At 46.3% G+C, this 71,383-nt stretch overlaps 2 protein-coding genes across 2 annotated transcripts; both read right to left on the bottom strand.

Annotated features, from left to right (window-relative positions):
- Positions 1-13,597: 13,597 nt before the first annotated feature.
- Positions 13,598-18,445, bottom strand: C2H1orf216 (chromosome 2 C1orf216 homolog). The gene is made up of 2 exons (XM_036178395.1): positions 18,067-18,445; positions 13,598-15,267 (listed from the first exon to the last, which is right to left on the bottom strand). Exon 2 carries the CDS (start codon positions 15,260-15,262, stop codon positions 14,573-14,575), a length of 690 nt encoding a protein of 229 aa, XP_036034288.1. The 5' UTR covers positions 15,263-15,267; positions 18,067-18,445; the 3' UTR covers positions 13,598-14,572.
- A 17,751-nt stretch (positions 18,446-36,196) lies between these two features.
- Positions 36,197-67,460, bottom strand: Clspn (claspin). Its single transcript, XM_036178609.1, has 23 exons — positions 67,008-67,460; positions 64,369-64,530; positions 62,172-62,249; positions 61,367-61,439; positions 60,676-60,784; positions 59,905-60,488; positions 54,984-55,175; positions 53,725-53,909; positions 52,488-52,663; positions 52,105-52,169; positions 50,929-51,128; positions 50,451-50,605; positions 48,939-49,168; positions 48,370-48,481; positions 45,802-45,877; positions 45,321-45,418; positions 41,831-41,995; positions 41,605-41,726; positions 40,966-41,093; positions 39,452-39,554; positions 38,505-38,587; positions 38,137-38,298; positions 36,197-37,243 (listed from the first exon to the last, which is right to left on the bottom strand). The coding sequence occupies exons 1-23, from the start codon at positions 67,458-67,460 to the stop codon at positions 37,133-37,135; spliced, it is 3,822 nt and encodes a 1,273-aa protein (XP_036034502.1). The 3' UTR covers positions 36,197-37,132.
- Between the last annotated feature and the right edge of the window lie 3,923 nt (positions 67,461-71,383).

The following is a 71,383-nucleotide window of genomic DNA, read 5'->3' as shown; positions in this document are numbered from 1 at the left end:
GTAGATTTTGAGATGGTAAAAGCACAGCCAGATGACCTGGGTTCGAGTCTTGACTCTGCCTCCTACCACCTGTGTGAGTTGCCCAACACCTCTGTTTTGTTTTGTCTAAATCTATAAATGGGGACAATGATAACATCGACCTGGTAGAATATTATGAGGATCCAAGGAGTCAAGACACGGAACTCTGTAGGAACGGTGACTATCCTGGCACAGAGTGGGTGCTCTCTGGATGTGCTCTGGGCCCCTCTCCTTTTGTCTCCGTTATCTTAGGGAAACGGTCTGAGGCTTCAATAGAGAAGGAGCTGGGAATGATGGTGCTAAGAATGGTATGAACCAGAGTTGCCTGAGCACAGGAAAAAGGCAGGGGTGAGGACAGGAAAAAGGCATGGGTGAGGACAGGAAAAAGGCAGGGGTGAGGACAGGAAAAAGGCAGGGGTGAGGACAGGAAAAAGGCAGGGGTGAGGACAGGAAAAAGGCAGGGGTGAGGACAGGAAAAAGGCAGGGGTGAGGACAGGAAAAAGGCAGGGGTGAGGACAGGAAAAAGGCAGGGGTGAGCACAGGAATGGTACTGGGAAGTCGGGAATCAGATACTATGCATGGCCTGCGATGGGCCTGAGAAAAGGCAGAGCAGAGGGGCCCGGATGGGGCTGCATAGGGTTGAGATGGCATGAGGACGGACATGAACATATGTGGTCATAAAAATGCACTAGGAATAGAACCCTGGTCCTCTGGAAGAGCAACAGACATTCTTTTTTTGTTTGTTTTTCTCAAGACAGGGTTTTACTGTGTAGCCCTGGCTATTCTGGAAATCACTCTGTAGACCAGGCTGGGCTCGAACACACAGAGATCCACCTGTTTCTGTCTCCTTAGTGCTGGGATTAAAAGCGTGCACCACCACTGCCTGGCTGCAACAAATACTCTTAATAGCTGAACCATTTCTCCAGCCCCAAAGACTTTCTATATCAGGTTAAACCATAATTCCAGGACATTAACCATAAGGAAATTTGTAGCAGGAATCTTAAAGAGTCTTATTAATAAAAACAAACCTGAGTCAGGTATTGGGATGAATTCTGGATGATCAGAGAAACAGAACAAGCCATGGCTGCCTCTCCTCGCCAGTTCCTCAGCTGATTCTTTCCTCAGACTGCAAGCTTCTGTGTCCTCATCCCAATGGCTCTCAGCTGAACTGCTGCTCAAAAGCCTAAAAGCTTAACCAGCCAAATGGTGCTAGTTTCTGGTCTTCATGCCTTATATATCTTTCTCTTTCTGCCGTCACTCCCTGGGATTAAAGGTGTGAGTCACCATGCCTGGCTGTTTCCAATGTGGCTTTGAACTCACAGAGATCCAGAGGTATGTCTGTCTCTGGAATGCTGGGATTAAAGGTGTGAGTGCCACGGCCTAAACTCTATGTTAAATACTGGGGCTGTTCTGTTCTCTGACCCCAGATAAGTTTATTAGGGTGCACAATATTTTGGAGAACACAATACCACCACAGAAATTTCTGGAGGCTTTCCATAATATTCTTTGCCAGTTTTACTGATGCCCCCAAACCCAGCAGGATCTGGACCTGCACCCATTTGCATGATGTGGACCTTGGCCTGTGCTGTTGGGATACAGGATCCCAGTGAACCAAATTCAGTAGACACTGTGCAGGGTCTTTCCCCCTTGTTTTTCTATGTGTGCGGTGTATGTGTACACACGTGAGGGTGCACACTCCCGCAAGCCCCTGCAGAGGGCATTAGGTGTCCGGCTCTAGCACTGTCCATCATAGTCCCGTGGAACAGGTCTCCTACTGAACCTGGAAGTAGGCTGGCAGCCAGCGAGCCCTGGCAGTCCTCCTGTCTTTGTCCTCCACAGTGTGACAGTTACAGGTATGCGTGGCCATGACTGGAGCTTCTACCTGGTGCTAGTGACTTGGACTCGGGTCCTCAGGCTTGCACAGCAAATGCTCTTACTCACTGAGCCATCTCCCCGACTCTACTCAGGTTCCTTTAAGAGAATCTTCGTAGCCTAGGGCAGCAGCTCTCAATCTGTGGGTCTTGACCCCTTTGTGTAGGGGGTGTCAAATGACCGTTATACAGGGGTCACCTAAGACCATCAGAAAACAGAGATATTTACAATACAGTTCATAACAGTAGCAACGTTACAGCTACGAAGTAGCAATGAAAATAATTGTATGGTTTGAGGTCATTGCCTGAGGAGCCGTGTAAAGGGCCGCAGCATTAGGAAGGATGGGAACCACTGGCCTAGGGTGCATACGAAAGCAAACTGGACCAATCCAGGAGAAACAAGGGAGCAATCAGTGCCTGTTCCTTCCGGGCTTCAGCTCCGGTTCCTGCCTTGCTTTCCTGCCCTGACTTCCTTCAGTGAGGGGCTGTTAACTGGAAGTGTAAGATGAAATACATGCTTTCTTCCAGGGGTTGATTGTGGTCATGGTTTACCACAGCAATAGAAACCCTAACTAAGACACAGGTCTGGCTCATTGGAGTGAGCGCCCATATCAGATCAAGTCCCACCTCATGTTGGCTCAAAAAGAATCCTCTGGTCTGGGGGTGTCCCTGGGTGGTAGAGCACTGGCTAGTGTGTACAAGTGCCTGGATGGCATGGTATCTGAATCACTGAATCCATAAGACAATTCATGAACAAAAGGCTCCATACTCAAACAAGCTTGAGACATCCTCTCAAACACTCAGGAACTCACAATGTATGTGGAACAATAAAGGTCCTGAGGAGTTCTGCAGAGAAAATGCCTAGTCAGTTTTTTATTTATTTTATTATTTATTTATTTGGTTTTTCGAGACAGGGTTTCTCGGTGTAGCCCTGGCTGTCCTGCAACTCACTGTGTAGACCAGGCTGGTCTTGAACTCACAGAGATCCGCCTGCCTCTGCCTTTTGAATGCTGGGATTAAAGGCATACACCACTGCTGCCTGGCCTAGTTGGTAATTTTTAGCTCTAATGCTTCCCACACTCCTTGGAATCACAGACAGATTTCCTGAACACCTGCTGGTGCAGACTTCTATTAGCAGTAGCTCATTACCATCACTGTTGTTGACCTTGCCTAGGTCTGCTAGACTGTGAAGTCCCTGAGGGTTGGACTGTTTCTGGGCCCTAGTGCCTAACACAGAGTCTGGCACATGGTGGACAGTTATAAATGCTTGTCTAAGAGAGGAATTTCCCATCTGTAACAAAGACCAGGATGTGGTGCACACCCCAGAGGCAGGCTCTTGGCAGCACCACGGAGGAGGTGCCTGGTGACGGTAGCGATGGGAACAGAGACACAGATCTGCTTGCAGAATGTTTCTAGACCCTCTGGGAATTTGACATATCCTCAGGAATCTAGGACGATGAGGTCCCCCAGCATCTGTGAGCATTCAAGCCTGAAGGGGTTTTACAGCCCTTAAGTGGCCTCTGTGGATACAATAGCTGAAGGAAGGGAACCTGAGAAACAAAGAACCTCTGGAGCCTAGAAGACCCAGTGTCCGTAGGTTGCAGGCACAGTGTAGGCAAGGCTGGGCCAGTGCACAACTTTAGAGCAACCATCCACCACACTGTAATTATTTGGAACTTGGGGATTTGAGAGACAGTGCTGTGAAAAATAAGGTTAGCCTGCCACATTCCGCTCCCTCTGCAGAAGTCTCATGAAGGTGGTTTTGGTACTGTTGTTTGTTTGTTTGTTTGTAGACAGGGTGTTCACGTAGCTCAGGCGAAGCTCCAACCTATTATGTAGCTGAGGATAACCTTGAACTTCTGATCTTCCTGCCTCTGTCTCTCAGTGCTGGGATTACAGCATTGTAGTATCACACCTATTATTTTATGCAGTTCCGGGACTTGAAGCCAGGACCCCATTTTTGTTGTGCAAGTACTCCACCAACTTAGCTACGTCTCCAGCCTCCCTGAAGGCTGTTGAGAAAGGTTTATGAACTTGTGGGAACATCGGACCCTGAGGAAATTGGGTCAGTGGGGTAAAGAACTGATAAGACCTTGTCAGCACACTAAGGAACTGAAACCACTGGAGATTCGTGGCATGATCCTAAATCCAAGGAGAGATGTGGCCGTGTCTGTCCTATAGAAGCCCATGCTGGGGTTAGGCAGTGCCATCTCTCCAGATGTGGGATTACGGTGCCCACCCCGAGGGGTCCAAGTGAGACTACTGGTTTTGGGGGGAGGGAAAGGCCCAAGGCCCATCCCATCCATGCACCGCACTCCACTATGACCCCGTGAAATAAGCTACCGTGCGAGAGGGGAGAAAATGAGCTCCCCTTGTGCCCGGAGAAACAGGAGTTTCTGGAGTCAGCGGGCATGAAGAGCTCACAGGGCAGATGGGGACGGGAGGCTTCTGATGGAGGCGGAGGTTTGGGGTTCCTGAGGATAAGTGAGCACAGAGGCGACACATAGCTCCCATGATGATTGGTAAGCAGAGTTCTGGGGACAGCCTAAGGAGGGCATCAAGGTCTACGGGGAGTTCCCAGCTCTGGCTGTTTAACAAAAAACGATGGGTTTCCTCTACTTAACTCACACCCAGTCGTAGGCACACACCCATGGATCCAGTCCCACCGGTGCTTCTGGTGGGGGGCTTATGTCCCACGCATCCTTTCACAGCAGTGAGGGGTTGCACCCTGCAGCCCTCTCTCACGCTCCACCTTCCGGCAAACCCCGGGGTTAATACTCCCCTCCCCCAGAGCAGGGGTGTCGCCCTGCTTTGTGCGCCCAGGCGCACTGGAGGGGAGAGCTAGGGGACAGCTGAGGTGAGGAGGGTGACGGGGCTGGCGGGGACCAGGCACAAAGAGGGAGAGGAGGCTCTGGCTGCAGCTGTCCCGCGAGGGGCCGGGACAAAGGGCCTGCTGGCGGCCAGGCCGAGCCGTTTTCATGCTTGTTGGGATTAGGCGCGGGAGAAAGGCGCTCGGAGCGGTGATGATCTGCAGCCGGGTGCAGCTCGGCGCGTGGGGCGGTCGGCGCCACCACCCCTGGCTTTGTGCGCAGCGCCGCGAGAGCCGCGGGCTCCGGGAGGCCACCCCTTTGTCTGCGCCCCGCCGGGGGACCCCCGAACGTCAGCTGAACACACCACCGCCATGCCCGAGCCCTAGCTGGTCCCTGATGACTGAACAGGTCCACAGGGATTCAGCCCCTCCCCAGGCTCTAACATGCCAGACCTCAATACAATGAACCCTCCATTTCTCCCGCGCCATTCTGGCCCCATATGCCTGCCAGTTGCTCAACCCAAGGAATCTCGCCTCAAATTTTTGGATGATGAAACATAGTTTAGGAGATGGACTAGCTCTAAGGCTGGGGATTTGATGTGGGAGGAGTAGGGTTAGGGAGGAGCAGCATTGAGGAGGGAGGATGATCTGGGAAGTTCTGGGATAGGGCAAAGTCTAGCTGGAGAATCCCTCAGGCCCTAGCAAATTGCAGTCTTATTTGGGAGGGGGGGGAGCATGCACAGAGGTCTGTGTCTGGGAATGAGCGATGGTGCAGGTGTGTTCATACACGGAAGTGGGGGCTTGTCTGCCAACACCTGGTGGGTATGGAGATGTATGCCAGCATGTATGTGAATTTTGGCTCACGTCCCAGAGCATCTCCAATGTCATTTTGCCCTTTCTCACGGGAAGCATCCATGAGACTCACCGGGTTGTGACGCCTTGTGACGGCCTGCAGCAACGCGGTATTTTGTTTTGTTGACAAGATCTGGCCTGGAAGTTGTAACTGAGGATAACCTTTGAATTTCTATTCCTCCTGCCTTTACCTCCTGCGTAGCATTTCCTCCACTAACCTGGTTTTATGAGGCTCTCAGAATCAAACCAAAAGCACGCTGCGTTAGGCGGGTAATAATGCAGAGTGTGGCGATTAGGTAAGGCCTGCAGGGGGCAGGGGGTGGGGCCCTTTCCTTCTTGACTTCCACCAACCGCCCTTCATCCCCCCCCCCCCCCCCCCCCCCCCCCCCCCCGCCTCCAGTCCTGGGAACCAGCCTCCTTAAAGGGCCATTCTCCTCAGGCAGGTGGCGTGAATCAAGAAGCAATAGGAATTTGGGCTCTTTTTTTTATTTTTTTGAGCTGAGGATCGAACCCAGGGCCTTGTGCTTGAGCGTTCTACCACTGAGCTAAATCCCCAAATAAATAAACCAGCAGGAAAACAATGGGATCATCATAGAGGGACTGTCAAACTCTGAGCGCATATTTGGATATCATTAAATGTATTGGTGTGTGTATGTGTGTGTACATGTATGTGGGCGGTTACATACCACCGCACCCATGTGGAAGTCAGCAGATAGCTTGTGAATTTGCTTTTCTCCTTCCACCATGTGGGCCCCTGGGGTTAAACTCAGGGCATCAGGTTTGGCAGCAGACATCTTTACCCACAGAGTCATCTCTGGATGGCTGGGATATCATCAGGAAGAGAAGAACCTTGTGCTGCTACTACAGTAAGCAACGCTAGAAGATAGATTTCCTTCCCTGGGAGAGGTGCTATGGAGGCTTGAAAGAAAACGGCCCCCAAAGGGAGAGGCACAATTAGGAGGTGTGGCCTTGTTGGAGTAGGTGTGGTCTTATTGGGGGAAGTATGTCCCTGGGGAGGTGGGCTTTGAGGTCTTCTATGCTCAAGCCAGGTCCAGTGTCACAGTCTACTTCCTGTTGTCTGCAGATCAACATGTAGCAGCTCCTTCTCCAGCGCCATGTCTGTCTGCATGCTGCCATGCTCCTCACCATGATGATAATGGACTAAAACTCTGAAACTGTAAGCCACCACCACAATTAAATGTTTTCCTTTATAAGAGTTTCTGTGGTCATGTTGTCTCTTCACAGCAATAGAAACCCTAACTAAGCTGGGTGGTGGTGGCGCACGCCTTTAATCCCAACACTCGGGAGGCAGAGGCAGGTGAATCTCTGTGAGTTCGAGGCCAGCCTGATCTACAGAGCAAGCTCCAGGACAGGCACCAAAACAACAGAGAGAAACCTTGTCTCAAAAAAACAAAAAACTAAACAACAACAAAAAACAACAACAAAAAGCCCTAGCTAAGACAGGTGCCGAGGCCTTGGTGCCCCTACCATTCCTGCCTTACTGAATGAGGGACTCATATTCAGAGACCAGCTTCCACAGTCCAAGCTACTTGGTGTACCAGGCTTTTTCTTTTGGGCCACCTTTTTTTTTTTTTTTTGAGCTGAGGATCGAACCCAGGGCCTTGTGCTTGCTAGGCAAGCACTCTACCACTGAGCTAAATCCCAGCCCCTCAGCTTCAGGGCTTTTTACCTTTCTTTCTTTCTGTATATCCATTCTGTGTTTGGCTGACAGCTGCCTGGCTTCTGGCCCTGGGCATGTCCCTCTCTTTCTCCCTCATTCTTCTCCTTTCTAGCCCAGATTTCTCCTCCTACTTAGATTCTCTCTCTCTACCAGCCCCGCCTATCCCTCTCCTGCCTAGCTATTGGCCATTCGGCTTTTTATTAGATGAATCAGGTGCCTTAGGCAGGCAAGGTGAAACAGCAACACATCTTTTCATAATTCAACAAATGCAGCATAAACAAATGCAACACACCTTTGCACAGTTGAAGTAATATTCCATAACATCTTGGCCTCGGCAGTAGCTTTCCTACTGAACAGCGGAGGCCCAGCTACTTCATAGCCAAATACCAGAAGTGGAAACACCATGGGTAAAATAAAAATAAAAAGATAAATACTGGGGGCCTGGAGAACGTAGCCCAATTGACAGAATGCTTACCTAGCATGCACGCAGGCCTGGTTCACTCCCCCAGTACAACATAAAACTGGGTACCTATCTGTAGTCCCGGCACTTGGGAGGTGGGGTAGGAGGATCGAGAGTTCAAAGCCATCCTCAGCTACACTACAAAGAGGCAAAGTACTAAATAGAAAACTCCATGAGATAATTTGCTCTTCCTAGATTAACCTTTAAAGACTCTCTTTCCTCTACCTACATCAGCCTTCTCATGAGGCAGATATACAGTGATTCTGGCACTCCTTCCAAAAGTGCATACATGTATTAGCATGCACACACATACAAACATACCAGCTGGAAGATCTCATTAGGAATTAGATGAGAATCTATGTGTCTCATACAAAGAAGTTCCATTACAGAGCTCAGTGTGGTGACTGTACCTGAGGTGTGGTGACATCCTAGAAGTCTACGCAAAAGGAGCCTCTCTATCTGGGCGAGTCTAACAACAAGGAGGAGTTCACAGGTAGGGATGGTGTGGGTGCTGCATGAGGACCCTGTCTTCCCCAGAGGAAGAACAGAGCAGTTAGCCAGAGCATGAAACACTTAGCTGGAGCCTGACAGACACTCACTACCATGTTGTACTTCCTCTTTCTTCCTGAGCTCCACACTCTGGGAACGGGATAATCTTGCAGCGATGATCTTTCTGAGCTTTGATGAGCCTGTTCCTCAGGCGGTCCATGGCTTTGACTCTTCTTGGTAAGGAGGGATGAGAATGACGTCTGTGAACATGTCTTGTCCTCTCTGAAGAAATTTTTATTTACTAATCTATAAGATGGGGGAATAGAGAATCTGCTTCATGGTGTGGCATGAGGGCGGGTACTGGCCATCTGTCCGTTCATCCTTTCCATTTGCCATTCCTATTCCCACCCATCCCCCCCCAATGTCCTAGAGTACTTCCATTCACAGCCATCCCACTTTGGGGAATAACAAAGATGCCCTTTGAGAATAAATTAGGAATAATTAGGAATCTTGTTAATTCAAGCAACTTTTATTTGCCTTAAATTATTGATAATCACAAAAAGTAAAGATTACCATTTCAGAAGCTGAGAGTGTTGCTTAGTGGTAGTGCATTTGACTGTCATACACAAAGGATAGGGCTTCGTGCAAGCTAGACAAGTACTCTACCAACTGAGCTACATCCCCAGCCCAGCAATGCTCCCCCTCCCAAATTAATTTTATTTTATGAGTGTTTTGCCTGCTCATATGTGCCAGTACTGTAGAAGCCAGAAGAGGGTATTGCATCCCCCTGGACTGTAATTACAGACAGTTGTGGGCTTCCATGAGAGTGCTGGAAACCAAACTCTGGTCCTCTGCAAGAGCAGCCAGTGCTCTTCACTGCTGAGCCGTCTTTCCGGCCCCAGCAGTGCTTTGAATACACAGAACAACTGCTTAGCTACAACCCCTCCCTGCCTCTGATGGCCTTCATCCTCTCCTCTTCAAATAAGAACAGTTAGGGTGTCTGGGCTGCTTCCAAGTCAGGCTTAGATCTAAACCTCCCATATGTGATTTGCTCATCTAAGCTGGGCAGTGGTGGCACATGCCTTTAACCCCAGCACTCAGGAGGCAGAGCCAGGCAGGATCTCTGTGAGTTCGAGGCCAGCCTGGTCTACAGAGCGAAATTCAGGACAGGCACCAAAACTACACGGAGAAACACTGTCTAAAAAAAAAATTTTTTTTTTAACCCATCTAACTCTTTCATGGCCATGTAAGGACAGCACAGCTGTCATCTATCCCTGTTTTGCAGGTAAACAATGTGAGGCGTGGCCAGTTCCAGGACCCATGTGTCCTCTGTGCACTGGAAACCACTGCCCTCTGGCGCCGCCCACGTGCTCTTCTACTGATTTCTAGGCTCTTCCTCCAAGAAGGAGCAACAGGCATTGCTTCTCTCCGTTCCTGTCACCTTACAGGCACCCAGTGTGAGGCACTAACACTGGATTTGAGTGTAGACAGATCACAGGCTGCCATCAGAGGACAGCCGCTCTCCTCAGAGGCTGCCACTGTCTAGTGCTCTAAAGGTTCCAGGCCCTAGGCTGTGGAGACCACTTATTTTGAAGCCTCTGACCCTCCCAGCTCTGTATTCTTCCCTCCATTCCCAGATCATTTCCTGCACCTCAGTTTTTAACCGCGCCCCCCTCAGGTCATTTTGTTGGGGCTGCCCTAGTCGAGGTCTGTCTTGGTTAGCTGCTGCTGCTTCTTTTTTTTAAATAATTTATTTTTATTTTGTGTGATTGGTGTTTTGCCTATGTATGTGTCTGTGTGAGGGTGTCAGGTCTTGGAGTTACAGACAGTTGTGAACTGCCATGTGGGTTCTGGGAACTGAACCCAGGTCCTTTAGAAGAGCAGTCAGTGCTCTTAACCACTAAGCCATCTCTCCAGCCCCCTGGTTAGCTTCTTTTGTCAGCTTGCGCAAACCTAGATGTATCTGGGAAGAGGGAATCTGAATTGGGAAAAGGCTTCTACAAGACTGGCCTGTAGGCAAGTCTTGATTAATGATTGATGTGGGAGAGGCCCTGCCCATTTTTAGGTAGTGCCAGCCCTGGGCAAATGGTCTTAGACGGTATAAGAAAGTAGGCTAAGCAAGCTATGGGGAGCAAGCCCAGTAAACAGCACTACTCCATGACCTTTACATCAGTTCCTGCCTCCAGGTTCCTGCCTTGCTTGAGTTCCTACCTCGACTTCCCTGAATGATGGACTGTGTTCAGGACATGTAAGCCAAATAAACCCTTTCCTTCACAATATGACTTGTCATGTTTTGTCACAGCAGTAGAAGTCCTAACTAAGACAGACCCTGGTGAGCAAGATCTGGATGGACAGAACCCTCCTCTCTCTCGACAGAGGACTAACTACCTACCCCTAAGCACTTCCTTTAGGCTTCAGGCCTGGGACGGCAGAGCTTGTTATTGGTGTCAATATCACCCCGTGTTCTTCCTAAGCAAGACCAAGTTTTGTTTTTTGTTTTTGTTTTGTTTTTTGTTTGTTTGAGACATGGTTTCTCTGTGTAGCCTTGGCTGTTCTGGAACTTGCTCTGTAGACCAGGCTAGCCTCGAACTCAGAGATCTGGCTGTTTCTGCCTCCCAAGTGCTGGAATTAAAGTGCTACCACCACCCGGCTCCAAGTTCTTCATGTACCATCCAAAACCGGGGTTGGGTATCCATGCTGTATTCATGGAATGTCATTCTTCAGGAGGGGAAGAAGAAGGCAGTGACTTCTGCTCGAACTTTTTCAAGTTTGAGAGTCTCTCCTTATTCCCTTCCATCCCCAGGGACTAAAAAAAAAAAAAACACCTCACTCCAACAATTAACACAAGCTTCCAGATTAACAGTCTCAGGCTGAGGGCTGGGGAGATGGTTCAGCGGTTCAGAGAACTAGCTGCTCTTCCAGAGGTCCTGAGTTCAATTCCCAGCACCCACATGGTGGCTCACAACCATCTATAATGAGATCTGGTGCCCTCTTCTGGCAAGCAGGCATAACACTCTATATATAATAAATAAATCTTAAAAAAACAAAACAAAACAAACAAACAAACAAACCCCAGCAATTAAAAAAAAAAGTCTCAGGCTGAGACCTGCTCAGAGTATTGGTGTCCCCTTTCCAGTCTCAGAGTGGCCTCTACATTAGGCTCCCAAACAAAAGCCTTGTTCATCTTTGAAGGCCAGAGCTGTGCAAGGGCAGAGTTAGGGTGGAGCCCTGGAGATACCATGCAGAGTAGGAGTTTGATCTTTTTTTGGGGGGTGGGGGTTTGAGACAGGGTTTTCTTTGTGTAGTTTTGGTGCCTGTCCTGGATCTTGCTCTGTAGACCAGACTGGCCTTGAACTCTGAGAGATCTGCCTCGCTCTGCCTCCCTAGTGCTGGGATTAAAGGCATGCACCACCACCACCACCCAGCAGGAGTTTGATCTTAATGCCTACAGAGCATCTGAAGGTCCATTTGCTCAATCTTTATAACGGTCACAGGTGGGGAAACTAAGTCTGGCCCCTGTGAGGTTCAGCTGTAGCCTCGGCCCCTCCCACATCGGTTTCCCACCTAATTGGGAACTACAATTCTACATCTGGTTGGCTCAGCCACGGGGGTCCCACCTCCTGGCCCCAAACCCTGCTGTACTGGTTGTGGCTCTGGCCAGTCCCCTTTTCAAACCTACCTCCACCCCAACAACTGAGCCTATCCCTAGACCCCAAAGGACTAATAAGGTTCTGTGACATACAATGTACCTGTGTCCTTGGCCGGTCCTCACCTTTTGCTCACCTCAGAGCCCCCAGCTCCCACTTCATACCCTCCCCAGCCTGCACTGGGGCTCAAACCCAGCACCTCTCTCATGCCGCTAGGCATCCTCAACCTTCAAAGAACTTTTCAAATTTTTTATTGTTTTTACAGTAATGTGTTGATTTGTGTACATGAGTTGGGGGCACATGCGCCACAGGTGGAGGAGATCAGAGATCAACTTGTGGGAGTTGGGTTTTTCTTGTTCTACTACATGGGGCATGGGGATCAAACTCATGTCGTCAGGCTTGGCTGCAAGCAGGCCTACCCACACCGAGCCATCTCACAGGCCCTGGGAACTCTTCATGGAAAGGAATATTAAGCCACTTTATTTTGAAACAGAATCTCTGACAGTCCAAGCTGGCTTCCAACTCCAGGCTGGTCTTAAACTTCTGATTTTCCTGCCCCAACCCCCAAAGCTGAGATTATAGGGATGCCCCAACCACAACAGGTAGACCTCAACTTTGGCTTGGTTTGGGGTGGGTGTGTTTGTGTGTGTTTTTCTGAGACAGGGTCTCAGTTGTGAAGCCCTGGCTGTCTTGGAACTTGCTGTATAGACCAGGCTAGGTTCTACCTCACAGACAGTGGGAAAAAAGCCTGCAGGCAACAGAACAAAAACACATCCTCAAATAATTTAATTTTCTGTCTTAGTTTATTTATCTAGGATTGGTCCAAAGGCCAGCTTCACATTCCACATGCAAAAACAATAGCAAGTCCCCAGAGTCCACATTTCACCCGCCCACCCATCAAGGATGGAACTCTTTGGCGATAGGGTGGAAGGGCCCCCACATTGCAGGTGGGTAGACTGAGGCCAGAGGCACCATCAGTGCCTCCCTGTCTCCTTCTCACGTCATTGCCCACCCACTAGGATCTTGCACTCTCTTGACACCCAGAACCAACACAAAAGGCTGCACTACCTTAATTATTGGTCGACCCAATATGCATTCACCTCCCAGGCTTGAAGCCTCTGATGGGGCCTGTCATCCCTGTTCAGAGGAGCCATGCAGAAAAAGAAAAGTACAGTCAACCACCCTAAGAGCTTCAGGAGGCTGCACTGACCCTGCCCGCCTGGGAAGCTGAGCTCTGGCTCCTCCGGACAGTTAGATTTCAGAAAAAATGAACCAAACCAATTGGACATTCATTGTTGCTAAAGCAAAGGAGGCAGCAAGGGGGAGGTGAAGAGAAGGGAGGTTTCCCCTCACTCCCTGACAGCCTGGGCACATCTGGTCTATTACCTGCATGCTTATATGCACACAGTCCCCTTCAGCAGAAACTTAACATGGTGTTCAGGCTCTCCTCAGCATGGCAATATGGTGTTTTAAAATTCCCTTCTCCTGTTCTTCAGAGATCATCAGTCTCTCTCATCCTCATCTCCCCTGGAGCCAAAGACAGGGTTCAAGAGGACAGTTTCTTGAACCGGGCGGTGGTGGCACAAGCCTTTAATCCCAGCACTCGGGAAGCAGAGGCAGGCAGATCTCTGTGAGTTCGAGGCCAGCCTGGGCTACAGCGTGAGATCCAGGACAGGCTCCAAAACTACACAGAGAAACCCTGTCTCGAAAAACCAAAAAAGAAAAAAAAAAAAAGAAAGAAAGAAAGAAAAGAAAAGAAAAGAGAGAGAGATCTGCCTGTTTCTGCCTCCTGAGTGCAGACATGTGCCACCACCACACCTTGAAGATAGTTTCTTCTATCTTTCTTTATCCCCTGCCATTGCCTCCACCATCATGCCAGCTCCCTCCCTGAGACCCAGTCTCCACCAACTGCCCTGACCAAACAGCAGCAGATGTGCCAAGGAAGGCTAGAGCCAATAAGCCTCTCAACAGGCTGGAGGTGCAGCTTGGTGGGGAGACATTTGCCTAGCATGCACAAGGCTTTGGACTCAATCTCTTGTACTGTAATAGGCAAAACAATGAAGAGCAACCACCCCAAATAAAAAAAAGCTCTTACCAAAAAGCCAACATTAGGTACAGCGGTCTTAGCAGACAGAGCAAGGTCTGATTAAATGATGAGAAGGGGCAGGAGGTAGCCTGGGAAACGCCAGGAGAATGGACCAACCACCACCCTCCGATATATGCCAGCAAGACAGGCTTCTTTCTCCAGGAAGCTGAGACTCCGTAGAGAACAAGGCTGGGGTAGACTCTGGGAATACAGGGGATGGGCGGGTGCCTTGCAGGAGCAACTGAACATGTATTTGCACACACCTGCTCTTAAGTCTCTCTGCAAATACACATGTTCCTAACACACATTTCTTATGCCAGCACTGGCACATGTAAGTCTCAGCACATAAAGGTTCATCCACACTCGACATAAGACTGTACATTTAACTGATACATATGCATACAAATCTTTTGCATGTACATCTTATTTGGGACTATATACACATTCCTAGGCACCTAGCCACACATGCATACATAAACATACATGCTACACATAAGACATACAACTTCATCCACACATGCCTGTACATACCTGTCTGTCTACCTGTGAACACATACAGACTTGCTTATGTTTACTTGCACTCAGGCCAACTAATACTCACGTACCTACTTGTGCATAACCACACACAGACCTGCAAATACACACACTTGTGCACAGCCTTAGCAATGGTCCTGGTGCCTGCAAGGTGCTTCCCTCTGTTGGAGACAGCGGATAAGTTCCTTTCGGTTGTCTAGGATGGTGTCAAAGCTCTCTTGCAGTCGGGCCTGCTGGTCAACCAACTGGTGCTGGAGAGCCCGGATCCACTGGAGCAGTGCCAAGCGCCGGTACATCACCAGGTGCACATGGTGTTTCTCCTTCTCCTGCTCTTTGTAGCGCTCCTGGGCCTGCAGCTGCTGCACAGCCTGGGCCACGGAGGGCAGAAGGGGATCCAGAGGGCTTGGGCCTTGAGGAGACCCACAGATAGGCTCTGGACTGCTGCTAAGGCTGTCGGTGCTCAAGGAACTGCTGGCATAGCCGATGTCCTCCAGAGGAGAGCAGACGCCGCTGGCAGCACTCAACTTCTCAGTCTCAGCCCCAGAGATCTCTGCACCCTCCGGGGGACTGCGGACTCCCGCCTCAAGGAGCCCAGTGGCTTGGAAGACCTGGTTGTCAGAGGGTGACTCAGAGGCACTCCTCACCAGGATGGGTTCCCCTTTGCCCAGCACACCACGCCAATTCTTATTGGCATCCTTACTCTCCACAAAGTTGGAATTATTGTCTGGTTGGAGCTCGGGTTGACATACTCCAGGAGGCAGGACCCCCAGGAACTGGGCCCCCTCTGCTAGCCCTGGTTGGATGGCCGCGAACATCTGGTCTGTGAGGGGGAAGCAAAGAATGAGTCACACAGCAGGATAGGGTGGAGTGGCAACCTTGGCCCAGGAACCTCTGCATGGCTTCCTTCCTTCTCTCTGATTAGTTGGTCTGTCTCCCTCATAGGGTTTTCCCTTTCCCCTTGAAGGCTGACTGTCTCTTTATTCTACATACCCCCCCCCATCACTTCATTCTCTGTGGGAGCTTCAAGAACCATCATGTATGGGTGACTCACAGATATGTGTCCAGCCCAGATACAACTGCTAGTCAACTTGGCAACCTACCAAAGGCTCTTCAAATTCTACACACCCAAACAGCTCTCCTCTTCAGGGTCCTCAGTCTATCAGATGCTTAGGAGTACCCTGGACTACTTACCCTCCTTGCTCACCACCCCACCCCCACTGTCCACATTCTGACAATTCTTCCTCTTGGCTCTCACTTGGTTCTGGCCACTTTTTGTCCACATGACTGCCACAGACTTTCCCTGACCTTCCTCCAATTAAAAATATAAATGTAGGGGCTGGAGAGATGGTTCAGCAGTTAAGAGTACTTCCAGAAGACCCAGGTTCAATTCCCAGAGCTCAAGTTGGATGGTTCACAATTGCCTGTAAAGCTAGCTCCATACCAACACCCTCTTCTGGCCTCTTTGGGCACACACACATACACACATACTCTCTCTCTCTCTCTCTCTCTCTCTCTCTCTCTCTCTCTCTCTCACACACACACACACACACACACACACACGCACACATGTATGCAATTTTTTTTTTTTTTTGGTTTTTCGAGACAGGGTTTCTCTGTAGTTTTGGAGTCTGTCTTGGACTAGCTCTGTAGACCAGGCTGGCCTCGAACTCACAGAGATCCACCTGACTCTGCCTTCCGAGGCCTGGGATTACAGGCGTGTGCCACCACCACCAGGCTCTGCAAATTTTTTTTTTAATTTTTAAAATGATGACCAGTTAAATAACAACAAATAATATTTTTTAAAAAGAACATGTATCAGCTGGGCGGTGGTGGTTCACACTTTTAATCTCAGCACTTGGGAGGGAAGCAGAGGCAGGTGGATCTCTGTGAGTTTGAGGCCAGCCTGGTCTACAGAGTGAGTTCCACGACAGCCAGGGCTACACAGAGAAACAAACAAAAACAGAAACAAAACAAAACAACTCTGTGTGTGTGTGTGTGTGTGTGTGTGTGTGTGTGTGTATAAATTTAGCTCATACTTGTAATCTCAGCACTCTGGAGGCTAAGGCAGGAGGGTTGCAAGTTCAAGGCCAGCCTGAGCTACATAGCAAAACTCTATCTCAGTAAAACAAAACTACCATTCTTGTAAAATGTATAAATGTGATTGGAAATGGCTTTGACTGCTGCCCCTAAAGAACTGTGAGGCCTTGCTTTGCCTGGCTCTATTGCGTTATTACCACTCTGTCTCTCTCATCCCACCGGACTGCTCAGAGACCCCCCTAGGCACCCCAGTCCAACAATATTCATTTGTCCCGCACTATTCCTCACCATCCCTCCCTCTAGGCGCCTCCTTTCCACCTAGAAAATTCTGTTTTTATGTTTAAAGTCTACCTGTCTGAAGCCCACCCCTTGTGGGCTGATACATACCAACCACACGGGAACTAAGACTCCTCCGGCTCCCCCCTCCCCACTCTGTCCTATTTAGTGTGTTTCTCATCCCTGGCATACATTGTTGATGGCTAGCAAATGCCTAGTCAACCGGGGCTGTTTGTTTAAACGATCTCGTGATCCTTTCTAATCTGGCTCCTTGGCCAAAACTAAGAACTCCTTTATGGAAACGCTAACGAGGTAGTTTCTCAACCTGTGGGTCGCGATCCCTTTGGGTTGACAGACCCTTTCACGGGGAATGCCTAAGACATGGATATTTACACTACTATTCATAACAGTAGCAAAAATTACAGCTATGAAGTAGCAACGAAATAGTTTTACGGTTGGGGGTCGCCACCTGAGGACCTGCCTTAAAGGGTCGCAGCATTAGGAGGGCTGAGACCCAGGGCTCCAGTGTATACCCAGCAGTAGCAGGTGTCAGGAAGGGGAAGAGCACTGCAGTGGGGTTCCTGTTCTTAGGGAGACAAAGCGATGGCAGCCCCTGGCTACTGCAGAGGACCCAGGGCTGGAAGAGCTGGTCCCATTCTCCTCCTCCAGAACCCACAGTAACGCACCTCTCTGGCAAGCTAGTCCCTTCCCTCCCGGTGCTCCTGGGACATATTCACTGTATCCAGTGTGCTCCATCCCGAACCCTCCCGCACCCCCTTCCCTCATTTGGGTTTGAACTGCCAAGAGGTTCTACTGACCACATTGCCAGGCCCGGAAGAACTGAGGACTCGTGAGTGAGGAATCCTATTAAGTCATGCAGCCTCTGGGAAGGTTCCCCTCTAAGCGCAGAGACCCTCCCCACACCCAGCAATGGGTAGAAGTCCTGAGAGTGAGGCGGGGCAGATGTTCACCCCTCTGGCTTGTGAGAAAAGGCCTGAAGATCTTCCCTCCTCTGTATTTTAATTTTTGTTTTTTTCCTAAAAAAAAATCTGGCTAGGCTCACAAGGAACGCTGGGGTGAGGCGGCATGGGAGTGGGGCTAAGGATCCAGCTTCGGAAAGAGTCAGTGACATGTGAGTCCAGACATCCCAGGATCTGGATTTCCCCTAAGCTAGCCCATAGTGGACCGGGGAAGAGGCGGCTGCCTCGAGGGAGACAGCACTGTGACCCTAATCTCTGCAGAGGTGGCTCCCCTCCCCGCTCTCCCGCGACTGGGCCCCAGGCCCTCCATCAGGGCCCGGACTCACGGCCTAGAGGCGCCGGCTCCCGCAAAGCTGGCTACGGCTCCTCCGGGGCCTGGTAGCTGCGGGGTGGAGGGGGCTGGGGGGTCCTCCCTGCGCGTGCACGCGTCCTGGCGTGGCTGCGTCGTTCCCGCACCGCTGGCCCAGCACGGCCGCCGGGACTGCACAGTCCAGCGGCGTCTGCGTGACTGGGCGGGGCGGCCTGACCCACGTGGCCGGTTCGGTTCTCCGCGCAGGAACTGCCTCCTCCCGCAGCTTGACCCGATCCTTCCAGGTCCGGTGTCATCTCCTAACCACCGTGGCCGGGCGCCTCGGATCCATCGGTTCGCCTTGCTGCAGACATGGCGACGCTGTGCCTCCTTCCTGGGTCTCCCGGTGGCTCGTGAAATCCGCGAGGCCGCGGTCCGGTCCGCTGCTTTCCTTACGCTGCCCCGCGCTCCGCTCCCTTTGTGTTTTGCACACACCTTTCTGCTGAAAGATTCTCCCTTCGTCTCCACTTAACTCGTAGATCTTTGAGGACCCTTCTCAATCCTAGACCTGGTTATTCCCTCTTCTATCCTCAGAGCCAAAACAAAAAACAAAAAACAAAAAAAAACAAAAAACAACAACAACTTTATTTCCTTCACAACGTTTCTCACCGTACTGTGACTATTTGACTACATTCATTTAGTGAAAGCTATGTGGATTTTGTTGGTTTGCTTGTTTGTTGTTTTGAGTCAGAGTCTCATTATGTAGACCTGGCTGTCCTGTGTAGACCAGGCTGGCTTCCAACGTACAGAGAGATCTGCCTGCCTCTGCTTTCCAAGTGCTGGGATTAATGGTGTTCGCCACCATGCTATGTTCTAACACAGCGGTTCTCAACTGGTGGGTCACACCCCCTTAAGGGATTGCCTAAAACCATCAGAAAACATAGATATTTACATTACAATTCATAATAGCAAAATTACAGTTATGAAGTAGCCATGAAAATAATGTTATGGTTGGGGGTCACCACAACATAAAGGGTCGGACATTGGGAAGGCTGAGAATCACTGTTCTAAGAAAAGATAGAGCACCTGGGAAATGGCTCAGGGTTGATGCCCTGTACCCAGGACCGGAGGGGGCGGGGCTTCTTCGCTAAAGACCGAGGCACCTGCTCGGTGGATTTCTGTGCTTTTGTCCAGGTGAAGAGGAATGTAAGAAGGGACCGGGTTTACAGACTCCAGTGGATTCTTCCCAGAGTTCTATTTACTAAGCTGCTCCTGCTGCTGCTGCTCCGGGGGTGGGGGGTAGGGGGCAGTTCTCTTTCCCTCCCTCCCTCCCTCCCTCCCTCCCTTCCTTCCTTCCTTCCTTCCTTCCTTTCCCCTCCACTGCCCTCCCCTCTCCTCTCTCTTTTCTGAGACAGTTTCTCTGTGTGGCCTTGGCTGTCCTGGAACTCACTCTGTAAACCAGGCTGGCCTCGAACTCAGAGATCCACCTGTCTTTGTCTCCTGAGTGTTGGGATTAAAGGTGTGTGCAACTACTGCCAGGCCAGTTTTCTTCCTTCCTTCCTTCCTTCCTTCCTTCCTTCCTTCCTTCCTTTCTTTCTTTCTTTCTTCCTTTCTTTTTCTTTTTTTTTTTTTTTTTGGTTTTTCGAGACAGGGTTTCCCTGTGTAGCTTTGCACCTTTCCTGGATCTCATTCTGTAGACCAGGATGGCCTCGAACTCACAGAGATCCGCCTGGCTCTGCCTCCTGAGTGCTGGGATCAAAGGCGTGAGCCACCACCACCCGAAGTTTTCTTTTTTAAAAAGTTTCATCCTCTCTCTCTCTCTCTCTCTCTCTCTCTCTCTCTCTCTCTCTCTCTGTGTGTGTGTGTGTGTGTGTGTGTGTGTGTTGTGCATGTGTGTGCAGGTACCCAGAGGTCAGAAGAGGACATCAGGAGCCCTAGAGCTGCTGGGAACTGAACTCTGCTCCTCCACAAGTGAGCAAACTGTCTTAACCGCTGCCATCTCTTCACCCCCAAAGGACCCAATTCTCAACCAAATAACAGCCATTACTGACCTAATGATAAAGGCATCCTCTTTTGGCTCCAAGTTGACTTCAATTCACCATTCTGCCACCTAGTGACCAAATGACACAATCACACCAGCAAATATGGAGAGAAGGGACACGGGAGAGAAACAACGTGATTGTGGCAATCACCATTTTAGAATGATAGCAAGTTAGATGTGGTGGCCCACACCTGTGATCTTAGCACTTGGGAGGCAGAGGCAGAAGGATTTCTGTGAATTCAAAGCCAGTCTGGTCTATACAGTGAGTTCCAGCCAAGGCTACATAGACTCTGTTTCAAAATCCAAACCAATCAGCCAAACATACAAATTTAGGGCATTCCTTTTAACTGAAATACATGTGTGACAACCTCAATCCCCTTTCTACATCAGGAGCTCAGAGGCCTCATTGGTCTAAGGTTATGCAGTGTTCTACATATCATAGAGCTAGGAAGGGGTTGTTGCTTGGAAGCAGATCAGTTGCCTAGCACAAGAGCCTAGGTTCAGTGCCATTACAGGAAAATAACAAATGTTTAGAAAAGCTCTTCTTGCAGGCTCTACCCCTCCCAACTCTAACCACATGGCTCAAACAAGAGCATGATGCATCTAAAGATGGGAACCCTGCTCCTTCTTCCTTTAGAAATGAAATTAAAAGACAAAATAGTGGGGGCTGGAGAGATGGCTCAGCAGTTAAGAGCACTGGCTGCTCTTCCAGAGGACCTGGGTTCAATCTCCAGAACCCACATGGCAACTCACAACTGTCTGTAACTCCAGTTCCAGGGGATCTGACACCCTCACACACATATACATTCAGGCAAAACACCAATGCATATACTAACGTCCCAGGCTCTGCATCCTGAGAATTTCTAGTTTTGATGCTTTCCCATGAAGTCCATATTTTGCCATGCCCAGCCTGAGTGGACTTTATCTCACTGATAATCAAAAGATTCCTGAATAAATATGCTAGCACAATGAGGTAACCCTAGGTTTGGATCGTGCACACAATATTGCAGTGATATATTGTGTACCCTAATAAACTTGCCTGGGGATTGGAGGACAGAGCCAGCCACTAGATTAAACATAGAGGTCAGGCAGTAGTAGCACACATGCCTTTAACCCCAGGAAGTGACGTGGCTGGGCAGAGAAAGATATATAAGGCTTGAGGAAATAGGAACTAAAGCAGTTCAGCTAAGATCCTTTTGGGTGAGGACTCAGAGGCTTTCAGTCTGAGGAAACAGGATCGGCTGATAAGTTGGCGAGGTGAGGTTGGCTGTGGCTGCTCTGCTTCTCTGATCTTTCAACTTCCACCCCAATATCTGGCTCAGGGTTTTTTATTAAAAGACCATGGAAAATTCAAACAGCTATTGTGTAGTTGTGTACTCTGAAGCAGAGCATTAGAGGGAGAGCTGTGAGATACGGGGAGCTAATGATACCCCACGACCCTCTTCAAAGTGATGAAAGCAGTGAAGGGTTGCTGGGGCAACAGAGACTCTCTGCAGTGGAGCTGCTGGCAAGCTCCAGGGACGCAGGTTTTGTGAGTGGTCACCCATGCTGGATTTGGGTTTTCAGAGATACCTTTGAGTCACCGATGCCCCTGTGAGTGAACCCCAACCCATGCTCCTATAAGCAACCCCAGTCAGCTCATTGGCTCACCAAGCTAGACTTTGGTGGAACTGTTTCTTCAGTCTGGCATCACCGCCCTCTCTAGGGTGAGTACACATTTGTTCGTGTCTCACCCAAGGGAAGTCAGACAACTGCTTAGCCCTCAGTGACTGCTAGCGGCTCTTTTCCTCTTGGTAGACACCGGCAGGCTGACACAGCCTGTGAGCCTCCACCATCTAGAAGGGGAAGGGACCTGGAACACAAAGAAATCGCCTCTGTGTTCCTGGCTAGAAACAGTCTTCTCAAGACAACTCAGCTTCCTGACCTGCACAACCTAGCATCTCAGAGACCCAAGCAGACTTGCAGAGCTAGTCTTCAGGTGCGACCACATACGGTGCCATACCCTTCCACTACGTTTTTATATCTATTCTGGCCTCAAAACACAAAGGATTACATATTGAAATTAGGCACGTGTGGTTCCAGCCATTCAGAAGGCCAGGGAAGGAAGAACACTTGAGACCAAGATCGGGAGGCCAGCCTGGGCTACATGTTAAACAGATTTAGATATCAAGGCCAGAGAGGTTCCCAGCCCCCACATGACAGCTCACAACTGGCTGTAATTCCAGTTACAGGAGATCAGATGTTCTCTTCTGGCCTCCACATGTACATGATGCAAGCACACAGTCATACACATAAAAATAAAAGTAAATTTTTAAAAAAGAATTATATATAGGATCTGGATGGTCCTTCAGGTCCCTGCTTCACAGAGGAGACTGCCAGATAGTCTGCAGACACAGGGAGAAGCGACTGATGAACTTTGCCAATAGGCGAGACAATCCTTCAAATTTCCTGCTTCACTAAAAAGTCTGCCAGAGACTCTAGGCCTGTAGGCTGAAGATGGATGCCCCAACATTGCAGAGGAACTTTGGGGGACTGTCCAGGCAGCCAGATGTCTCTGTCATTTCTAGAACTTTGGAAGTTGCTTACAATGTGCTTCCTGTTTATTTCGGTAATATTATATCCTTCTGGGGTCTTTGATGGAGTTGAAGACTAGATAGTTATAATTATAATTTTTCTTAGTCATGATAAAAGATAAATTAAATATGAAACTTTAGCTTTACAAATATAGGAGAGATGATAAGGGTATTTTCTTTAATCTTGCCAAATACAAATAGTCTAGATATTATAACTGTAATTCTTGCTTGATAATTGTAATATTTTATGTAATTTTACTATGTTAAAGTTAAAACCTTCTGTTACTTGGATTCTAACAGCTCCCTCTGGGAAGGGGTGAGAAGGTGTGGTGTCAATGACTCAGACACCAGGAATACGTTGAAAGCAAATAACGAACTCATTTATCCAATAACAGGGTAGGCCTTAGATAACCTCCTTCCAGTGCCCACTCTGTGTGGTCGTCCCTCATTGGTTAGGCATGATCAGGAACTCTGACATCACATTGCTAGGTCCTCAGGCAGATTCCAGGTTGGCTCTTAAGGAATACATTATGTGCATGCCTTGGCTACTGGTCTGAGCCTATTTCCTTGACTCTATGGGCCTGTCCTACTACAACCTCCCTTTTTAATTAGACAGTTAAAGGGGAAGGACTGTGGGAGTACTTTCTGTATGTTGTGAATATGTATTGCTCTGACTGGTTGATAATGAAGCTGCATTGGCCTATGGCAGGGAAGGATAGGGTTAGGTGGTATTCAAACCAAAGATGAGAGAAGAAGGGTGGAGTCAGGGGAGATGCCAGCCTGCCACGGTAGGAGTCACATGCCAACAGACCAGTAATGCCATAGCCACGTGGCAACACATAGATGAATAGAAATGAGTTGAGTTATAAGAGCTAACTAGCAAGAAGCCTGACCCATAGGCCATCTAGTTTGTAAGTAATATAAGCCTCTGTGTGTTTACTTGGGACTAAGAGGCTGTGGGACATAGTGAGAGAGATTCATCCAGACCATGGGGCTGGGCAGGACTGGAGAAATTTCTAGCTACAATTAAGAGCATATGTTAATCTTGCAAAAGATCTGGGTTCAGTATCCAGAACCCATAAGGGGGTTCATGATCATCCATAACTCCAGTTCTAGGGGATTTGACAATCACTTCTGTCCTCCATGGCATCAGGCACATATGTGACACACATGCATACACACAGGCAAACATTCATACACATACACTTTGCATCATAACACCCTAACCTAGCACAGCTCGGTCAATAAGTCCATTGTTCTCTGTAGAGCAAGCTGACCTTAAACTTGCAATCTGCTGCAGTCTCTGGAGTAGTTAGGATGACAGATCCCTGTCACCAGGCCTGGTTTCTATTATCCTAAAAGCTAGTTGGACTGGGCTTGGTGCCACAAACCTTTAATCCCAGCACTTGGGAGACAGAGGCAGATGGATCGCTGCGTTCAAGGTCCACACAGCAAGTTTCAGGTCAGCCAGGGCTACATCATGAGATTGGTCTCAAAACAACAAAATCTGCCAATTGTTTCTGAATGACATAACATAGAAGTCAAGTGGATTTCAAGAGCACCAGATGGGCCTCTCAGTCAAGGGTTATGTTGCAGGAGAGACTCCAGCATTGTATGAATAATGTAGACAGTGATTCCGGATGTTTCATAGTTTTCAGAAATGTGAGACTGTGGAGAACAAAAAGGCCCAGAAAGCCATGGCCATCTACATCTGCATGGAGACAGAGAAGCAGCTACAGAGGCACCTGTCACTCACTCACTAGTCAGGACACTGAGAGATCAGTCACCCCAAATGTAGGCATATCTACGACTGTGTCCACCCTGCTCCATATATATGCCAGAGACACAGAAACTACAAGCTATCCAGGGCCTGGCTGCAGGCCGGGCCATGAAGATCCAGGTTCAGGCCCCAGTAAGTGAACAGTAAGAATACTGCGGGTTGGAGATTTAGCTCAGTGGTAGAGTGCTTGCCTAGCAAGTGCAAGGCCCTGGGTTCAGTCCTCAGCTAAAAAAACAAAACAAAACAAAACAAAAAAAATACTGGGGCTGGAGAGATGGCTCAGAGGGTAAATAAATAAATCTTTTTTTTAAAAAAAAGGAATACTGGCAAGCAGGGGATGGGGAGATGGCTCAGAGGGTAAAGTGTAAAGTGGTCACTGCTTGAGGACCTAAGTTCGGATCCCCAGCACCCATGTGGAAGCCAGAATATGGCAGTATGCCTCTGTAAACACTAGACTGGGGAGGCAGAGAGGAGATCCCTGAAGCTCACTGGCTGGTCAGTCTAGCTGAATCATCTAACTCCAGGTTCAGTGAGAGACTCAAAAAAAAAAAAAAAGGTAAAGGGCCTGGGTGGTGGTGCACGCCTTTAATCCTAGTACTCAGGAAGCAGAGGCAGGTGGATCCCTGTCAGTTCAAGGCCAGCCTAACCTACAAAGTTCCAGGATGGCCAGGGCTACACAGAGAAATCCTGTCTTGAAAAACCAAAATTAAAAAAACCAAAATTAAAAAAAAAAAAAAAAGGGTGAAGGGTGAAGGGTGAAGGGGCTGGAGAGATGGCCCAGCAGTTAAGAGCACTTGTTGCTCTTACAGAGGATTATGGTTTAGTTCCCAGAACCCAAATGCTGGCTCCTGACTATCTGTAACTCCAGTTCCAGGGGATCCAGTGCCTTTTAACTTCCCCAGGCAGCAGCCACACACATGGTACATATACATACATACAAGCAAAACACTTATACACATAAAATAAATCTGAAAAAATAAAAACATGGTAAGGTGAAGAGCAACATAGGAAGATATGTCAATCTCTGGTCTTTACATGTGTATACAAGGCCAGACACATCCACATGGGTGCGCACACACATGCACACACAGGCATAAGACACACACACACACACACACACACACACACACACACACAATGTTGGCAAGTGACAAATGGCAGAGTCAAGAGAGGTCAGCAGTGAGTAGCCAGGTTCAGGCCCCAGGGTCTGGGGTGTCAGACAAGGAGAAGAAAGGAGGAGAGAAAAGTCTTCAGGAAACAGGACAAGGATGGGGCTCCTAATAGGTGGATGACTTTTCAGCGTCAATATGCCCAGGAAGAGAGGGGTGGGTGGTACGTAGTCATCTCGGCTTCAGCAACCTTGCCCCTTCCCATCCATCTGTTCACATGCAGTGAACAGCCACAACGTGCTCCACTCAAATGCTACGCTAGGAATTCAGAACTCAGAACAGAACCAAGTAGTCTCAATAAAAATGGACTCCATATCTCAATAGGCCCTGCATCAGAGAAAGGAATGAGCGCAGGAGAGGGTGGGGAAAAGCTTCCGGAGGCCCCAGCTGGGACAGAGCTTCTCCGAATAGAAGTCATCAACACAGGGCAGGCCTTGAGACTGCTGTTCAGGTGTACTGAGAAAATGGAGTACGCCAGGGTGGGTGGAGCTTGGAGGCAAAACAGAGGTAGGCCATTCGGCTAAAAACTCAGCCTGGTTGTACAAGGTCTTGGCCATCATTCCAGGAGGGAGCTCAGGCTTCATCTGGGGACAGCAGGTCCCAGTGACTCCACTTCGGAACATTCTAGTCTTGGAGGACACACTACTTTGCTTTCTTTTTTTTCCTGTTATCGCCTGTCAACTTTGACAGACCAAATCATTTCCACCTTTTTGAACTAAATAAGGCTAATGTGCCTTTGGAATAGTTGGGGTTATCTGTGATCTTCCTTATGTGAGCTTCAAAACACAGGCCCAGCCCAGGCAGACCTTTGGCTTAACCCGAGAGCCCTAAAGGCAGATTAGAAGATTACTCCCCAGAACTGGCTCTTCTTGGGGAAGGAAGGCCCAGGAGCCTGTCACCTAGTTTTGTTATTGCTTCTCCACCACCTCTTAAAGGTAAAGGGACACTTTAGACTATCACGGAAGCACAGTGTGACCAAAGGTAGGGTGGGCAATGACGGTGAGGTACTTCCAACCAGGAGTCTTAAAGTTTTGTTTTATTTTTGCTTTAGGAGAGGAAAAAGCACGTTTTTCAGTGGTGGGAACTAAACTCAGGGCTAGAGAGGTGGCTCAGACGTTAAGGGCTTATAACCTCAGCCTGCTGCTGCGGGCTCCCTGAGTACTGAGATTATAGCCATGAGGCACTAGAATGCCTGGAGACCACTTTTAATTTTCTTTGAACAAACATTTTCTTTCTGTCTTTTCATTTTTTTTTTTTTTTTAAATAGGGTCTTACTATGTAGCCCTGGCTGTCCCGGAACTCACTCCGTAGACCAGACTGGCTTCCTGCTCACAGAGGTTACCTACTGGATTAAAGGCAAATGCTACCACACAGGCCCGCTTGAACAAAATCTTTGAGACATGACCAGCTTGAGATCTTCTCTCTTGATGTCTCTGCCCTAAAAGTTCCTGAGAAAAGCTGGTGACTTTTATTTTGTATTTTGTGGGTGGGTTTGTATTCACTTGTGCTGAGGATTGAACTGGGGACATCTTCACGTGCTAAACCTCTGAGCTACACTTCCATACTCAGGGAGGGTGTTTGTTCGTTAGTTCATTCATTCATTCGTTCATTCATTCATTCATTCTTGTGGGGAGGGAAATGCAGGCACACACGTGTGTGGAAGTCAGAGGATAACTTGCAGGAGGAGACTGCTCACTCCTTCCACCGCCTCAAACTTTAGGCCCTCAGTCTTGCATGCAGGCATTTTGTTTGTGTTGTTTTATCTATTTATTTACTTTTGTTTTCCGAGACAGGGTTTCTCTGGGTAGCCCTGGCTGGCCTGGGACTCTCTCTGTAGACCAGGCTGGCCTCAAATTTGGAAATTTGCCTGCCTCTGCTGGGATTGAAGCGCAAGCTACCACGGCTTCCCCTAGCAAGGTTTTAAAGTCCAGTGGGGGCACAGTTTCGAACCCACTGCACCAGATGAACCCAGAAAAATGGATGTTCTTCCTATTCCTACCCCCATACCTCAAGAGACCGAGAACAAGGTTGCTTGAAACCATGTAGACTCTCTCTGTAATATGCTCAGTAATACGCTCACGCAGTAAATCACTTCTCCCAACACCTTCCAAGAGACCAGGGGAGCCAAGTACACAGTCTGAGGTTGTGGGACATCCCAGAGCCCGCAGTGAAGACGAGAAAAGCGGAACCGGAGGAGGGACGAGGGAAGGGCTTGCCTGCTCATTCTTCCTACATGTACCCTTCGTAGCAGCTGCTTCTGTGAGCTCCATAATCCCCTTGCCCTCACCTCCACCCCATCCTCTGGCCGCCCACCTCTCCTCCACCCACCCCATTCATCAGTAGGAGGGCACCATATTAGTGCAGCGTTTCAGGGCCTGACAGATCCTTTCTGGGTGCCCCCCACATGTAACCACTTAACCCCTAGCACAAAAGGCCATGCTGAATGGGCTTGGAGTCAGTGGCTCGTGCGGAGGGGTAGGTCTCAATAGGATTTGGGGAGCTGGGTGTATAAAGCGCTCTGCTCCAGCAGCCCTCAATGGAGGCGCTGGAGTCGGGCATGTGCCGAGGGGAGGAGCCGGGCAGCTGCATCCCGCCCCCGAACAATGATTTATTCATTCTCTTGGCACGCTCAGAGAAAACAGACTCCAGGGACCGTGGCCCCACAAATCGCCCTGGGCCTTAGATAATTCCCACCACCATCACTGAAGTTCAGAGGCCCCCCTCACCCCCTTAATTTATTGCCTAAAGCTTGAGGTTCCTCTTCGCTGTGAGGGAGGCTTTTAGAAGCCTGGGGTGGGGGTTGGCGGGTGGATCAGGCAGGCATCGTCCTTCGAAGGTGCTGTATCCAGTCTCAATTTCTTCATGCCCATCTCACAGCTGGTAGAGACCCATGTAAACACTCCCAAACAAAGTACAGAAATAAAATAGCAAGGCACTATATAGGGTGCCTTGTTTTAGAATTGCCTGCACAGGGTAGGGCAGAGGAAGAAGCAGCACCGTTGAGTGGCTTAGCCTAGAAATAACTAACAGGTAGTAGGAAAGCCTAAAACATTGCTGGATGAAGTGCAGGCTGCCACAAAAGCTATTGTTCTTGCTGTCCCCACTCTTCCGTCCACAGTAAAAATAGGCAAGCTCTAGGTGGGCACACCAGTAATCCTAGTATTGGGGAAACTGAGGCAGAAGGATCATAAGTTTGAGGACAGCCTGGGCTCTAGAGAAAGAACCTACTTACCTACCAAACAAGCAAAAAAAAAAAAAAAAGAAAAGAAAAAAGGCCAGGCAAGCAGTTTATTTCCTCAAAAGAAAAACATTATGTGTGTGTTTTGCCTGCATGCATGCTCTGTCCGACATGCATGCCCGATGTCCAGCTACACGATTGAAGCCCTATCTCAAAAGACCAAGTGTCCTTGGGGTGGAGCTCAGAAGAGTTAGATCCCCTGGAACTGGAGTTATGGATGGTTGTGAGCTGCCATGTGAGTGCTGAGAATCGAACCTGGGTCCTCTGCAAGAGCACCTAGTGCACTTAACCACCGAGCCACCCCTCCAGCCCTAAGGCTGGTAGTTTCAAGAACAAAACTGTGACAAGCAAACTTGCCCTCTCACCTTCATTAGCTCATGTCACCGGAGCCAGACCTTTAAAAAAGCATAATAAATAAAACTACAAAAAAAATCAATAATGCTAGCAGAAGCGGAGCGTCAGATTGAAGCGGCCATCCTCAGACTGGCCCCGGGCCGCCTGGCTCCAAGCCTGTAATAACCTTGTCACACAGAAAACAAATCTATCGTGGGCCCCACCAGGGAGAGGTGGGGGATCCCAGGCAAGGAGGCTGCCGGGTTGGGAAGGGGAGGGAACAGCGATTGATCTTCAGCGCTCGGGGTAGGAAGGCCCGAAACTGACAAACTAGAGCCTAGAGAACTCAGAAAGTTTTCTTCCTTCGGGAGAAGCGCAGACACTCCGGAGGAGCTGTGGTGAGTAGCGAGACGAGGGGAGAAGGAAGGGCTCAAGCCCCTCCCGGATGCCTCGAGAGGGACGATAGCTAAGAGGCTGCTGCCCTCTGGTGGTCATGAAGAGAACCACCAAGGCCTCCAACGCTGACATTCCGCCGTGAAAAGAGCCTGTCCTTTCCAGTGGTCAAGCACTAAGTCTAGCATCCTCACAGACTGGATTCCTGAGGAAGCTGATTCTGAGCTTAGCATTCACTCAGATTGTTTATTAAGAAGATAAACAATCTTCTTTTTTTGCACGGCATGGTGGTACCAACCTTTAATCCCAGAACTCAGGAGGTAGGGGGGGGGGGCGCACGGGGGGGATCTATAAGAATATGTAGTCTACATAGTGAAGACCTGTCTCAAAAAAAAAAAAAAAAAAAAACAACCTTTGGCTGGGGCGGGGTTGGGATGTACCATAGTACTGCATAAGACAGGTATGGTGGTGCATGGTACACACCTGCAATCCCAGCACTCAGAAGGCAGAAGTAGGCAAATGAAAAGTTCGGGGTTACTTTTAGCTACATGGTGAGTTCAAAGCCAGCCTGGGCAACCCAGTATAAAACAAGCAAGCAAGCAAACAAACAAAAACCCCAGTGCCTTTGGGCTTGATATCTGTGAAACAGGAAGCAGGCAAAGGAAGCTGAGCTCCAGGCTCAGTTTCCAGCCTGTTATACACTGAGCCTTGGGGGTGGTCAGGTGAGCTTTAGGATCCACTCATCCAGGCTCTGAGATTCCCTGTGCCAGGCCTGGAAGCAGTTTCCATTTTGTGTATTTAATCCTTACAACTGTGGAGTGAGTACTGTCAGACTACTCAGATGGGATCAAGTTATTAAGTGGCTTTCACAGTCCAATGACACTTTTAAAAGTGACACAATGGGACGAGTGTCACTCCTGATGTCAGAGGTTCTTCAGGCCACAAAGGGACTTGGCTCTGTTCCACCTGTGTGTGCCATATGAATGGATCAGCTTGAGGCCTGCCATCAGAGCCCATCCTCAACGCTAGCCAAGAGTTCTGTCCCGAAGCCCCCTGCTTCGGCACCTTCCTAATAGCCCTGCTTCCCAGAGGGAAGAGAGCCACAGCCTGGAAAGTCCTGGCATGAGCCACTACAGCCGAAAGGACGCAGGAGATGGCTGCTCCAGAAACCCGCAGCACCCCAAAGAGGAAAAAGCCTGGGGAAAGCCAGCCATCAGCCAGTGCCCTGCTACAGCCCCGACCCTGATGGTGGTGTGTACTTGCAATCCTAGCTCTTGGGAAGCAGAGGCAGGTTTGGGAGTTTGAGGCTACGCTGGGCTACATAGTGAGGCTATCTCAAAAAATAAAAACAAAACCTTTCAGCATATCCAGGCACCAACATGAAGCTGTTATTGTTGTTTAAGTTTCTTTTAGTTTAATTTAGAAAGAGGAGGGGTACTTGAATGTCATAAAATTTTTTTCTGAGAATAACTAGAGACATTTACTCAATACTCTAGGTCTCCTCCCCACTACACACACACACACACACACACACACACACACACACACACACACACTGCCTTCCCTACTGGGCTCCCAGAACCTAATTTTTCACATTTAGAAAACCCAGATGATTTTTGCCTGGGTCCATCTGGTTTTCCAAATAACCTGTCTTTTTGATAAATAACGTAAGTTAAATTAGACAAGACAAAGAGAGGGGTGAGCAATCAGCTTTTTTCCTTCTCTCAGCCTCTGAGAAAAAGAGGGGGCTGGAAAGCGTAAAGCACAGTCCACTCCCAACTGGGCCCCAGCACTTTCAACCCCTTGCCCTGGGCCCAGGGCTTCTCCAGCCTGGAGCCGGGAGCTGCTCTGCACCCCCACCCCCACTGCTGGCCCACTAGCCCACCAGCCATAAAAAAAACCACATGCCGCGTTTCATCTGAACATTAGCAAAGAAGCCAGAGTTCAACCCCAAAGCTTCCTCCAACCCCCCTTAGGCTGTAGCTACTTCTGACTCACTTTCTCATTATGTACCCACCACAGGGAAGAACAGAATCAATACGCTGAAAATGAAAAACCTTTAAGGTGAGAGAAGATGGGACAGGAAGAGGGGACGGGAAGGGCATGGAGAAAACTAAGACACTAATAAGCAAGGGACTGAGAGATCCGGTGCCTTGTTCTCAAAAGGTGACCGTCTGAGGTTGGCACCAGCTACGCACAAAGCCAGGCCTATTTCCCTAGTTCACTTTGAGAGTGTTGGCAATACCCATAGGCCTCTCCTCCTACACCTGCCCAAGTCTCAGTACAGCACTAACTGCCATTGGCTGCTGGAGTAGCCCCATGGGCTGCTGGAGTAGTCCCATTGGCTGCTGGAGTAGCCCCATGGGCTGCTGGAATAGCCCTACCTATGGGCTGGGAGGCTGTGGAGCTTTGCCGAGGCTTGGCCTCTTCTACTTACTCAGCCATAGTGTACCCGGGCATCAGCTCCATCCCTTCCTGAGCAGTGCGTTAGATATGCAGCGTTAAACACGTATGATCACGTCACATTCTACTGTGCCTTTAGTCCAACCATAACCCAGTGAGCTGAACCACGTTAGTCCACACGAGCACCCTTCCTCCAGTGGAGGGAAAGAGTTCGGAGAATGACTTAATCACACCACTTGTCAGCTACGGACAGAACAAGGTCACCCAGTCTTCATCCTGCACTGGAAAGCTTTACAAGCAAGCCAGGCATGGTGGCTCACACCTACAGTCTTGGTGCTGAAAAGGCTGAGGCAGGATCGCAGTGAGTTTCAAGGTTGCCAAGGTTACAAGTGAGGCCCAGGCCAGCCTAGACTACAATGAAAGAAACACCTTACCTCAAAATACAAAAATAGGGGGCTGGAGAGATGGCTTAGGTCCCTCGCAACTGCCTGTAGTTTCAGCTCCAAGGGATCTTATACCCTCTTTTGGCCTCCTTAGGCACCTGTACACACATGCCATTCATACACACACACACACACACACACACACACACACACACATGTGCATGCACAAACGCACACATATACTACATGCAGATAAAAATAACAAAAATAAATATTAAAACAATAACAACTGCACAAAAATAAAATTTAACAATATTTTTTTGAGACAAAGTCTCACTTTGTAGCCCTGGCTGGTCTGGAACTCTGTAGCCCAGGCTGGCCTCATACTCACAGAGATCTGCCTGCCTCTGCCTAGTGCTGGGATTAAAAGCGTGTGTCACCATAATTGGCTAAATAGTACTTTTTAAAAGTATTGCCAGCAATTCAGCTCTAAGCTTTTTACCAAGTCTCCCAACACTCACTCCTCAAAAATTATTAATTAAATAATTTTATGTGCCAGGCACAACGCCCCCAAAGCCAAAATAGACACAGTCTGTTTTCAAGGAATGTATTGTCTTAATTGATAAAACTGACGCAAACACAAGGTAACAAATTGTGACAAGACCCAGAGGTACAGGGAGCATCACACAGATCACACCATCACTAAGAGTGACGGTGGCCAAGGTGTTTCTGAGGAGGAGGGACTTAAGAGAAGTGTTCTGAGAATTACATATTAGCCAAAGAGAAAGGCTCCGACGCTGAGTTTCTGAGAAGGGAGCACAGACAGAGGCTGAGACAGGCCTGCTGAGCCCTAAGGATTTTGATCTTTATTCTGAGTGGGACAGAAGACATTGAAGAGTTTGTCTGATTAGATTTTTGTTTGTTTGTTTTTTTGAGACAGGGTTTCTCTGTGTAGCTTTGCGCCTTTTCTGGAACTCCTGCTTTGGAGACTAGGCTGGCCTCGAACTCAGAGATCCGCCTGCCTCTGCCTCCCGAGTGCTGGGATTAAAGGCGTGCACCACCACCGCCTGGCCCTGATTAGATTTTTTTAAAATATAGATTCATTTGTGTGTGTGTGTGTGTATTCACATATATATGAATTTCATTCATTTATGAATATGCATTGCCTAAGAAGGTTGTAAGCTACAGTGTGGGTGCTGGGAATCAAACCCAGGCCCTCTGCAAGAGCAACAAGCGCTCTTTTCTTCGTCAAAGCCATCTCTCTGGCCCCAGTTTTGTTGTTTGACACAGAATTTCACTATCATAGTCCCAGCAGGCCTGGACTATGACACTCAGGCTAACCTCCAGCTTGTAGCAATCCTCCTGCCTCTGCCTACTGTGTGCAAGGAGTGCCAGGATTACAGACATTCACTACCACACCCAGCAATGAGAAGTTTAGTTTTTGTTTGTTTGTTTTTTCCAGACAGGGTTTCTCTATATAACAGCTCTGGCTGTCCTGAAACTTGCTTTGTAGACCAGGCTGGCCTTGAACTCACAGAGACCCGCTTGCCCCTGCCTCTTGAGTGCTGGGATTAAAGGCGTGCTGAAAAGTTTGTTTTTTGATGTTACTCAGCCAGGGAACAAGCCCATCCCCACGAAAAGGTTCTAAGTCAGGCAGTGCGTCCTCCACACATTATGTATATGTAAAGGTCACCTTCTGGCTGCTATGTAGATTGGATGAAAGGGAAGCAAAAACAGAAGTGAGGACATCAGGAGACTACTGTAGAACCCTGGGAAGAAATTCAGAGCATAGCACTGGCTACAGAGCTGGAATAATTGAGCTGATTCAAGATGAGAATTATAGTTAAGAACTTACAGAAAGAGCCTGAAACAGACAAGAATGCTCTTCATTTTTCCTATTCGAGGGATGGGGGTACAATGATAACTAATTTAAGATTTATTTTTATTTTAAAATTATGTGTATGTGTTTGTGTGTGAGTGAGTTTGTGCATGAGAGTGCAGGTGCCTCAGGAGGCTAGAGGCATTGGATTCCCCTGGAGCTGGAGTTACAGCAGCTGTGAGCAACATGGCATGGTGACTATGTGAGTTCCAGGACAGCCAGTAGAGACTCTGTCTCAAAAAACAAACAATAACAAAAAGGAAAACAAATAAATAAAAATAATCTCAAACCAGGGAGACGTTTACAGAGAAGCTGAGGTGACAGGAGATGCTATGGAGATCTGAGAGACTCTCCCTGCAGATTTGGGGACTGTATTTTGATACTTTATAAGAAGACTGTACAATTTATGCAACTGTGGACTGGATTAGACAAGACCAGAGACTGGTTTGAATGACTTTGATACCACATGTCCCTTCTCACATAAGGAACAAAGAAGAAACTAACAGATTGACACCGACATACAGTATCTCCCAGACTTAGGCTCTCACTCCTCCTAATACAGAATTTAGAAGATGGTGGAGCTGAGTCCTACTTGGAGTTAGCACAACAAACCTTGGACAGATGGTATGGAGCCAGACTGAAACTCTATAACCCAATCCTGTTAAAAAGGTGGAAGCATGAGGCTGGAGAGATGGCTCAGAGGCTAAGAGCACTGGTTTTGAGTTCAATTTCCAGCAACCACATGTTGGCTCACAACCATGTATAATGAAATCTGGTGCCCTCTTGTGGCATGCAGGTATACATGCAGGAGCAACACTGTGTACATAATAAATAAATAAATAAATCTATTTTTAAAAAAAGTGGGCCGGGCAATGGTGGTGCACCCCTGTAATCCCAGCACTCGGGAGGCAGAGGCAGGTGGATCTCTGTGAGTTCAAGGCCAGCCTGGTCTACAGAACTAGTCCAGGACAGACTCCAAAGCTACAGAGAAACCGTCTCAAAAAACCAAAAAAGTGGAAGCAGCCAGAAAGCATGCCTTTAATGCCAGCACTCGGGAGGCAGAGGCAGGAGGATCTCTGTGAGTTCGGGGCCAGCCTGGTCTACAGAGAGAGTTCCAGGACAGCCAAGGCTACAGAGAAAACCTTGTCTCAACCAGCTCCCCACCAAAAAAAGAATACATTCTTGGGGTCAGCAGAATGACCCAACAGGTAAAAGCACTTGCTGCCAAACTGGAGGACGTGAGTTCAATCCCCAGGACCCATATGGTGGAAAGAGAAAACCAACTCTTGCAAATTATCCTCTTAATTCTACATGTGTGTCTACAATACACACAAATATAAACAAATGAAATGTAGGAAGATTAAAAAAAATAGAATGTATTTCCCCAGAGACTCAAAGAAAAGTAATCAATTTCCCGGATTTCTCAGGCCCTGATTTTCTTATATTTAATAGCCAGTCCTTCTTTTCATTTCTCAAAAAAAAAAAAAAAAAGAGCATGTGGAGAGGATAGAATACCTGCTTGGCTTAGGCAAGACCTTCAGTTTGATCCACAGGGATGGAGAGGAGTGAAGGGCAACCACAGCACCTTTTATTCTGGACACAGAGTTTCCTGGGTGGGAAATATCCTGGGATACTCTCTAACTTAGGCACTGACTGACCTAGGAATGAGCACTCTAGCTGGACAACAAACCCTGCCCTCAAGGCAATGAGATTTATTTAAAACCTACATACACATTAAAACAGTTTTATACACATTTCTCCCATTACAAGATTACAAATATACAAATTTATATTCCTTCCAAGTCAGCATCCTGAGTATTAGAAAAACAAAACCCCTAGCAATCAACAGAAAACCTACACCTTATTTTTATCAATTAAATTGGCTGTTTTATGTCTCTCAATAAAAGACAGACACAATCTCCTCCGACTTCCTATGCTCAGCTTTCGACACTAAAGCCAACCTTCCCCTGGATGGTTTTGGCAAAGTAGCACTGAGTTCACTTCTGAGAGGGATAGTTGGTCTATACTTCTGAAAAGCCAGTGGCAGACCAAGGAGGGTGAATGGTGGCAGCTCTCTTCAACGTTTTTATTAAATTCCACTTGTCTGCTCTCAATATTAGTGATGAACTATAAAAAATGTTCTCTGACTGGCCAGGGCAACAAACTCAGCCCAAGAGATGCAATAAATAGTGGTCGGGTTTCTTCCCATCAGCAGAAGGGAGGCTCACAAACGAATGCTTTGAGATCTAGTCCCAGGGAAAGTCTCTCTTCCATAGATTACCCAGTGTGGGTAGACACTGGGTATAACCTCATCTTCTTCCCACACTCCAGAAAATGAACTAGGTACCAGCTTAAGTCCTCCTTTCAAAGGTAGTAAAGGTTAATTAGAAATGAAGCCTGGAAGCTTACAGAAACAGAAGAACAAGATTGGCGCAACAGCCGGTCGGTTGGTGGTTCTTAGGTCCTCCATCTAAGCCACTCACACTGGTCCTGGTTACCAGGTTACAGGTCTCGTGGGTGTGGAGGAGTCATCCCAGTACTGGCTTTCAGTGCTTCCTGTAATTTTCTATAATGCCACACTTTCTTCCTCCTCCAAACACCTCATTTCAAAGTGGTGTCAACCCAGGGAACGGCTAGGAAAAATGTCAAATGCTTAACAGAAGAAGTGAGACTTCAATTATTCTGTAAGTCGCTGTGGGAAACTGTGGTGATAAGAATAGTGGGTGGACTGGAAATAACACTAGGAAAGGAAACTGCTATTGAGAGTGCGTGGTACAAGAACTGGAAACTGGACACTCTGCCCACGAGGCACTGGTCAATGGAGGAGAGGTCTCCAGTGCAAACGCCAGTGCCACCGTTAGGGCCGACCTGCTTGGAGCGATTTCAGCAGATGCTGGCATCCTGGATGGTGTTAGCTTTCCAAGTATCTGAAGATGCTTCGAATTGGACCTGGATTGCTATCATCTGTCTTTAGCCGTTTAGGAGATGGTGACATCATTAACGATGGCCCCTTTCTTCTCACCTAGAGAAAACAGAGAGAGTCAGGGCCAGCAGCTCAAGACTCACACAAGTGCCTATCTTTGCTAAATTCTTTTTTTTTTTCTTTTTGGAAACAGGGTTTCTCTGTGTAGCTTTGCGCCTTTCCTGGAACTCACTCTGTAGACCAGGCTGGCCTCAAACTCACAGAGATCTGCCTGCCTCTGCCTCCCAAGTGCTGGGATTAAAGGCGTGAGCCACCACCGCCCAGCTCAGAATTTGTTTATTTCATTTTATTTATTTTTTGGGTATGTATGATATATGCATGTGGGTATGCCATGCATGCCATGTGCATGCATGTGGAGCCAGAGGATGCTTGTATCTTCCTCTAGTGTTCTCTGCCTTGTGCCTTTAAGACAGAGTCTGTCTCTGAACCGGAAGTCTGACAGTTCAGCTGCCAGCGAGCTTCCAGGATCCAACTTTTCCTGCCCTATGCTGGGTTACAGAATCATAGCCATACAGCCACGCCTGCATTTTATATGGCGCTAGGATTCAGACTCAAGTCCTCATGCTTGCACAGCAAGTACTCTTGCCCACTGAGCCATCTCTGTCTCTGTCTCTCTCACACACACATGCACACGCGCAAATATTTTAAAAGTTAAAACAAATAAATCTGGGGCTAGAGAGATGGCTCAGGGGTTAAGATATTTGCTCGTCTTGCAGAGGACCAGACTCCATTCCCACATGGTAACTTACAGCTGTAATTCTAGTTCCAGGGGATCAGGCACCCTCTTCTGGTCTCCCCAGATACAAGACACACACATAGTGCATGCACATACATGCAAGTAAAATACAAACAAATCTTAAAAAACAAAACAGAATAAACCTTCCACAAATAAACACTATTTGGAAAGCACCACCAGTTATTAAATTCCCTACCTGAGGCTTAGATGATTCCTTTGCTGCCTCGGCCTTGGTAGGAGAAAGTGTATGAAAGACAAAGTTTCTTGAGTTTCGGGGAGCGCTGGGGTTGAGGTCAGATAGGGCAGAGAGTTTCTGAAGCACAGTCTTGGGCTGGTTTAGCAAGGAGCCCATCTTCAGCTGAGGAAAGAAGAGATATCTGATACAAAACTGCAAATGCTGAAAAGAAGCAAGTCTACCCATGTCTGCCTCGCCTGGTACTGAAGGGATGCTTTTCTACCTTAAGCAAGACCTTCCCACTTCCTGTGGGCACCTCCCTCGCCGAGTGACACCATGATCTACAGACCGTGAGACCGTGACATCAGATTAACAGGGTCCCAACTAACCTGGTGAGCACTTCCTGGTCTGATGGCTTCAAAAGGATTACTGGGCACAGACTTTGACTCCTGAACAACCACAGCCCGACTGGCTGGAAAGAAAAGACAGAGAGAAGTGTCTGAGCAAAGCCAGGTAGAATTCCCTCTACATTCAAACAAGCTAAGAAGTCTTAAAAGCTGATGTAAGAACTGTTTATTTTATAGTCATGACCTTAAAACTATAGCAAGTGGGATACCCAGGCAGGGAGATCGGGATCTGTCCCTGGCCTATGGGCAGGCTTCTGGAATCTGGTGCCTGTGGTGTGACACCTTGCAAAGCCTTGGTGCAGTGGGAAGGGGCTTGGATCTGCCTCGGCTCAGTGTGCTGGGCTCTGCTGACTCCCCATGGGAGACCTTGATTTGGGGGATGTGGGGATGCAGGGTGGCTTGGGAAAGAGGGCTGGAAAGAGGGCTGGGGGATAGGAGGAGGAAGGAGGAGGTTTCTGTGGATAGCATGTGGAATAGAAAATTTCTTAATAAAGAAAAATGAAAAAAAAACTATAGCAAGTGTCACTGATGAGACACTGAAGTCAAGATTATCAGTTAATCATTAACAAGGACTAACTTAAGGAAAAACAGTAGTTGGTGAGTGAGGAGCAGTACATAACAGTCCATTTTTGGCGTTCAATACACCTATGTTCAGTCTCAGCTCTAACACTTGAGCATATAAACCCTGGGCAACTCAAAGAGAAGCCACAATTCACCAGCAACCCTAACGACCAGCTACACAAACGGAAGCACAACTCTACTGACCAACAGCTTAGAGCCAACCTCTGCCTCCCCTTACCTCGGTGGCCCCTTTAAGATAGTATGACAGAATTACATTAGCTGCCACAGTCCCTGAAGGCTAGAGTCCCCTCCTAGGCTCCAGCACTGACAATCCAAGTAGCCAGCCCTAAAGAGAAATCAGAACTCACCATTCTTCTGCAGTGCCTTGGCTGTAACTTTCTTGGCGAGCATCATAAACTGACTGTCTTCCCCAATGTCTTCTTCGTCAGCAGCAATTTTCCCCTGTTGAGCCTGCATATGAAGATCATACAGGATTAGCGAGGTGTGGTGGCACATGCCTATAATCCCAGCACTTGAAAAGCTGAGGCAGGAGGATTACCATGAGGTTGAGGCCAGTCTGGGATACATAATGAGTTCCAGGCCAGCCTATCTTCAAAACGAACTCATAAAACATAAGATGATGATGATGATGATGATGCTTATTACAGCTTCCCTAAATAGTCAACTTAAAGGGGCTGGAGAGATGGCTCAGTAGCTAAAAGCACTGGCAGCTCTTCCAGAGGATCTGGGTTCAACTCTCAGTTCCCACAGGGCAGCTCATAAATGTCTGTAGGCAGGGAGGCTAACACTCTCTTCTGGGCTCTGTTGGCATACATGTGGTGCACAGACATACTTGCAGGCAAAACACCCATATACATAAAATAATGATATAAAATTAAAGGTTGGCATGGTGGCTCACACCTTTAATCACAGCACTCAGGAGTCAGAAGTATGTGGACCTTTGTGAATTCGAGGCCAACCTGATCTACAAAGCGAGTTCTAGGACAGCCAGATACATAGTGAGACCCTACTTGAAAAAAATATTTAAAAAATTATATATATTAGAAAAGAAGTTAACATTGGCTGAGGTGTAAAGTCAGGTTACTGAGACATCATTTGTTCTCTTTTTACAACCTTTGCTACCTTAGATCAAAAAGATAAAAGGGCTGGAGAGAAGGCTGAATTGCTAGGAGAAGTGGCTAAGTGGGTAAAAGCATGTGCTGCTTCTCTAGAAGACCCAAGTTCAGTTCCCAGCACCCATGTAATAGCTCAAAACTGCCTGTAACTCTAGCTCCAGAGGATCTGATGCCTTTTTCTGGCCTCCACAGACACTGTACTTACATGCACCTTCCCCACCTCATATACACATAATTTACAAAAGTATTATTTTATTTATTTGTTTGAGACAAGGTCTCTGTAGTTTTGTCTGGCCCGGAACTCAGAGAGATCCACCTGCGTCTGCCATCTAAGTGCTGGGATTAAAGGTGTGCAACACAACTCTCAGCCTTAATATATATATATTTTTAATTGTACAGTTAGCTAAAGAGTTGACTATGGTAACCTTTTCAGTGAAAAAAAAAAAAGCAAACCCCTCAGCTGGGCCGTGGTGGCACACACCTTTAATCCCAGCACTAGGGAGTCAGAGCCAGGCGGATCTCTGTGAGTTTGAGGCCAGCCTGGTCTACAGAATGAGTTCCAGGACAGGCACCAAAACTACACAGAGAAACTGTCTGGAAAAAAAAACAAAAAACAAAAACAGAAAAAGCAAACCCCAAGATTAAACTTGGGTATGTTGTTGCTTAAGTTTCATGGCAGATGAGTAGCTGAATCTTTGCCCCCTTAGATGTGGTCAAAATGGGCAATGTTCTTGGACACTTTCTACCTGTTCCCGAAGCCACTGCTCTCGTTCAATTCGCTCCTTCCTCCACCTGGCTTCAGTCTCGTCAAGCTGTTCTTCAATCTGATCATCCTCAGAGTCTCTGTGGAACAGATCCATCTGGGAGGCATCATCTAAAGGAAAGAGGTAAGGCGTTTAGCATTTTGTGATCCTCACAGAGTGATCAGACAGGCTCCAAACAAGCCTGTAGCTGCTGCACAGCGACATAAACCTTTCCCAGCCACAAAAGAAAATGGATGGTTATTTTAAAACAGCTATGGCTACCATGTTTTCTGTTTGTGTGCGTGTTTTCCCAGAAAGGGTTGCAGGTAGCCAGGTTGGCACTGAACTTGTTATGGAGCTAAAGATGATCTTGACTCCCGACTGTTCTTCCTCCACCTCCCAAATCTTGGGATTATAGGCATGTGCCTAGTTTCTCTTCTCTTTTCTGATTTTTTTTTTTTTTCTGAGACAGGGTTTCTCTGTGTAACCCTAACTGTCCTGAAATACTCTGGAGACCAGGCTGGCCTCGAACCCAGGACCTCAGTGTTCTAGGTAAGCACTCTACCAACTGAGCTAAATCTCTGGTTCAGTTGTGATTTCCATTTACCATCTTAAAGTAGACAAATATACACACATAGATACCTATGTGTTTCCACCGGAATTTTCTCGTTCGCCCAGGCCCATCGCTGTGCAGATCCCCGTCAGCAAGGTACCTCTCCTGGTATAACCGCAGTCTTCGCTTATCGTCATCCAACATGGTTTTCCTACAACAGACAAAACAAGGTGCTCGATACCAGGACCTTCCTGCCAGATAAAATGGCCACCTTGAGGTGCCCTATTGCTTAGAAGGGCTTGTGGGGATACTAACATGTGTATTTTCTTGATCTGACTCTCCAGTTCCTCATCGGAAGGGAGCACTTCATCAATGACGTCTTCTTCATACTCGTCAATCTCTTCCCCATCATACTCGTCTTCACTTCCCACATCACTTCCCGACACCTCTGCCTCGTCTTCCAGGTATTTCTTCAGTCTCCTAGAAAGCAATTTGAAAGACTAGAAATCAGACGATGGCCATCTACACAGCCTATGGATACAGTAAGAAAAGCAGAAAGCCACTATGAGTTATGCGTGCTCACGTGAGTGGCCCTCCTTAAATCCAGTAAGTCACAAAGCAAAACCACAAAAAGATGTGAGTAGGATGGACTTGGTGGGATAAAATAAAGGGGGAGAGGTGATGGCTGTCAGGATGAGGGGGAGAGTGAGAGGGGTGAGGAATGAAGGTGAGCAGATTGCATCATACATGTATGAAATAGCCAAAGAATTAATAATAAAAAAAAAGCAGAACATAGAATCATCAATAATAATGGGCTTAAATTTATACATTTTGATATTATCTCAAAGAATTTTTTGATATTTAAGTGTTGGTCACTTAACCCATACCCTATGCTAATAGCTGTACTTTATAGGTATTACCATTATCCTGTTATCTTAGGAACTCGTACTATTACTCCGCCATTTTATAGTTAAGAAAGAGAATATCGAAGTCCAAGGAGAATGGAAGCTGTAACACTAAAAAGCCACTAGTTCTGGCAGGAACTAGAGACGTTTGTGTAGAAATCATTTAATGAAGCTCAGAGAGATCAGTTCACTCAAGTTCCCACAAGTGGGTGGCACTCAACCAAGCTTGGATAATCCTACAGACGGAAACTTTTAAACTGTATCTTGTGTGCCTTCATGCAGAGGTCTGGAGACACCTCGTGGAAGTCCATTCTACAGCCTTCCACCTAGTTGAGACAGTGTTTTTATTTCAGCTGCTTTATTGGATACTCTAGGCAAGCTGGCCCACAAGCTCCCAGGTCCTTCTGACTCTTAGAAAACCAACCAAACAAACAAACAAACCAACCCTTTTACATTTTTGGATTATTTTATATGTATGAGTATTTTTCCTGAGTGTATATCTGTGTACCACATGCTTACAGTGTCTATAGAAGATAGAAGGGGCTGGGCAGTGGCGGCACACGCCTTTAATCCCAGCACTCAGGAGGCAGAGCCAGGTGGGTCCCTGTGAGTTCGAGGCCAGCCTGGTCTACAGAGAGCAGGATCCAGGACAGGCACCAAAACTACACGGAGAAACCCTCTCAAAAAACCACAAAGAGAGAGAGAGAGAGAGAGAGAGAGAGAGAGAGAGAGAGAGAGAGAGAAAGAGAGAATGTAACAACAGGCTGAAAGCAACAATATAATCCAACAGAGATCCAGAGATCCACAGGATGTTCTGGTGGGGGTCCTCTTTCCCTCTCAGCCTGTCGGCCATCAGTCCACAAGGAGAAAGAGACAGAAGGGGTGACAGGAAGCTTTGTACATGGCCCAAGAGCACAGAAGGAGGCCTCCAGGAGACAGACAAATCAGCTCAACTTGACTCCAGAGTATAGAGGGAATATAGGGTTGGGGGGCCTGGGGACAAACCCTCATTTGCATTAAGTGGCACACTCCTATCCTGTAGGGTCCTATAGCACAAGTCTTCTCAGCAGGGATCTGTGCCAAGGGTCAAGCTAAAGATGAATCAGGCATCTGGTTTTAGAGACAGGCATCTGGTTTAGAGAGAACTTTCAGATAAGCTCAGGCCTCCAGGCCCAGGGCCATCCTCCAGATAAGGTTAGGTAGAGAGCAGGAAACTTTGCAGGTGAAGGAAAGAGTTTCCATAATGCCGAGATTAGAGAAAGCTGCCAGGCTATGGCACACTGCGACCTCTACCAGCCAACAAAAATCTCCAACATCCTGGATATGAATCCAAAAATCATGCATGTGCTATATGTTACTGAACATTTATTAAGATTATGTTTGTGAAAATTCTTTAAAATCATAAAATACTATAGGCTGAGCGGTGATGTCATAGCTGAGTGCTGGCAGCACACACCTTTAATCCTAGCACTTGGCAGACAGAGGCAGTTGGGTCTCTGAGTTTAAGGCCATCCTGGTCTACAGATGAGTTCTAGTACAGCCAAGGCTACATGGAAAAACCCTGTCTTGAAAAACTAACCTCCTCCACCCCAAAAAACAAAACCCCAAAAAAACCATGGATAGGCTACAAGAAGGTAAAGTCAAGATGCAAAATTAAACACAGGGAAATTATTTAAATCTCAGTTGAGTAAAAACATTTGCATAAAAAGTTCCGAAGAACTCATTATCAACACTTTCACATACATTCTGGCCAATCAATATGAATAACTACCTTATTTCCCCCCCCTCCCTCCCTCTCTTCCTTCCCATTCCTCCCTTCATGTTTATGGTGCTGGGGATAAACCCAGAGCCTTGTGCACACCAGGCAGTGCTCTACTACTGAGCTACACTTCCAACCTGTCTGCTTGTCCACCTGTAAGTCCATATGTCCATCTGTCCATCTGTTTTTGTTTTTTTTCTCCAAGACAGGGTTTCACTGTGTAGCTCTGACTGTCCTGGAACTTGATCTGTAGACCAGGCTGACCTTGAACTCACAGAGATCTACCTGCCTCTGCCTCCTGAGTGCTGGGATTAAAGACGTGCACCACCATGCCCGGCTTCCATACAGTTTCCCTGAATAATCTAAAATATGACCAGAGTGACGAATACTATAAAATAAAAAAATGAAATGGGGGGTTGGGGATTTAACTCAGTGGTAGAGTACTTGCCTAGCAAGCGCAAGGCCCTGGGTTCGGTCCTCAGCTCCGGGGGAAAAAAAAAAAAAAAGACAAAATAACAAAAAAATTAAATGGGCCATTTGTCCAAGACAAGAATCAAGAAAACCAGGAATGACAGCAGTTCATAGGAGCAAAGTTCTGGGCAATGTCAGTTATTCATGAGGTCCTTCAGTTATAGGAAGTGACTCAGCTCTTGTGATCTTGGGTGACAGATAGTAGTACCCATCCAGCAAACAGCCAGACCAAACCCGAGTACAAAGAGGACATCCAAGACACAAGAAGTGTAGAAGCAACACTACTGAGAGTGTCCTCGGGTCTGGGAGGTGACAAGAGATATTTAGTATAGATGTGACTTAAGTACTCAAGAAGTGGCCATAGAAGGATTTTTAAACACTATTAATTTGTGTGCATCTGTGTGCCATGGCACAGGTGTGGAGGGCACAGGACAACTTCCGGGAGTTGGTTTTCTCCTTTCACTGTGGGATCTAGAAATTGAACTTAGATAGAGTTGCACAGGAACCTGCCACGTCATCTCATTCACCTAGAATCCACAAAGCATTTGTTTAATTTATGTTAACCACAAAAAGCAGAAACCAAACTGGCAAGTTTATGTAAAATAGTAGCAAGCTATACCTCAACCTAGGAGAACTGTCTAGAAGGAGAAGGAACGAACAGAACACCTACATTTGCCTTTTCATCTTCTCCGACTGCTTTAGGAGCTCTTCTTCATCCTCCTCCTGGTCCAGGGCCAGCTCTTCATCACCAGAGTCACTGTGTTCATCCTGCAGTTAGAATAGAACATCATACACAGAGTCGCACACAATAAAAACACGGACCACAGGAAGTAAATGCTGCTGTGCTTTGAGCACATAATAAAAGTTTGTGTGCTCTTTCTCCTGTTTTTAAATTTATTTATTTTCTAGACAGGGTCATATAACCCCAAGTGGTGGGATTACAGGCCTGTGGTCCTGGGTTTGAGCTCCAGTACCATGAGACAAAACCAAAAAGCAACAAGAGGATTTGTGAAGTCCTGTCCCCATGCCTCATCATAGGACATTGCTTCTGGTAAGATGCTCAACTCAGAATTCTCAAACACTGATCATGTAAGAGCAAGAACCCGAGGGAAGCAGCATGTGGAGCTTAGCTGTGACCCTGTCACACTCACCTCATCACTAGCAAATTCGTTTTCCTTTGAAACAAGCTGAAAGTCTCCAAATTCCTCCTCTTCACCCTCTTCCTCCCTAGAAGACAAATCACTAAGTTACTAAAATCGAACTACAAGCAGCCAGCTAAGTTAAAAATTTAAGACATTTAGCAACACCAGTAATTTCCTTAATAAACAGGAAACAAGGTATTTTGTTTTCTGTAATTACAGCCTCATAAAGCAGAGATAGGGATGCCCAGGATGGGCTCACTAGAAAGTCTAGTCATGCTCAGGCATAGTGATACATGTCTTTAATCTCAGCACTTGGGAGGTAGAGGCCGGAGGAGCTCTGAGAGTTTGAGGCTAGCCCTTTCTATAAAGTGAGTTCCAGGACATTCAGAGGCATACAGTGAGACTCTGTCTCAAAAGCAAAAAACAAATAACAACAGTTTATTTTTAAGTATATTCATATGAGCTAAGTGTGGTGGCACCCATCTTTAATCCGAACACTGAGAAGTCAGAAGCAGGCAGATCTCTGTGAATTTGAGGCTAGTCTGATCTATATAGTGAGATCCAGGCCATCCAGGGATAGACAGTAAGACCCTATCTCAAAAACAAAACAGAACAAGCAGTTTAAATGGTTACTAAACACTCTACATCTATTAGACAGATCTTCACCCTCTCTCCCCACTTCCTGTCTACATAAAATTCCCTATTCCAAAGACCATATAGAAGTGGACTTATACAGTATCTATCCTTCTATGACAAACAGTTCTTACTAATCAATCGCCTATTCCAAAGACCATACAGAAGTAGACTTACACAGTCTCTGCCCTTCTATGACAAACAGTTCTTACTCCTAGCATATACCTTCATGGTTTCTCCACGGTGAGGCATGTGTCATAATTCCCTTCCTGTTGGACTAGGTATGGTGGTACACACTTGGAGATGAGGCAGAAGGATCACTGGTTTGAGGTCAGCCTGAACTAACACTAAACTCCAGACCAATCTGGGCTGCATAGGAAGAACTAGTCTCAGACAACAAAAACAAATTTCCTTCTTTTTAAAGCCATTTAATGTGTATAAATTGTATTTAGCAGATGTGCTGGCTTATTGCATGTCAACTTGACACAGCTATAATCACCAGAGAGGAGGGAGCCTCAGTTGAGAAAATGCCTAAGTAAGACAGAGCAGTGCAAACCTGTAGGGGCATTTTTTAAATGAATGACTGGTGGGGTGGGGCAGGGGTGTTGAGAAAGCAGGCTGAGCAAGCCATGGGAACAAACCAAAGAACATCCCCCATGGCCTCTGCATCAGCTCCTGTCTCCAGGATCCTGCCCTGCTTGAGTTCCTGTCCTGAATTCCCTTGACAATGAACAGGGAGGTGGAAGTGTAAGCCAAATAAACCCTTTCCTCCCCAATTTGCTTTTTGTCATGGTGTTTATCATAGCAATAATAACCTTAACTAAGATGGCAGACCACTGCAATTCCTCTTCATTTTCGCTATTATCAAATAATATTAAACACAAATTATAAAAACCTATTTTGCCGGGCAGTGGTGGCGCACACCTTTAATCCCAGCACTTGGGAGGCAGAGCCAGGCGGATCTCTGTGAGTTTGAGGCCAGCCTGGGCTACCAAGTGAGTTCTAGGAAAAAGGCGCAAAGCTACATACACAGAGAAACCCTATCTCAAAAAACATAAAAAAACAAAACAAAAAAACCCTATTTTATTCATTTATTTATGAGAAAGGAATTCATGTAGCTGAGGCTAGCCTTAAACTTTTTTTGCCCTTATTTATTTATACATTTACTTATTTAATTCACCAGCGTGTGCATCTGTAACTGCATGCATGCCATTGCCTGAATATATAAATAGGGCTCAGAGGACAACTTGTGGAAGTCAGTTCTCTCCTACCATGGTAGACAGCAGGGACTGAACTCAGGTCTTTAGGCTTGAAGACAAGAAACCTTACCCACTGAGCCCTAACTTCTGATTCTCTTGCTCTTGCTTCCTGAATATTGGATCAGGCGCACATCACACCAAGCTTTCTGGTTTGTAGGCAGGTCTTTCCCATGTCACTCACTTGGCCTGGAGTTCTCTATACAGCTGAAGATGACCTTGAACTCCTGATCCTACTCCCTTTACCACCTAAGTGCTAGAGTTATAGGTACATACCACCACACCTGCCCACTTGAATTTTTACTTTTAAGTCTGTGTGCGTCCCTCTCTTTTTTGAGATAGAATTTCAATGTCTAGGCTAGGCTGGCCTGGAATTCACAATCCTCCTGCCTCAGTCTTCCCAGTGCTGGGATTATAGGCTACCACGCCTACCACTTACACTTCTTTTGAACCTAAGTGGAGTTGCTGGATCAAATACTGCTTTTTCTAGCAGCTTACCAATGGTAAATAGAGATTTTTGTTACCTTCACCAATACTTAGTTGTTTATATAAAACTGTAATCATCCTAATCGATGTGAGGCAATATCTCTGATTTTCCTTCCCAAAGTTATTTAGTTTATCGCTGAATCCGGAGAATCGGATCCTAGGGTTTTATCTTCTTGAGTTCCCACCAATCTTTGAGACTCACCTGTCTGTCGGGAAAGAGCCGGAGCAAAGAGCAAGCGCCTCTTCCATAGGGTCATCCATGCTGCTCTCCTTCTCTTGCTTGCTCAGCTCCAATGGAGCCACAGGGGAGGCATCTACCTCAACAAGGAAAAGATCAGTGAGGAAGGAGAAGACACCTTTACTCTCCCTGACCATCTAAAGACCGGCCAGCCTCAATGCAGGTTTTAGATAACATTTGAAAAGTTCACTATCCAACAAATTCTCCTACTTTCTGTGTGTCAAGCCACAGGAAGACAGTAATGAACAAAAGAAGCATCATAAGAGCCCACATCCTATTCCAGCATGCAACATTTACTACACACCAGATGAGGGTTAAGCTTTGTATACAGTTTACTTGGGCCGAAGCTAAAGCATTTCTTAGTTGACACTGTCATTCTAAGAAAGGAAGATCTGCAAAGGTGAGGAACTAAGAGTGAATCCCATCACGTGCCTGTTTTCTGAGCACACTTCGAGGGGCAAGGGCTTCCCTTCAGAGGTGCTGATGTAAGCTGTCTGGCTGTGGTAAGCTGCAAACTTTCACTGAATATTTACCTTGAGAAGGAAATTTGCCCGAGCAAAGATTCAGAAGTTCCTCCATGTCTTCTTTCTTGTTATTCTTTCTAGGTGGACATTTCTCTTCAGACTGAGATGTAAACTGTCCAGTACACAAATCCAGCAGCTCATCCATGTTGGCATCCATGGCGTTCTCATCCATACTGGCCAGTGGCAACTGAGGCTTCAAAGCTTGATATCGATTCCGGTGATTTCTAATGTTTAAAAATCTATAAGCACAATGACGTGTCAGAAATTATCCAGAGAAGAGACAAAACTGCAGGTAAAAACTGTCTGATTTCCAACACTAGGGTTTGCAACAAGTAAGATGGCTGAAAGGGTAAAGGTGCTTGCTGCCTAGCCTGATGATAGGAGTTCAATCCCCAGGATCCACATGGTGGGGGGAGACCGCTCCAGCCAAGTTGTCCTATGATCTTTTCACGTGTACTGTGGCACATATGTGCTCACATGTACACACGCACAGGATAAACAATATGTAATTCTGAAAAAACTATGAAAAGAAAAACAAAAGAAGTTGATGTAGGGTTGAGGATTTAGCTCAGTGGTAGAACGTTTGCCTAGCAAGCACAAGGCCCTGGGTTCGATCCTCAGCTCCAAAAAAAAAAAGCAAAGTTTGTGCCGGGTGGTGGTGGTGCACGCCTTTAGTCCCAGCACTTGGGAGGCAAAGCCAGGCGGATCTCTGTGAGTTCAAGGACAGCCTAGTCTACAGAGCGAGATCTAGGACAGCCTCCAAAGCTACACAGAGAAACCCTGTCTCAACCCCCACCCCCCAAAAAAGTTGATGTGAATTGTGAATTTCAACTTGATGGAGCTTAGAATCACCATGGAAACAAACCTGTCTTCAAGAGATCATTTAGATTAGGTTAACTGAGGTAGAAGACCCATCCTGACTATGGGTGGTACTATTCCATGGGCTGGGGTCCTGGACTGATGGAAAAAGAGAAAAGAAGCTAAACGGAAGCATGTGCTGCTTTCTTCTTCCTGACTGACCTGCCGTGACACATGGTGTCCACTGGAACCTAAGGTACATGGTGTCCTCCTTTGAGTTGTCAGGCTTATCAGAGCAATGAGAAAAGTGACCAGCACACTGCGCCTCACCCCAGAAAACAAGATCCTAAGGTTAGCCTCATGCTAACCAAAAGAGGGTAGGGAAGGTTTGTCAAAAGGTAAGGTACAAAGGGTGGCTTCTAGGGATGGGTGTTATGTTCCAGTCTTACCCCACAATCAGAACAGAGAAATGAACAGAGAAAGCACTTACAAGATCTATGTGTGTGGAATAAGATCAGAGGGTCGGAATGTCAGCAAGAGGTTATTTACATTTTCTTCTCTGAGACTTTGTTCAAACTTGTAGAATATAAGGCTACTGGTCGGCACACCTTCTCTTTCTCAGAAGAGAAGCCCAGATGGAGCAACAGAAGTTCATTTTATTTTTAAACAGAATTAAGCAGCACCCAGCCCCATTCCCACCCACAGAAACACAAAACTACCTACCCATCTGCATCCAACAGTTGGCTCTGAGTGTCATCTTCTAAACAGAACTGGAAGTCTCCTGCTCCTAGGAAAAGTGTCTTGGGCTCTGGGGAGGCGGTGTACAGATCCTGGGAATCCTCTATGGGAAGTGAAGGCTCAGACAGTTTTCCTGAACTCTGGCACCAAAACAAAAACAATAGCAAAACATTTTACAAATGCCATCCAGTGTCATGACAACAACAGAAGCTGCTACTTGCAATATGTCATCTGCTCTCAGGCAACTACAGTTGAGGAGGACAGTGCATAGTCAAAGGAGCCCACGGAAAAATACCTCTAAGCAAGAAGAACGCTTGCTAATACACAAAGGGGGTGGATTTTTAAAGCTGAACACACATAAGCTGAGTACCAAGGTGGTGGGAGTTGGTTGGCTGGGACACACTTTATTTAGCAATGTGGGAAGTAAAAGGAGGAGGAGATTAGAAAACTATCACCACCTTACCTTAGAAGCTGAGCTGATCAAACTGGCTCGAAACAGCCCAGGGGAAGGGGATCTGAATCCTCCTGCTGTAGGGAGAAAACTGGTCCCACGGCCTGTTTGTCTGTTGCAAGGCTGATAGGATGGAATTGTGGAGCCAATCAGCTCAAAGCTGCTATTGTGGCTGCTCTCCTTTGTCAGCAGTGAGCAGGAGTCATCTTCATCTAAAAGAGGAGAGAAACACCTTTTCAGGGTGGGATTACAGAAATAGGTGCATTTGTTTAGGAAAAAGAGCTGGGAATCAAACAACTGAAATTCACTGGCAAGCCCCTTAAATTCTGGGCTCCAAATCATTCTGTTAAAGGTAAATTACTTTAATTTACTACAACAGCATTTCATAATCAGGACTCATTATTCTGAGCTATGTGATACCTGGAAATTCTCCTCCTTCTCTTCCTCTACCTTCATCAATTTTTATTAGTCCATCAAATTATATACATTTCTTTGATCTAAGTATAGAAATATTACGTTTCACTCAATCAACAAGTCAACATTACCCACTCAGGACCTACCATATGCCCATGGTCTACTATAAAAATGCAGCCCAGAGGCTGGAGAGATGGCTCTGCAGTTAAGAGCCCTTGCTGCTCTTGCAGATGGCCTGGGCTCAGTTCTCAGCACCCACATGGCAGCTTACAACATCTGTAATTCTAGCTCCATGGGATCCAACACCTTCTCTGACCTCCGTGAATTCCAGTCACACACATTCATGCAGGCAAAACATTAATACTCATAAAATAAATATAAGTCGGGGTTGGGGATTTAGCTCAGCGGTAGAGCGCTTGCCTACCAAGCATAAGGCCCTGGGTTCGGTCCTCAGCTCTGGTTAAAAAAAAAATAAAAAGCCAGGCGGTGGTGGCACACGCCTTTAATCCCAGCACTCGGGAGGCAGAGGCAGGTGGATCTCTGTGAGTTTGAGGCCAGCCTGGTCTACAGAGTTCCAGGACAGCCAAGGATACATAGGGAAACCCTCTCTTACCCAGCCCCCAGCCCCCAAAAGAATGTGCTGTCACTAGAATAAAAAAAAGAAAAAAAAAAAAAAAAAAAAAAAGAAAAAAAAAAGGAAAGGAACTTTCATGAGATTATGGCCCTTATTTTATCAGAACTAAAGAAAAGTTTTCCATAAGAACCACTACTTACCCAGTTTGCCAGACTGCTTGCCCAAGTGTTCATCTGCTTCCGATTTTTCTTCAGTAGGAAAGTAACTATAAAATAAAATAGTAAACTGCTTGAGTATCTGTTCTTACTCTTTATTCCCTTGTAAGAAATTCAAAGGGTGGGCTGGAGAAACAGCCCCATAGTTAAGAGTGTGCACTGCTCTTCCAGAGGTCCCAAGATCGGTTCCCACAACCCACATCAGGTGGCTCACAACCACTCCAGCTCCGGGGGTCCAATGCCCTCTTCTGGCTTCCTCAGGCACCTGCACTCATGTGTACATACCCACACACAGACACACATCCCTTAAAAAACAATACAAGCCTTTAGAAACCCAAAAGAATTTTGTATTTCCTTTGATAACTTACCCCATCTTGGAAGAGCTGTCCTTAAACAGAAGTAAGGTGGAATCTGAGGACAGGGGCTTGGGAACAGAGAGGTCAACACACTTGCCGATTTCACTACTGCCGTCCGTAGTCTCCTTGTCTGTCTCTTTGTCATCTTTGGTCTCTGTATCTTCACTACCAAGAAGAAATTCTGTAGTCTATGCCCATCACATAAAAAAATAAAAGGTGAGCTTGAGACAAGTCCATCTGAGTACCATCCCCTGGTACTCTTGATAGGTGTTTTCATTTTTTTGTTTTTGGGGGTTTTTTTGCCTTGTTTTGTTTCTTGAGACAGGATCTCACTATGTGGGCCTGGCTCCCTGACCAGACTGAACTCACTTGGTAGATCAGGATGTCCTGGAACTCACAGAGCTCCACCTGCCTCTGCCTCCCGAGTGCTGGGATTAAAGGTGTGTGCCACCACCATGCCTAGCTGACTTCACACTCCCAAAATTAATACAAAATTATGAAGGAAGATTAGATTAGCATGTTATAAGGTAGTAAGGGGTTAATGGTCTAGAGGAAGAGTAACCACTGATCACAGTCAACCACAGACTATGACGTGCTGTCCAGTTCAGCCACTGCCTTCTCTTTCTTTATTCAGGGTTAAATACTAACCATGTCTTTCAACTGACAAGAGAGCTCTTTTCATATCTAACAGCCACATAACCAATCATTGCCTCCCCTGGGTCGTAAAACTACTATGGAACAGGGCCAGAGGCTCATCTAAAATGCCCTTCATAATAAGGAATGAGATTAACTTAGGAAGACCTCTTGCTTGAGAATTTATTCCAGACCTCAACCTAAACAAGAATAATCGCTGTTCAATATTGGTTAAAGAGAAACATAGAAGTCTTTATTAATAAGTTATTTTCCATATTAGCACTACGTTAAAATACATCCACTAACAGGTGGAAACAGGACACACACAGCTGTAAACTGCAGGCACTCAATGTTGCCAACAGAACTGTATGTGCTGAACTTTGAGCACATATAAGATGGCTGTTTTTGGGTTGGGGATTTAGCTCAGTGGTAGAGCGCTTGCCTAGCAAGTGGAAGGCCCTGGGTTCGATCCTCAGCTTAAAAAAAAAAAAAAAAAATCCATACACATAATAAATAAATCTTAACTCTTACTTTCTCTTACATCATGACCAAGTAACAAAATTATATAATTGCCCCAAACCTCTGGAATGTCCTGATCCTCCTCCTCTTCTTCAACTTCCTCTTCTCCATCTTCTTCAGACTCCTCTGTCATTTCCTCCTCCTCCTCCTCCTCCTCCTCCTCCTCTGCAAAGCCATCTTCATTATCTAATTTAAATAACGCTTGGCGCTTCTGCCGCTCCTCTGACCTTCGCAGTTTCATCGCCTCCTGCAATTTAGCTTTCAACATCTGCAGCTTTTCACCTGAACAACAAAAACTCAGTATACTTTAGATGTGACCGACTACACAATACAATAAACAAGCAATTTAAGTAACTTTATTTGTATTCTAGACACTCCAAAGGGAAACCAAAGACCTTAGTACTCTAGGCTTTTACTTATATTTTTTTGTTTTCAAGACAGGGTTTGTATAGTCTTGGCTGTCCTGGAAGTAGCTCTGCAGATCAGGCTGGCCTTGAACTCACAAAGAACCACCTGCCTCTGCCTCAAGTGCTGCGATTAAAGGCATGCACCACCACTGCCCAGGTGGCTTTTATTTATTTTAATGAAGGATAGTATAGAAGACAATGTCGCCGGGCGGTGGTGACACACACCTTTAATCCCAGCACTCGGGAGGCAGAGCCAGGCGGATCTCTGAGTTCGAGGCCAGCCTATTCTACCAAGTGAGTTCCAGGAAAAGCGCAAAGCTACACAGAGAAACCCTGGCTCGAAAAACCAAAAAAAAAAAAGAAGACAATGTCTACACCTAGTTAATTATAAATAACTGTTTAAAGGATGGTGGGGAGAGAATGAGGCTTCGGAAGTCTGGAGCTCAAAGGAATAGGATGCAGCTCAGTAGAAAATCACTCAATTAGCATGTAAGGGGCTCTGGATTTGAGTCTCAGTGCTGGAAAAGTAACAAAAGAAGCCATGATAGAAAACAGCAACATATTTATATAAAGACAAATGATTAGGGATGGGGATTTAGCTCAGAAGTAGAGCGCTTGCCCGCAAGCATAAGGCCCTGGGTTCGATCCTCAGCTCAAAAAAAAAAAAAAAAAAAAAAAAGAAAAGAAAAAAAAAGACAAACAATTAAAAAGTAAGCTTGGTAAAAGAGATAATTCTCCTGCCTCAGCCTCCCAAATGCTGGGTGTGCACTCGTGTGCACCACCATGCCTGGCTCCTCTATACATTTTTCTACAGTATTTATTACACGGTAAGCACCATCTTAAAAAATAAAGCTATAGTGCCCACCCCACATCTTTCACTGTGCAAGTCTCCAAGGAAAAAGGCTCTGTAATTTTTTGCAATAGGGCCTTCAATAATAAAGACAAATACCTGGTTTTGTGTGGCTTGCTTCATCCAGCTTCTCAGCTGCCAAAGTCACGGGCACCACATCTGCCTTTAGCTCTTCCTTCCCGTCAGTGCCCAAGTCCTTCACTATGATGTTCACATTCACCGTCTGACGAGCCCTGGGAGAGGCTGCTGGATTAGCGTGTCTCCAGAAACGCTGCTTCAAGGCTTCCAATTCTAAAGCCAAATGTGAACCAGTGCATCATCAGTTTGGCATGCTCCTGCTCTTTCCTTGAAGATTCCAGTTAAGAAAGATAAGTTTTCCAGCTTAACAGCATCAAGGAAAATAACAGAGAAGCCAAGCCCACACTGTCTCTGTTTTAAAAACCAGACATTTCAAGGCAAATTTTTATTACACTTATCACTGTGTATATGTGTGTGTGAATGCACACCATGGCACATATGTGGAGGTCAGAGAACACTTATTTATTAGAGTCAGTTCTTTCTTTTCGTCTTATGGGTTCCTGAGATCAAACTCAGGTCTATAGCCTTGACGGCAAATGCCTTTGCTCTCTGGGCCCTCTGCAGGCGCTGCATCATTTTTAGTATCCAATCAGTAGTAAAAACAAAAGGCAAAACAAAAACAAAACCCCGCCTTAATTCCAGCTATTAAAAAGCTTAATTCGGAGCCTGGTGTGGTGGTACATACCTTTAACCCCAGCATTCGGGATTAAAGAGGCAGGTATGTCTCTATGAGTTCAAGGCTATCTTGGTCTACATAGCAAGTTTCAGGCCAGCCAGGGCTACATAGTGAGATGCTATCTCAAAAAACAAAATTAGTTTAATTTGGGGCTAGAGATGGCTCAGTAGTTAAGAGCACTGGCTGCTCTTGCAGAGGACCTGGGTTTGGTTCCCAGCACCCACATCATAGCTAACAACTGCCTGTAACTCCAGTTCCAGGGAATCCAATGCCTTCTGACCTCCGAGGGCTCCTGCACACACATAGTACACATTCATATATTAAAACGTGCGTGTGCGTGCGCGTGCGCACGCGCACACGCGCACACACACACACACACACACACACACATATAAAATGAAACAAATAAATAGTAACTTTTTAAAAAGAGGCAAGATTCGTTTTAAAACTATAAAAATAAGAAGCTTATGTTTTGGTGGATCTTATTCTTATTTTGTCTGGTTTTAGACAGCCTCATGTTGTCCAGGTTTATCTTGAATTCCTGTTCCTCCTGCCTCTGCTATCTAAGTACTGAGATTTCAGATGTGCACCAGCACACCCAGCCAATGGTTAATTTCTTAAAAACATGCCTTCAGATCCCATGTGAGTAGTAATATGGTTAGCATCTACATGTGTTCTTTACTTTCCCTAGAGAAGGAGACAAAAATTTTCTATTGTGTTTCTTTCTTTCTTTCTTTCATTTTAATTTTTTCAAGACAGGGTTTTCTTTGTGTAGTTTTGGTGCCTGTCCTGGACCTCACTCTGTAGACCAGGCTGGCCTCGAACTCACAGAGATCCGCCTGCCTCTGCTGGGATTAAAGGTGTGCGCCACTGCCGTCGTCCTAGCCTTTTATTGTGTTTCTAACAATAATTAGCAGTAACAACACAACTCTAAAAGATGTTGTTTCTACTTACAGACTAAAGAACAGTGAGAGACACCCTAGGTCTGCCTCCTATTTATAATGGTAAACTTGGAAACAACAGGTGGTACCAGCAGAAAGGGAACAGAAACAGGTAAATCATTATTGATGCTAATAAAACAAAGCAGTTGAGTAGGAAGAATTCTCTAAGGCCCTAAAAGGATAGTGAGGAAGCACCTTCATTCATAACTAGAAAAAGTGATGACTTTCCAGGCTCCTGTCTTGGAATCAGTGAAGCAACCACTCGCTTTGCCCTTCATCACGTGACTCAACCATCCCTTACTCTCCTCCCTCAGTCTTTTCCTAGTACCTCTCATCTCTTGCCAAGTGAAAAACCTCTGCCCCAGCTCAAGTCTATACCAGTAGCTTCAGTCCACTGTTCTCATTTCCACTAACTAGAGCTAGAGACGATTTCCTGTACCTTCGTAAGGAATAGGAATAGTGTATTTCCTACATGATGAAATTAAATCTACATTCATTTTTCTCATGGAAATTAACTAGGAGATAAATTGAGATATTATCACTGTTTTCATTCTTGTTTGTACTTTTTGAAATTTATTTAAAAATTTTAAGTGTGTGTGTGTGTGTTTATGTGCACGTGCCTACAGGTGCCCCTGGAGGCCCAGAGGCATCAGAACCCTGGAACTGGAGTTACAGGTGGTTGTGAGCTGCCACACATGGGTGCTAGGACTGAACTTGGATCCTCTTCAAGAGCAGCACATGCTCTTGACCATTGAGCCATCTCTTCAACCCCTTTTCTGTTTCTTAGGTTTTTGAAACAGGGTCTTGGCTATGTAGCCTTGGCTGGCCTGGTACTTACTACATAGCCCAGGGTGGTCTTGAACTTTCAATAATTCCCTGCTTCAGCCTTGTAAGTGCTAGGATTACAGGCACATGGCATCATGCCCAGCTCCTTAATATCAATCTTGAGCCCTTCAAGGCATCAACTATGCTAGTCATCTGCTTGAACTTCCTAAAATGAATAAGTGACTGACTCATTTTTCCTGTTTAAAAAAAAACAAAACTTTTCAATGGTCTTTTACTAGAAAAGGAGCAAAGCTCTAACATGCCCCCAAACCCTACAGGCTCTAGCCTTTCACCATCAACTCCCCACAACCCTCAAACCCACCAGCCAGCATTCCCTGTGATTTCTATTACCTGTGTCTTTTGCAGTTAGTCGTCTCTACCAGAGACGCTGTCTTCTCCCTTCCTGCCTTGGTATCTCCTCCTCCTCAGTTTTCAGTACTCTGATGGCTTTTTTGTTTTATTTTTTCTTCCAGAAACTTCTCTGAATTTCTAATCCAAGTAAGTGCCATTTGCTCTAGGGTTCCTATGCATGTTCTTTAGTGACATTTACTGACCACTTTATTTATCCCCCAGTAAGGGAATAGTCTGTTTGCCTATAGCCTATCTCCATTATATTTTCATTTCCTTCAGAAGGCGGATCTCTGTGAGTTTGAGGCCAGCCTGGTCTACAGAGCAAGATCCAGGATAAGCACCAAAACTACACAGAGAAACCCTGTCTCAAAAAAACAAAAAAAATCAAACAAACAAACGAAAAAAAAAGAAAAAAAGAGAGAGAGAAGAGGGATTGTGTCTTACTTGTACACATAGCACCAGCAAAATACTAAATCAAAGTTTACTGCATTAATGTTGACTCCAACTTCATGTCCACAATATCATGAAAAAGACTAGTCAGGAAACTAAGCTTTCATGTCTATTATACTTAAAGGAAAACTAAACTTTTTGAGTCAGGTAGGGTCTGACTATGTAGCTCTGACTGTCCTAGAACTCTCTAAGTAGACAAAGATAGACTTGAACTCAGAGACCAGCCTGTCTCTGCCTCCCAAGTGTTGGGACTAAAGGCATGTACCACCACACCTAGCTGGAAAACATGCTGAGTTAAAAGAAAGTGTCCATTATGTGGCAGGTATTATGCTAGGTTCTGTATAAGCTAAGTGTCATGCTGGAAAAATCACACAACTCCTGAACCTGTTTCTTCATTTTGCAAAATAATCTCCAGGGCCACAAGAATTAAGGAAGACAAAAGAAGATATCCTGTATCTTAGTCCAGGGCTACTTCTTGTCCTTTGCTGATGAATCTATGCAGTTGTGTTACATAACCCCCACACACTGTATCTCTAGTTCCAATCAAGCCTTCATCTTCTCCCAATATGTGCCATGCAGAACTTTTTCTGTCATTTTCAAAAACATCCTTCTCAGACATACTCGTAATGCACACCTGTAATACCAGTATTTGGGAGGCAGAAATAGAGGAATGCTGCCAAGTTTGAGGTCACCTTGGGGGCGGGGGAGGCAGAAGCAAGAGGACTGGTAGTTAGTTCAAGGCTAGCCTGAACTACAGAGAGATCCTGATTCAACAATAACTAAATACCCTAAACTCAGTTAAACAATTTGTAGTATTTGTAGTATATTCTAGGGATAGGGATGTGACTCACTTGGTAGAGTCTCACCCAGCCTGCAGGAAGTCCTAGGTTCAATCCCTAGCATCCACCAGCCAGGCATGGTAGTGCATACCTGCAATCCCAACCTCAGAACGTTAAGGTTGCCCATGGCTACACAGTGAGTTTGAGACTAGCCAGAGAAACATAAGACATGAAAATGTCCAGAGTCCCTGGAGCTGCAGTTATACGTAGTTATGAACCATCAGATGTGGGTGCTGGGAACCAAACTCTCTCGGGTCCTCTGGTGGAGCAACAAGTGCTCTTAACCAATGAGCTATCTTCCCAATCCCTACAATGAAAGTACCATTTACCTGGGTAGATGGTGGAGTGCCCTGCTTGTAAACAGGATTCTTATAAAGTTACAGGTAACCTTGCTCTGTCAGCTCAGAAAGCAGTATACATTTTATAAATGCAGCAAATAGTTTAGTTTCTGTTGAGTGTGGGGTTGGGGGAAGAAATTCAGTTTTGCTGATAATTTAAGTGGACTGAAGGTTTTTCTCTGGCTGTGAAAAATGGAATGTTTTTATGAATGACTTAATAAAATCTGACACAGCTCATAGAAAAATTCAGATGTTCAAGTCAGAAAGGCAGAAATAAATTCCTAAATACCATAGCCCAACAGTAGTATGCCTATTCAGTATGTTAATTATCACCAGGTTTCCATCTGAGAAAAGACTGAAAAGGTCCCCCTGACATTCTGTCAAACTCATGTGAACGGGATTCTAGTGCATCTAGAATAAGATTGTGTGCAATCACTGGCTTCTCCCACGTTCACCATCTTCCACAGTATCAAACGCTGCCGATGTGAACTACCCTAAGGTCTCCCCAGTTTCAAGGGTTACCTCTGTTGGTTTCAGGTTCATCGAGTATCACAAAGGAGTCTTCATCAGCACCCAACCGTGGCTGAATGGAAACATCCACTCCCAGTTGTCTAAGTCGGTCCACAGTGAATCTTCTCACCTTTTCAGGTGGCGCAACTACTGGCAATTTAGTTTTCTGCTCCAGCTCTGCCTCTTTTGAATCTGTTTCTCCTGTGTTTTTCAGTTTTTCTCCCTCAAGCACATGAGGGTCAGATGCCGTGAGTTCCCCAACCTGATACCCCTCATTGGCCTTGTTCCTGGAGATGGGGGATTCCTGCTGTGACACTGATCTGTCCCCAGGAGGAAGTCTGTCATCACTGTGCTTCTCAGTCTCAGTCTCCTCAATTTCCAGCTCTCTGTGTCTTACCGGCTCCTCTCCATGAGCCTCATCTGACCCAGCCTTGATCCCAGCTTCTTTAGAGACCTCAGGGAGAATGCTAGCTTCCGTTGCAATCTCTGCACCTGTTGTCTGCTCAGAGCCTTTGCTGGGGCCATCAGCATTCACTCCAGCTGCATCTGCTGCATTTATGGCTTCCTTATAATGGCCCGACTGATACTTACATGACCTAGAAAAGGGGAAACAAGCTGGAATTGAAGGTTCTCAAAATTCTCACTGTGAAACACTCTCATCCCTCAACACATAATGAATCGTTTAAATCAGTTTTAAGGGACTAAGGAGTCTGAACTTTATACCAGATGCTACAAAACTGAACATTCACGAAGACTATAATCACAAGGAAAGTAGGTTCTTACTTTAGCAGGGCCATGGCATTTCCCTGGCAAGTGGGCCGGGGTTTACGTTTGAAGAAATCATGAATAGTTTTATTCTCAGGCATATGATATGGAAGATTAAGTGCAGATTCTAAAAAAATGGAACAAAACAAGGAAATACTCAAGTGTATATTCTGAAATGTCACTTCATACTCAGTTAATCAAATAGTATAAAACAAGCTATCATGAGAAACAGAAAACAGTCCTGCTTTACCGAGGGCAAGAGCAAACACAAGCAAGCCCCTTAGAGACCCCTGGCTTCTGTGTTTGTTTTCTTATGAAACAGGGTCATGTTGTATAACATGGGCTAGCCTGGAACTTGCTGTGTAATCCGTGCTGATCTCAAGCTCTCAATCCTCCCAGCTTCAAACACCTTAAGGGCCTTGGACCATATGCCAGGCAAAATAAACTAGAATGATTTTTTTTTCTTTTTCCGAGACAGGGTTTCCCTGTGTAGCTTTATGCCTTTCCTGGAATTCACTTGGTAGCCCAGGCTGACCTCAAACTCACAGAGATCCGCCTGCCTCCTGAGTGAATTCACATTAGGAGTGTTAGCAGACCAACTCCCCAATATCCAAGTTGAGCTAACTAAAACAAAACAAAACAAAAAACCTCAACAACAACAACAAAACCCATGATTCACCTCCAAGTTTACCGTACTGGTTTGTATTACCTCGGACAAGACGCTGAGTCTCACTATGCAGCTTTTTTAATGCTTCCTTACTTAACTTCGCTGCCTTTCTTTCCTTAAAACAAGACAAAACAAAAGGTGAAACTACATTAATGGTGTTTTCCAGAAAGATATTTATCCCTAAGAGTTTTTCTCTCCAAGAAAATAGGAGAAAAGAAAGAACAGGCACTAAGAAACCCAGTACAAGCATAAAATGTACCTCTTAGCAAGTCTCAGAAAACAAATTTAACCTAATGATAGTTCTGTTTCTTCCATGTACAAAGAAACCTTAGAGGACAGAGAGATGGCTCAGTGGTTAAGAGCTCCCGCTGCTCTTGCAGAGGACCCAGGTTCAGTTCCCAGCACCCAGATGGCAGCTCCAGGTCCAGGGAATCTGACGCCCTCTTCTGGGCACCAGGCACTGCATGCACATGGTACACAGACATACATACAGGCATAGCACATACACATAAAAATAAATCTTTGTTGGGCGGTGGTGGCGCACGCCTTTAATCCCAGCACTCGGGAGGCAGAGCCAGGCGGATCTTTGTGAGTTCAAGTCCAGCCTGGTCTACAGAGTGAGATCCAGGACAGGCTCCAAAGCTACACAGAGAAACCCTGTCTCCAAAAATAAATAAATAAATAAATAAATAAACAAACAAACAAATAAATCTTTAAAAAAGAAAGAAGTAAATAATAAAAGATTTTGGTTACCAAGGAAATCAAATAAGATAAAGTATTTATCGATGAGAAATGCACAGTCTTCTGTGGAAGAGATCAATATAAATACTGCATAGGGCTGTCTTACCTTCCTCCCACTGCCTTTAGAAAACTCATTTTCTTCTTCTAATGAAAACGTCTCACTCTCCAGACATGGTTCCTTTTTCTAGAAGATTGCAAATCAGCAAAAACTAAACTTAGATGAAAAGATGTTTTTCTCTTGGTGGTGCAAGGAGTTGAGCTCAGGGCCCAGCATATGCTAGGCAAGTGTTCTTCCCCTGAGATACATCCCCAGCCCTCAAATTTTATTTTGAGACAGGGTCTCATCAAATTTCCCAGGCTGACCTTGAACTTGCAATTCTCCTGCCTCCCAAGTAGCTGGGATAACACAAACACCAGGGCTGACAAAAGGATGTTTCTTACTACATTATACTACTTTACTCTTAAATCAATAATTACCAGATAGAAACTTTTCCTACTGTGCTTAGAAAAAACAGATACAAATGGAATCAGAACCCTAACCTTTCTATTTACACATTTCCCAAGAAGGGAAACGACTTCTAGGGAACTGAAAAAACAATCCCTCATTTTATGGGGACTGGAAATGTTAAACCACAGTTAAGAGCACTTGTTTTTGCAGAGGACCTACGTTCAGTTCCTAACACATATGCCATAGTTCACAGAAGTTTAGAACTCAAGTTCCAGGGAATCCAACGCCCTCTTTTGACTTCCACAGGCTCTGCATGCACATGGGGCATATGTACACATGCAGTATTCATACACATAAAATAAAATCTTAAGACAGTAAATCCGTTGTGGTGGTTGAGTCTTGTCAACTTGACATGAATCTAGACATATCTGGGAAGAGGGACTCTTAATTGAGGAAATGCCTTCATAAGACTGGCCTGCAGTGAGCTGGCTTTCTGGAGCCCATTACCTATGATGGGACACCTTCCTCAGCCTTGATGCAGCAGGGAGGGGCTTGGTCCTGCTTCAGCTGAATGTATCAGGCTTTGCTGACTCCCTTTTGGAGGAGTGAATGGGAAGTGGATGGGTGGAGGGAACGCTGGGAAGGGGGGTGGGAGGAGGGATGAGAGGGGGATCTGTGGCTGGTATGTAAAATGAATGAAAAAATTTTCTTAATAAAAAAAAAAAAAAAAAAAAAATTGGTCTGCAGGCAAGTCTGTGTGGGTACTGTCTTGATTAATCCTTAATGGAGACCCAGTCCCCTGTGGGAAGTACTGTCCCTGGGAAGGTGGTCCTGACTTGTATAAAAAGCAGGCTGAAAGCTGGGCAGTGGTGGCACACGACTTTAATCCCAGCACTTGGGAGGCAGAGCCCAGGCAGATCTCTGTGAGTTCAAGGCCAGCCTGGTCTACAGAGCAAGATCCAGGAAAGGCGCCAAAGCTACACAAAGAACCCTGCCTCGAAGAAAAAAAAAAAGAAAGAAAAAAGAAAAAGCAGGCTACACAAGATATGGACAGCAAGCTAGTAAGTAGCACTCCTCCATAACTTTTGCTTCAGTTCCTGCCCTGACTTCTCTTCATGTTGGACTACAAGTGTTAGCTCAAATACACCATTTCCTCCCCAACATGCTTTTGGCCATGGTGTTTATTATACCAACAGAAAGCTAGCTAAAATATTCCCCTTTTTGTTTGATTTTTTATTTGTGTGTGTGTGTGTGTGTGTGTGTGTGTGTGTGTGTGTGTATGCGTGCGCGTGCATGAGTGCACGCTTGCTGTATATGCATGTTTATTGTGCACTGGTGTACACATGCAAGCCAGAGAAGGCTGTCAGGTATCCTACCCTATTACCCCCACCTTCCTGTCTTGAGACAGGGTCTCTTCACTAAATCTGGGACTAGGCTGGTCACCAAGTCCTGGCAATCTTCCTGCCTCTGCCTCCCACAGTCCTAGGGTTACAGCTCAGGACCACACATTGCTTTTTTAATCTGGGTTGGAGAGATTTGAACTCTGGTCCTCATGCTTGAGCAGCAAGCAATATTGCCCACTGAGCCAAAGCACAGAAGACCCAGATTTGATTCTCAGCACCCACAAGGCAGCTCACAACCATCTGTAACTCCTGTTCTAGGGGATCCGATGCCCTCTTCTGCTTCCACGGGCATTGTACCCATGTGGTACACAGAATATATGCAAACAAAAACCCCCACACATTAAAAACAAATCTTTTAGAAATTAAGTGAAGAAAATGAAAGTTGCGACATTAAATCAAGAACCAAGCAAAGACTGGAGGAGGTGGGCTAGGCTGGGACGTTCTTCACTTGCCTTGTGATTTTTCACTTTGTTTTTCACAGCCGCCCTTATCGACTCTAATGACTCTTCATCCTCCAACGGAGAGTCATTTTCTTCTTCCAAACCTGTTTCAAAAAGATCACTATCTTCAAGACGACAGCCACTGTCATTAAGCGGCTGGTCTGCATCACGTTCCTGGACAATAAAGAAAAGGCATAATCCAATCATTTTAAAGTCTAGCATTTCACAACATCATATGACCATTCGAAACAGACAACAAAGCCCACCTTTCATCAACAGACAATATAGCTCATCTAGAACATTCTCACTGGTTCCTAACCTACACTTACTCTTTGAAATCAAAGCTGGATTTTTGTTTGTTTGTTTGTTTTTGTTTTTCAAGACAGGGTTTCTCTGTGTAACAGTCCTGGCTGTCCTGGAACTCACTCTATAGATCATGCTGGCTTTGAACTCACAGAGATCCGCTTGCCTCTGCCTTCTGAGTGCTGGGATTAAAGGTGTGCTAACAAATGAACTTTTGATTGATGTGTGTGTTTTTTAAAAATCATCACTTCAAAGTTGATTTCATCAGAGGAGCAGTAACAAAGAATTACTACAAAAACACACCAAGAAACCAGAAACCCATCTATTTGGAAGTGTCTTTCATGCGTCCACAATGGCAAATAAGACCAAATAATTGTAAATTATATAACCATCACTCTTTATGCAAAGCAGTCAACTTAAAACTATATTTTGTGTGTAGAAACAATATTAGGAACTAAAACCTACATTTTTTTTGTTTTTGTTTTCATTTTCCGAGACAGGGTTTCTCTGTGTACCTTTGCACCTTTCCTGGAACTCACTCTGTAGTCCAGGCTGGCCTCAAACTCACAGAGATCCACCTGCCTCTGCCTCCCGAGTGCTGGGATTAAAGGTGTGCGCCACCACCACTGGGCTAAAAACCTACATTTTTAAAACATTAACATATCTGAAAAATGACACCTAATTACCTTAACAAGTACATACGTAAAATATTCATACATACTCTAGGGTATATTGTTCACCCTTTAAAATGAAATTCTGTCATTTGCAGCAATGTTATGGGGACTAGAGGACTGTGGTAGTTTGAATGTAATTGGCCCCATAATCCCACAGGGAGTGGCACTATTAAGAAATATGGCTTTGTTGGGTATGGTCTTGTTGGAGGGAGTGTGTCCCTGTGGGAATGGGCTCAGGTTTCCTATGCTCAGGATATGGCCCAGTGTCTCAGTTGACTTCTTGTTGCCTGCAAGATGTAGCACTTCCGCTACCTCTCCAGCACCATGTCTGCCTGCATGCTGCCATGCTCCCCACCATGATGATAATGGACTGAACCTCTGAAACTGTAAGCTGCATGTTTTCTCTATAAGAGTTGCCTTGGTCATGGTGTCTCTTCACAGCAAAAGAATCTCTAACTAAGACAAGGACATTATGTCAAACTAGAAAGAGAAACATCACATGTCCTCACTTATATGTGGAAATTAAGAAGTTCATTTTGGGCTAGAATGATGGCTCAGCAGTTAAGAGCATTTGCTCCTGTTGCAGAGGTCCCAGGTTCAGTTCCCAGCATCCTCAGCTGGTGGCTTCCAACCGACTTTAACTCCATTTCCAGAGGATCTGAAACCTCTGACCTCTACAGGCACCTACACCACCCACATGGTGCACATGAACTCACACAAACACATACACATTAAGAAAAAAAAAAAAATCGCCCGGCAGTGGCGGTGATGGTGCATGCCTTTAATCCCAGCACTCGGGAGGCAGAGGCAGGTGGATCTCTGTGAGTTCAAGGCCAGCCTGGTCTATAAATCGAGTTCCAGGAAAGGCGCAAAGCTACACAGAGAAACCCTGTTTTGAAAAACCAAAAAAGAAAAAAATATTAAAAAAAAAAGAGTAGAAGAAGAGAATAGCAGGGTCTTGGATGGCTTATAGAGAGATACAGTCAGTGGGTACAGGAGTATGGATGGATATGAATAATTTTTTTATTATTATTTATATTATGTACATTGGTGTTTGGCCTGCATGTATATATGTGTGAGGGTGTCAGGTCCCCTAGAACTGGAGTTATAGACAGTTGTGAGCAGCATGTGGGTGCTGGGAACTGAACCAAGGTCCTCTGGAAGAGCAGTCAGTGCTCTTAACCACTGAGTCATCTCTCCAGCTCCAAGATTAACTCTTAAGGTCCTATAACACAGTAAGATAACTATGGGTTGACAACTATTAATTCAATATTTCAACATAACCAGTGGACAAGATTTTTAATGTGCCCAACACAAAGAAATGCCAACTGCTGGAGGCAATAGGTTTGCCAATTGTTCTGATCTGATCCTTACATGCTGCACACATGCACTAAAATATCACAGTACCCCTAAGTATGAACAATTACCCGTCAAGTAAAAATACATTATAGAAGAACCTTGAAGAAAGACTGCATTAAAAAGTTCAGCAAAATGACTGCTGGGCTTATGGCATCTGCCTTTAATCCCAGCACTCAGGAGGCAGAGGCACACGGATCTCTGTGAGTTCAAGGCCAGCCTGGTCTACAGAGTGAGTTCCAGGCCAGCCAAGGCTACATGGAGAGACCCTGTCTCAAAAATAACAAGGATTAAAAGGTTCAGAAAATCACAACACACCTCACATCTTATTTCCTTCTTTTTCAGCCGCCTAATTTTTCCCATCGTTCTCTCCTCTTTCTCGAGTCGTCTCTTGGATTTTGCTTTTGCTTTTCCTTCAGTTCCTTCTCTGCAGAGTTTTTTGGCAGGCTTTCTGTCAGTGGTGAGGTCCGCAGGGCTTCCAGACTGGCGGCTCAGCTCTAAGGAGGGCGTGTCCTGAGTTTCGGGATTCTCCTGACACACGCTTCCCTCCAGGTTGCTCTCGTCACTGTCGGCCAGAGTCTTAGAAAGTCTTTTGACCTTCCTGTTCTTCTTCGAGTGTAAGTTCTCTTTATCCTCCTCCGCGGTGTCATAGGTGGGTTTCTCTGGAGAGGCATCTCTGCCCTCAGCCTCAGAATCACTGTCTTGCAGCGCTTTCCTGCTCTTCGTTTTCTTACTCACAAATATCTCTTCGTCAGAATCTGGAGGAAACATTTTTTTAAAAAAAAAAAAAAAGGTACCCAATCATTTGGCCTTCTTCCTAGCTACTTAAAATTATATTTAATTATGCCTGTGATATGTCACCTTGTGGAATTACACAACCACCATTAAGAACTGACTGTGGCAAAGCGTATCTAAAAATATACTAGAAAATTCTTTTCCATGGCAAAAACCTCTCTTGATAAAAATGTAATTATATATATTTATAATGTGTAAAGTTGTTCTAATCATCCTGGCAAGTGTTAGAAATCCTTTTCTATAATGAATGCATTTAACCAGGCAATGTAGTAACTACTAGACATTTTATCTATTCAGTTATATAACAGAAATGGATATTCTTTAAAAATCCATGGTCAGCTGGGTGGTGGTGGCGGTGGCGGTGGCGGCGCACGCCTGTAATCCCAGCACTCGGGAGGCAGAAGCAGGAGGATCTCTGTGAGCTCGAGGCCAGCCTGGTCTACAGAGTGAGTTCCAGGACAGCTAGGGCTGTTACAGAGAAACCCTGTCTTGAAAGCAAAAACTCTGTCTTGAAAACAAACAAACAAAAAACTATGTAAGCACTGTTGTTTTGTATCTGTAAAAAAGAAAATAAATAATAAAGTTGGGGCACTAACAATTTGGTAAGCCAAGACAATAATGAGATTAACTGAAATAGCTTACAAGCCAAGACCTCATACTCTATTCTTTTAAGATTAATGTAAAGTATATTACAAACCTCTTTCACTCAGGAGCTCGAGTGTTTCAAAGCTGCCTTGCCCACTGTCTACAGGACTGTCTGCTGATTCTTGTGAAACCAGTTTTAGATCACTGACTTCCAGGTTAACCTAGAAAATGAGAATAAACTTTGCATCAACAGGGAGGCAAAGCTCCGAGTACGTGTGGATCCATAAAGCATGGGGTCATCCAGCTGCAACTAGACAGAATCAAAATAATGGTTTGATAAAGGGATGACATTTAGAATTACTGGCCAAAACAAACAAAAAAAAAACAAAACCATAAATTAACTGCTACAGGATGCTACCTAAACAACTCCTTTTACTTTTAATTATTAAACACACTAATTGCACAAATCAGGTTCACTGTGTTATTTCCTTTTTCAAATTGAAAAGAAAATTTATTTATTTTGGGCTGGAGAAATGGCTCAGAGGTTAAGAGCACCAACTGCTCTTCCAGAGGTCCTGAGTTCAATTCCCAGCACCCACATGGTGGCTCACAACCATCTGTAATGAGATCTGGCGCCCTCTTCTGTATACATAATAAATAAATAAATCTTTTTTAAAAATTTATTTATTTTATGTGTACGGATGTCTCATTTGCATATATGGCTGCACACCATATTCATGCAGTGCCTGTGGAGGCCAAAAGGGGGCATGAGAGACCCTAGAACTGTAGTTAACCATCATGAGGATGCTTCGAATTGAACCAGGGTTCTCTGTAAGAATAGCAAGTGCTCTTAACCATTGAGCCATCTCTCCAGCCCCTTTTAAATTTCTTTAAAAAGATTTACTTAGTTTATGTGTATGAGTGTTTCTCCTGTGTGCACGTAAGGGCCCTGCATGCATGCTTGGTACTCATGAAGGTCAAGAGGGCACTGGATCCCCCAAACTGGAATACGGATGGTTGTGAGCCACTGTGTGGGTGATAGGAACAAATCCAAGTGCTCTTATGTAACAAGCCATCTTTCCAGCTCGTTTCAATTCTTTAAATTACGTCATTTATTTTGTGTATGGTATATATGGTATTACAGATATGATGAGGGAGTTGGAAGTCAGAGGACAACTTACAGAAGTCTTCTACTAGGTGGATCCTGGAGCTAGAGTCAGGCTTGGCAACAAGTGCCTTTACTCATGAGTCATCTCCCAGGCCCTGCTGTGACACACACACACACACACACACACACACACACACACACACACACATCACGCAGTAGTTTTGTTCATCCGCCATTCTTCTAACTGACTCCCCATCTCTCTGGTACCTTTCTCTGTCCCTGGTAATCCCTCTCCTACTTCCAGGCTTTTCTTTTTTTCTTTAAGAATAAGCAAAAGCATTGCTTATGAAGTCAGCCACCTGCGTTTGTAAATAATTTTATTGAAACCAAGGCTTTTCTTGGATTCGGGTGAGGTGAGAAGACAGGTCGGTGCAGGATGAGATCTCCTCTTGATGTAAGTCTGATATTTCTGTTCAGTATCTAATCACGGAAACTGTGTCAAAATACGGCTTTCATTTGGTGATTAGCTTTTCTGGTACCCCATTTCCGTTCCCAGGGCAACCGTCTGGTCCTTGTGCTGGCTCCAGAAAAGAACACAGATCCCGAAACAGTTTCCTAGGGCCAAATTCCACCAGGGAGCCGTCAGCTACCAGCGGGGCGCGGCGCGGGAAGCACTACTGGCCAACACAGCGGGCCCACGCGAGAGACCCTCAGAGGTGCCTTCCAGGACGAGTTCCAACCTCGCACCCGGGGATTACACAGAATCCCACCCCGCCTCCTCCAGGCCAGCTGGCCAAGGCCTCCTTTTTTTGCCGGGGATGCTGTAAAAGGAGCTTGCGCGGCAGGAAACGCGCCAAAGAGCAGGGCGGGCTGCCGTGACAAACCGAGGAGCCGGCTGGGCCCACAGCAGCGCGCGACAGGAGCCTCAAAGACCGAGCGCGGGAAGCCGCCCGGGGACCCGTGCGAGGCCCAGGCCCCCATACCCAGCCCAGGGGTCTCGGAGCGGTGCACGCCGGGAATTGTAGTCCTCCGGGCTCGGCGCTCTGGCCCGCCTGGCTCTCCTGTCACACTCCGCCCTCGGCGAGTGTCCTCCACAGCCCAGACCGGAGCCTAAACTCACCTCAGAACCCACCTCGCCGGTCATGATTCCGGCCTCCCTACCGCGCAGCTCCGGGAGAACCGGTCCTCAGTAACCTCAACTTGCGGGCGGCAGCTCCCGCTGTCTCCAGCCCGGCGGCGGAGTTCGAGCTTTCGCGCCTAGACGCACTACAGCACCCACCCTCGACAGTTTGGACCAATCCGAGGGAGCGTTTCCCGCCGAGGCCCCACCCCCTACCGGCCTGCCAATCAGGAAGCGCCTCCAGCCGGCCCTGCAAATGTAATGTGGGTTGATTTGGCGGGTCCCGGCTGCTGTTGTCAACCACATCTAGGAGTGGCTTTGGGTTGGCTGGGAGTGCCCGGGTGCGAAGAGGTCCGGCGCTACGGCTTGGAAAGAAGGTATCTTGTGAATGGTGTTCTTGGACTCTTGATCTTTGTCTTAGTTCCATGGGTCGCACCAAGCGCAATTTGAGGAGTGAAACTTCCAGACAGGAAGTGAACTAGGAAGAAGTCTGCAGGTATCCCGGGGTGTTCCACACCTGATTTTTAGCTAAGGGAGCCTGAGATCCCATCGGAGGCTTTCTCCGTCACTTCATCCCTGGAGCAATCCTAACATACAGAGTTACGTTTTTGCCTCGTGTGGTCGATTCTTTGTCCTTAATTTGCTCTGCTCTATGGGCAGGCAAGACTGACCCTTCTGGACTGTATGGTCCCAGCTGCCCTGCCATTTGGCTTCAGCATGGTCAGGCCAGTGCTAAAGATACTGACAAGGTTGTTGTAAAGAAACCGACTGGCACAGGGAAAGAAAGATCTGAGTGTTTATTACCCTACACACACACACACACACACACACACGCACGCGCGCGCGCGCGCACGCACACACACACACACACACACACACACACACACACGCACACACGCCTCTACTGGTATGGTGACCAACTCGGCCCAGTTTGCTGAGGACTTTCTCTGTTGTAGCACGGAAGGCCTCACATCCCTAGAACCTGTTCAGAGGCCTACGGGGGATGGCTGGTCACCCCTCATACTGGCCTCCCCTTTAAATTTCCCAGACTTACCTGAATCTACATTCAGATAAAAAGCAACTCCA

This window comes from Onychomys torridus, chromosome 2 (assembly GCF_903995425.1).
Source record: "Onychomys torridus chromosome 2, mOncTor1.1, whole genome shotgun sequence".
NCBI classification, from domain to species: Eukaryota; Metazoa; Chordata; class Mammalia; order Rodentia; family Cricetidae; genus Onychomys; species Onychomys torridus.
Note: the sequence above shows the minus strand (reverse complement) of the source record. Positions and strands in the feature narration are given on the sequence as shown.

Bases quoted from the DNA above. Each gene is read 5' to 3' on its own strand.
- Clspn (XM_036178609.1), bottom strand. From the start codon at position 67,460: ATGTTTCCTCCAGATTCTGACGAAGAGATATTTGTGAGTAAGAAAACG. The intron at 62,250-64,368 runs GCAAGTGAAGAA...GCAATCTTCTAG, and splicing joins ACAAAGTGAAAAATCACAAG to AAAAAGGAACCATGTCTGGA. The intron at 41,996-45,320 runs GTAGGTGTTCTG...ATTGCTTTCTAG, and splicing joins GAGAAGATGAAAAGGCAAAT to GAGACTGAAGAAATACCTGG.
- C2H1orf216 (XM_036178395.1), bottom strand. From the start codon at position 15,262: ATGTTCGCGGCCATCCAACCAGGGCTAGCAGAGGGGGCCCAGTTCCTG.